This window comes from Lactuca virosa, chromosome 8 (assembly GCF_052849685.1).
Source record: "Lactuca virosa cultivar CGN04683 chromosome 8, Lactuca_virosa_CGN04683_v6, whole genome shotgun sequence".
Lineage (NCBI taxonomy): Eukaryota > Viridiplantae > Streptophyta > Magnoliopsida > Asterales > Asteraceae > Lactuca > Lactuca virosa.
This window is the reverse complement of record NC_136433.1, coordinates 384,710,276-384,782,364: the sequence shown is the minus strand read 5'-3', so window position 1 is coordinate 384,782,364 and position 72,089 is coordinate 384,710,276. Positions and strand designations below refer to the sequence as shown.

The following is a 72,089-nucleotide window of genomic DNA, read 5'->3' as shown; positions in this document are numbered from 1 at the left end:
TGATTAATGGTGTCAATTTGAAATTATTGAGTTCAACAACCTTTCACAAAACCTAGATGCAGAGATTCTCAGGGCCATAAGGGAGGAGGGAGTCATTCCCTCCCAACCCACTGAACCCACTGCCACATCATTTTTTCTCTTTTATTTTTCTTCATCTTTCTGAACCCACAACACACGGAAATCCTATCTTTTTGAACCCACTCAATTAAAAAAAAATACAAAACAATCAAATGTAAAATCTTAATTAGCAATAGAGTTATCGGCGGTACCATTCTCGCTTCAACGAGTGGATTGATTGGTTTCACTAACCCACTTCATCATCTCTCTCTACTTTTTCTTTCTTATTTTCTCTTGTACCATGTGTTTTAAAACTTGTATTTTAGTTGTTTTGTATTTTTTTCAATTGAGTGGGTTGGATTTCCATGTGTTGTGGGTTGGGAAAGATGAAGAAAAAGAAGAGACAAAAATTGATGTGGCAGTGGGTTCGGTGGGTTGGGAGGGAACGACTCCCTCCTCCCTAAGCAGTTGTAAATGTAATGATGATTAGGGGGAAAACAAGCTTGCCTCTGCTGAAAATAAATATGTATTCTTTCTACATATCTGCCTCTTTGTCTAGGTTATGGCTTGATTGTTCAAAATCCGAATTCTTTTCAGGAACATCCGTAGAGGGTGTTTGGCTTAGCTTTTGTGGGGCAAAAGTCCTTTTTGTAAAATGACTTTTTACAAAAGTTGTTTTTTAACCTTCCTAAATGATTTCATTAATTTATCAAAATTCTAATCAAAACAGAAAAAATAGAATATCACAGAATATCAATTTCACAAATCGGTTACCTGTTAACACAAATATCATCCCTGAACAAAAAATTTCATCAGCTTCATATTTCATCAATTTCACTAATTATTAATCCATATTTCATCAAGTTCACAGAATAATCACTATTTCACAGCATATCAATTTCAGAAATCGGGAGGAACAAATCACAACATATCGATTTCAGAAATCGGGAGGAAGAAATCACAGAACAGTTCAAGGAAAATTCAAAAACTACATTTCTTTGCTACTGAAAATCGGAAATAGACAGGAAGATTTTGTAAAATCGGAGATCGGAAATCGCCTGGAAAGAAAACAAACCTGATCGGAGATGGAGAAAGAAGACGCCGGTGTTGCAGTGATGCAGGTCGCCGGTGTTGCAGGTCGCCGGTGCTGCAGGAACGATCGAGATGCGAGAGAGAAGAAAGTGACGCAGAGAACGAGAGAGTAGGGAATATGTTGTGAATGAAGAATTAACTAGGGTATAGACGGGGTATATTGGTAATTTAATATTTTTAGCCGTTGAAAAGTTGAAAATATGTTGTGAATGAAGAATTAATTAGGGTAGACGGGGTATATTGGTAATTTAATATTTTTAGCCGTTGAAAAGTTGAAAATATGTTGTGAATGAAGAATTAATTAGGGTAGACGGGGTATATTGGTAATTTAATATTTTTAGCCGTTGAAAAGTTGAAAATATGTTGTGAATGAAGAATTAATTAGGGTAGACAGGGTATATTGGTAATTTAATATTTTTAGCCGTTGAAAAGTTAAAAAAAGTGATGTGACTTTTTAAAAAGGCTCAATTTATTCTATTGAAAAAATCATTTATAAAAATCCTTTTCATTTAACCAAACATTTTTTTTATTTTTTTATTTTTTTTAAAAGATAAAAGTCTAAAGTCATTTTAAAAGTTAACCATTGGTATTGTTCTCTAAAACTTAAGGTTTCATAACAAAAATTCCTATAGATTTATATTAGACCTAGAATTTATATGCTGACGCAATTACAAATTGATTTACCAATTTCTAAACCACAAATACATATACAAATTTCTTAGACAATCGAGAAAAAAAAAATAGAAAAATTACAAGAGTATTACTAGTGATGCTCTGGATGAAGTGTGCCACCGGAGAGATGGATAGCCGGATAACGGTGCTGCGGTGGCGTTTCCTTGTGAAGCTCTGGATGAAGTATGCGACCGGAGAGCAGGATCGTCGGTAGACGGTGCTGTGGTAGCGTTTCCTTGTGCGCTGTTTTGAGGGGTCTGTTGGACTTTACTGTAAGCTCTGTTTCAAACTTTTCATTTTTACCCCCTTGTAAAGTAGTTTTCAGAGTTATGTCCTAAAGTTTACTTTATTCGGTTTCCAAGACAAAAGTTATACCTCCAAAAAACATAGAGATGGTGCAGTGAGGTTTGCTTCTTGCTTGCTATCTTTTCAATAAAAGAAACACAAACGGTATCTTACATTTTGGTGTAGAAGGTAATGTTTCTTCATGAATTTATTTAAATCAAATATCGTTCTATTTTATAATTTTTTTATGCACTGTGCATGTACTTGACATTTTATGGTGTAGAATATTTATTTGGAGCACATGCCTATCCCACAAATGGTTTCTTTGAGGTTAAAAAACATTAGCAATGCCCAGGCCTCAAATTAGGAGGTCAATATTAATTGGGACCACATGTTTGGATCATGTTCAAGTCCGAGAGTTCATGGGCCATTCATGGAGAAATCATTTCAACAACATGAAGCATGAAAATCCTATTGGGGTGTACTTCATGGTCAGAGGCTGGAAATCAAGTTGGTAGATTAAGATTGCTAAAAAAAGCATTACCATGTATTGGTACTATAAATGAGGAATTTGAGATTCTTGTAGTGACCCGATTAAAGCCAATAATTTTAGCACTCCAAGTTTTACAATTGTTATAACTCTTGGACTGTTTTGTATCTTTCTAAACTTGATACTTGATACAAAATAAAGTTTTTAAGATTGTTTTTGTTCTACAAGCCAATATTTATAACAATTATTTGTGGATTTAAGCAACAATGTCTCATATTTTTCTCAATTCTTTATACAAAACATTTAATGACGTTTTGTTTTAAGACCCAAAGAAGGAACTATTTATCTGATTGAGACATATTTATGTGATTGAGACGCATTTTTATGATTTGTGTTTGTTGCATAATGTGATAAATAATGGATAAAAAATAATTGAGAAAATGAAAAGTTAGAAATGGAAAAATTCATAATTAGAATAAATATATAAATCGTAATTGGATTATTATAAAATATTGTTATTTGAAAAAGACAAATACAGTAAAAAAAATCATTTCTGTTACATTGGTTCTTACACCAAAGAGAATTCATTCTTAAATGCATTTCTATAATGAATTTTCTATTGTACTAGATAGTAGAATCAATTATTTTTTCTTTGCCTTAATTCTTTTTCTCTATCAGGATGTTCCATGAGAGAGCTTTGTTTTGCCAAGAGTATACATCTACTGAGCAGGCACGGAAGATCCGGTACTTGAGTATGCTCAAGAAGGATATCCGAGAATTCGTGACAAACTCCCAATATCGGACTTTGGCTGAGCTGCAGTCCAATTAGGGGTGGCAATTATTGAAACGACACGACAAAAATACACGACACGAAATGAAATTGGGACGAAATTGAAATTCGAATTCGTGTTCGTGTCAAGTGTAAAAAACACGATGTCGTGTCGTGTCATGTCGTGTTCGTGTTCAAAATTCGACACGAAATTCACCCGATTATCATTTATTTGTCGTGTTTTTCGTGTTTGTCGTGTTTTTCGTGTTATGTATATTTAAATATTGTCGTGTCGTGTTTTTCGTTTTTGATTGGTTCGTTTTCGTGTTAGTTAAAAAAACACGACATCGTGTCGTGTCGTGTTCGTTTTACATAAAACCTTGTCGTGTCGTGTCGTATCAGACAAAAACACGACACGATGGCCCGATTTGCCACCCCTAAGTCCAATGCCAGGAGGAGGGAGATTGAGTTGGAGTTGCAGGAGAGGGAGCCAGGGATGGATACTTAGAGGAGGGATAGGAGGCCAGTCCAGTTGCAGTCAGCGACTAAGCGGGTAAAGCCCGCTGATTCGAGAGTAGGAGGTCAGACGAGCCGCACTTGTAGTAAGTGTGGCAAGGGTCATGAGGGTCCCTATCGATCGGGATCGGTATGCTACTTATGTGGCAAGGACGGGCACTTCGCGAAGGAGTTTCCAAAGGGTTTGCGAGTTTGTTTCAGCTGCAACCAGGCAGGTCATGTGAAGGCTGAATGTCCGCTTCTTGTAGCAAAGTCGGTTCAGGTTCCTGCTCCTGCGACCCTGCGCATCACTGATGGGCGTCAGGGGAAGGTTGAGGCCCCAAAGGCCAGGGGTCGGGCTTTTCAGTTGACAGCGGAGGAGGCCAAAAAATCACCCGATGTCGTCGTTGGTATGTATCTGTTTTATATTTCCACTGAATTATTTATTGTATATGCTTATGTTGTATTTATGTTAGGTACTTTCCTTGTGAATTATACACCTGCCTTGGTGTTATTTGACTCGGGCTGCGAGTCGGTCTTTTGTGTCTACATCTTTATGTAGATATTTCAACATTTCTCGAGAGACCTTGGATCGACCTTTGAAGGTCACCATAGTTGCTGATTGTACGGTTACGACTTCTGAGGTTTACTGGGGTTGTGTATTGGAGATTTTTGGTGTCGGATTTTCAACTGGTCTTATCCCAACTACGATGGGAGATGTCTGTGTGATTACAGGTATGGACTGGTCTTATCCCAACTACCATCTATGGTGAGGGTACTAGAGTTGGATCCACCTTTTGTTCTGCTGACAGGGCGAGGCAGTGCTTTCAGCATAGATGTATGGGATATCTTATGTATGTGGTTGACACGAGGGCTGATGTCACACCACCGAACCGGGACGGCGGAAACGTCCGGGGGCGGGTGACTTCATTTTGTAATATCATAATAATTGATCATAATTGAAACATATCCATCCAAACATCATACATTACAGATACCAACATGCATTGTTTACAACTTTGTATTTGTTCATGAAATTACATCCCAAAAATAACACAGTGTATGACATTTCAAAAATACAACAATTATCCAAAAATCCATAGTTGCAAACCTGCTTACTGAGTTCATAAGCATATTTGTAAGAAAACTTTGTATTAGTCGTTTTGAAAAGCGTCAACATAGAATGTTGGTGAGTTCATAAGCATATTTGTAAGAAAACTTTATATTAGTTTGTAAACTCCAGAAAATCCAATATTTTCTGTAAAAATAGTTTGTGAGTCTCATTTCAAATCATGTATAAGGATGTCAAAAAGTCCCATGGGACCCCGTCCCGTTTGGGGGAATTTTTTTTTAAAAAAATCGGGGGAGGGGGCAAGGTTAACCCCCGTTTTAATTTTAGGGGCGGGGGGGGGGTAGAAAATCTCGTCCCTAAACCCCATGGGGACCCCGTTAATAAATTACACATATATTTACATATATTAATTATATAAATATAATAAACAATAACATGATTTTGAGTTTCCAAAATTCATTAAAAAACATGTTTTTAAGTTGTTAGTATAATGTGTTTAAGATGCCAAAACTTTTATATTTTTAACATGTAAAATTCTGCTATAAATAATTATTTGTTACCTAAAAAATAGCTTCTTTTAGCCTACATAACAACTTCCTTTAGCACAAAAAAGGCAGCCCAAAATCAATCGGGGGCGGGGGTAATAAAGGGGATTCGGGGGCGGGGGTCGGAAGGTTGAACATTTCGTGTGCGGGGGCAGGAACGGGAAAATTTCGGGGGCGGGGGCGGGGGATGCACTACCCGTCCCGTTTGCCCCCGTTGACATCCCTAATCATGTATAATTGCATGTGTATACTTTGTTTACCTTGTTTCAAATTATATAGAGACTGTTTCCAGAAAATCCTATATTTTCTGTTATATGAAAAGTTGTGGTCCTAAAACCCTAAGACCCGAGTGGTGAAATCCGTTGCAAAAAGACGACACGTAGTTTTGTACTTTATAAAATGAGTGGAGTGTATGGTTTGCATAAATTATAAAATAATATTGTTATTCTCTATGTGAGTCGTTACAACCATACTAATGTGACTAAAGCGCTTGTCTTGACGTTCTTCAGGCGTCGGTTTCTAAAGATACTTGTCATCCTAGACTGGCATGTCTAGCTGTAGCGAGCAACTCAGGTGTGGGTGTGTCAACCCCGTATAGATCTATACACAATATCCCGCTCTCCCTCCAGGAGACTCTGGTTATAACTACAGGACTTACGATGTACACTAGGTAGGTACGAGTGAATGAGTGTCTCACAAGAGCCTTAACGGAATTTACGCGAATATTGAATTCCATTACTTAACGTTATAAATAATGTTACTAGTGTATATTTTCGACTACAAAATTATAACACGCAATAATTCATGTCGTAATTTATACAGTTTACTAGGAGTGTTTAAAATAGTCCATTTTTACTTTTGTTGTAAAAAATAGCCATTTTACTTTTGTTGTCAAAAGTAGCCCATTTTACCATAATTGTCAAAAATATCTCATTTTTACTATTGTTGTCAAAAATAGCCCATTTTTACCATAATTGTCAAAAATAGCCCATTTTTACCATTGTTGTAAAAAATAGCCCATTTTTTACCATTGTTGTCAAAAATAGCCTATTTTTACCATAATTGTCAAAACTAGCCCATTTTTACCATTATTTTGAAAATAGACCATTTTTACCATAATTGTCAAAACTAGCCCATTTTTACCATTATGTCGAAAATAGCCCATTTTGAGTGAAATTTCCATATTTTTCCATTTTTCAAGTTTTCATGACAAAAATTTGCTTTAACATTTTCTTGGACATATTTTTGTGATCTTTAACACAAATCAAGAAAATCATTTCTTTTCACTTAGTAACTTGTTTCCATTTTTTACAAACACCAAGATAAATGAAACATATCAAGATAACTAAGCTCCAACAACTTGAGACTTAGCAAAATCTCGAGTTCTTGGAGTGTAAGCATGAAATATCAATATTTCATCACACATAAACATACATACACACAAATACATGCAAATATACAAAGATCTTCACAAGACTAGACTTGTATCCTCCCCCAAAAGAAAGAAAACTCGAAAATAAGGGGTATGAAGCTCACCTTGGGGACTTTTTCGAGTTGTAGAGGAAGGTGGAGAAGGTTTTCGACCCTAGCTTGCTTCCTTGAGGAGATTTTCGAGTGAGAGGTGTTCTAGGGAGCATATTCACGAGAATGAGGAGAGTAGGGGAAAGATCATTAATATAAACTTGGAATAAAGCAAAGGAGTTCAACATGAACTTACCTAGGAGCTTAGAATTTGACTTTTGATGATGATGAATCTCTAAAATGCTTGCAGGAACAATGGGGAAACTAGAGAGAGTAATGAAATGAAAGTGGAAGTTTGAAGTGAAAAATGGAGAGGGAATGGTGGGGGTCGGACGATGAAGGGGGGGGGGAGGGGGTAGTAGGGTTTGACTTTAGCTAAAGTGATGTGAGGTTGCCTAGTTACATGGGGGGTAAATGCATGGTTATTTGCCATGCAATATTGAGGTGACATGTATAGATCATTTCTCTTAACTTTTTTTTATAACTAACCCTAACCGGCCAAGGGGGGTTTCGGCCCAAGGTTGGCCCAAGAAAGGTTTGTGGGCTTCGAACTTGACTTGGTCCAAGGAGTTTTCGGCCCAATAATGTTCTAAGAAGGGTATTGGCCCAATTAAGGGGTTTTCGGCCCAATGAGATTTTATGAGAGAGCTTTCGGCCCAACCAGGCCAATTAATACTAAAAATGAGGTTCCCGGCCCAATATAGGGCCCAATAGGAACTTTTAGTTCATTGGGGTCCAAGTATAGGTTTTCGGTCCAAAGTAGGCTAGGAATAAATTTCACGGCCCAATAAGGGTCTTACGGCCCAAAACTACGTTAAATAAAAGTTTTTCGGCCCATTAGGGCCCAAAAGGACCAAGTTGAGAGGTTATCGGCCGATTAGGGCCCAATAGGAGAGTCTTGGCCCAAATAGGGGCTTGACCCGAGAAAGCTTGGGCTAAGGCCCAAGATTGAGTGGACTTAGCTTATTGGGTCGAGTTTTGGGTTTACACAAGGAAGTTTCGACTTGAATCACAAATTTTGGATGTAGAAACGTATATAGCATTGAAGTTTGATTTATACCAAACGTAGGTTTACAAGGTTACACAAAGAAATTATCTCGCATAAGATAGAAATCCCAACCCTAATTTTCTAATTGTGACAGCTGAGAAGGAGAAGTTAGTTTCTAATATCCCTATTGCGAGGGACTTTCTCGACGTTTTCCCGGAGGAATTGCCCGGCGTGCCTCCCAAGAGGCAAGTCGAGTTCAGGATCGACCTGATCCCTGGTGCTGCCCCGATTGTGAAGGCGCCATATCTCCTTGCGCCACCATAGATGCAGGAGATATCCTCATAACTGCAGGAGCTGTTAGAGAAGAAGTTTATTCGGCCTGAGTAGCTCACCCTGGGGAGCACTAATCATTTTTGTCAGGAAGAAGAATGGTTCACACCAGATGTGCATTGATTACCGGAAGTTGAACAAATTGACAGTGAAGAACCGGTATCCATTACCACGAATCAAAGACCTTTTTGATCAGTTGCAGGGGGAATCTTGGTTTTCCAAGATAGACCTAAGGCTCGTTTACTATCATATGAGGGTTCGGGAGGAGGATATTCCGAAGACAGCTTTCCGAACTCGCTATGGGCATTATGAGTTTGTGGTAATGCCTTTCGGGCTCACCAACGCACCGACGACTTTCATGGATCTCATGAACCGGGTATGTAGGCCCATGTTGGATCAATCAATGATTGTTTTCATCAATGATACTTTGATCTATTCCAAGACCAATGAGCAGCATGAAGAGCATTTGTAGGAGCTTCTTAGGGTTCTTAGGAAGGAGAGGTTGTACGCCAAGTTCTCTAAGTGTGAGTTATGGCTACGCGAGGTCCAGGTCTTGGGGTACCTCATCAACCAGGATGGGATATTGGTCGATTCGGCCAAGATTGAGGCGGTTATGCGGTGGGAGGTTCCGAAGTCTCCATATGAGATTCAGAGGTTCCTCGGGTTAGCAATATACTATCGGAGATTCATCAAAGAATTCTCCAAGATTACAGTTCCTTTCAATAAATTGACTAGGAAGGATGCCACGTTCCGTTGGGGGCCTAAGCACCAGGCATCATTTGAGACTCTTCGGCAGAAGCTTTGTAAAGCGTCGGTGCTTACCTTTCTTGAGGGAGTTGAGGATTTTGTTGTATACTGTGACACATCTAATATAGGTTTGGGCACAGTATTAATGCAGAGAGGGCATGTGATCGCTTACTCTTCGAGGCAGCTGGAGCCTCATGAGACGAAGTATCCTACTCATGATCTGGTGTTGGGGGCAGTAGTGTCCTCCCTCATGATTTGGCGTCACTATCTGTATGGAGTCCGATGTACTATTTACACGGACCACATGAGTCTGAGGTATCTGATGGATCAACCCAATTTGAATATGAGGCAACGAAGATGGCTTGACGTAGTGAAGGACTACGATTGCGAGATTTTGTACCACCTGGGTAAAGCCAATGTGGTGGCATACGCGCTGAGCCGCAGGGCGGTTAGTACCCCGATTCGGGATGTATGTCTGAGGATGACAGCAGCGACTCCAGTTTTGGAGATGATCAGGGTTGCTCATATGGAGGTTATCAAGGTGGAAAATCGGAAGAGTGAGTGGGTGATTGATCAGATGTCAGCCTTTGATTATGATTGTCGTGGATTGCTGACACTTCATGGCAGGATTTGGGTGCCTTATCCAGACGGGACCCGTCATATTTTGTTGGATAAGGCAAACAAGTCGAGATTCTCTATCCACCCGGACACGACAAAGATATATCATGATCTGAGATACAATTATTGGTGGCCGTGTTGTAACGCCTTGTTCCGAATTGTTTCTTAATGCGGGGCAGTAACCCGAAGATCGGGTATCATATGGCCTAGGGCCTTTGAGGAAAAGAGTTTAGACCCATTTGGGTATGAGTGATGTAATTTAAATGATCCAGGTGTTCGGTTTGTGTTTTCGAGCCAAGGGGTATTTCGGTAAAGCGTCAGTTCGGGCTTTTATGGAAATTGGAGTTTAAATTGGGAAGTTTTAAGGCAAATATGAGTTGATAGAAGCATAGAGCTTCTCTCAACCTCTTCGTGGATATAAGGATCGTCGGAAACAGACTTGTAACGAAGAAGTTATGGCCTTTGGAAGATTTTAGGGTTTTAGGGTAACCCTAGTACGCCAGGCCTTTGGAAGATTTCTTGCAAACTTTCATCAAAAGTCGAAATTTTCAAAATTTTTGGAAATTTTTTCCTCGACTTTTTGTTATTGTTTTTCATGCAAGATCTTTGTGGTATATTTTTTGACACACATCGAGAGGGTGTTTTATATGGATTACTCCACGGGCATTTCTCATACCCTTTTCGTTTTATAACAATTTTTTGATTATAAAAAGGGGGAGAAATATGAAATGGGTATTCGAGTTACTTCATTTCAAAGCGACGTTTGAAGACCGGTGTCAATTCGAGGGGGAGTTGAGTCTTATCGCTTGGAGCTCGTTTGGAAACTAAAGTCGGGACATCCAATCCTAACTTTGAGGGGGAGAATGTTAGGGTGAAAAGTCATGCTTGGATGCTTCTTGTAGCTTGCCCTTTTGTTTGTGTGTAATGAGTTGTCTTTCCTATAAATAGGAAGTGAGTGACACTCATATATGTAAGAACTTGTGAGAGATTAGTCTACAGAGAGAAATATTATATGACCCACTTTGTAATACTTTCCAGACTAACGAGAGCTTAAAACGAGATTATTTACATACTTGTGTTCTTCATGTTCATGATTCTTGCATGATTCACCAAATCATTTCATATTCCGCATTCGTCGTCATAGATAGGATCCTACATTTTGAGACGATAATGTCTTATATTCTTGAAACAAAGATATATGAGTTGTTTTTTACAAGTCAATTTTGCATTGATAATACGTAAACGCATCAGTAACTTGATGTCATAAAACGTATTGATGTGCGTGATTTGATGAGTAAATAGTGCAAGCATATAAGTCAAAGTTTATTCGTTCCTTTTGCCATAACGGGAGAAGCGATATATGTTAGCCATCGATGATTTGATGTCGACATCTGAAGTGCTTGGCCAAGCCTGGACTAAATTGATGTGTTCAATTAGCAGTCTGAAATTAGTCGTCATAAATTAGAAATCGGGAAACAAAATCTTGGACAATGAGATTGATTATAATCCATGTCTCATTTTCGTACAATATCTTGTAGAATGGAGGAATATTTGATCACTTATCTTAGGACACGTAACTGACTGGGTCAGAGTTCGACAGTGGCTTTTGGAAGCTACAATTTGCTGATCAGTTTGGAAGTTATACTGGCAGTTATAGTTATTAGACTTATCCAAGTGGGAGACTGTTGGATTAGGTGTCTAAGCCTATAAATATAATTGGTATATACTTAAATTGATGGAAACACAGTCCTTTTGGGTTGCTCTCAAATCTAGTAATTGAATAGGATAACTTTTAGAGAGAGAAATTGATTTATTAATTTATTACTTGGTTAATAAATTAATTAGAAATCAAATAAATGATTTGTTGATATATTATGAGAATAATATATTAATTAGAAATAGTAACATTTATTTAAGAATTAATCAGAAATTAATTGGAATTAATTTTGGGATTAATTAGATTAATTAAAAGTACAGGGGTTAAAGTGTAATTGTTCAATAGTTGAACAAGAGTCATTCTAGAACCTTCAAAAAGTCTGTGGACGTTTTTATGTGGTTCTAGATGTTCTAGAATATCTAGAATTGTCCTTAGAGGATAATTAGGAAACCAGATAAATATCAAAAGTAAGATAATGTTATTTTATTGGTTTGGGCTTACCTAGGGTTTCTTGGTACACTATATAAAGCCTCCTATACCTCATAATTTCGGCCATGCTATTCCTTAGAGGGTTAGGCCGAAAATTTCATCTCTCTCTCTCTTCAAGCTCCTTGGTTGCTAGGGTTTGGGTGTGAACCACTAGAGGTGCGACACTTGTGGCGCTTGCTTCCAAGAGTCTTTCAAGAAGGAATTCAAGATTGTTTGCTATAGCAATCTTCAAGGTAAGTTTTCTTATATTATGAATTAGTTTGTTCATAGAAAAATTCTTGTAGATTATCCATTCATAGTATGTTGCTATATGTGAAAGACATAGATCCAATTAGGCTGCATGTGCCCTAATCAATTGAATTGTTTAATTGTTTTCCGCTTAAGGCATTGTAGTTGTAACCCTAATAACCCATTAGGCCAGCGGGTCATGGAGAGTACTGAGGTGGTACTCAAGACGACAGAATTGATTTAGCAAGTTCGCGACAGACTTTAGACAACGCATAGCCGACATAAGAGTTATGCAGATAGACACCGGTCATACTTAGAGTTCCACGTTGGGGACATGGTACTCCTGAAGGTGTCACCTTGGAAAGGTATCATCTGATTTAGGAAGCGGGGCAAGCTGGGCCCCAGGTATATTGGTCCTTTCATGGTGTTAGCCCGGGTGGTCGGGGTTGCGTATCGTTTGGATCTGTCAGCGGAGCTCAGTCAGATCTATAACACTTTTCATGTCTCTTAGCTACGAAAATGTTTGGTTGATGATTCCGTAGTGGTTCGATTGGAGGAAATTCAGGTGGATAACCGCAAGAATTATATAGAGAGACCAGTGGCGATCCTTAACAGGAGGACGAAGACTCTACGAAACAAGGTGGTGGATCTTGTGAAGGTGTAGTGGTAGCACCGAAAGGGTTCTGAATGGACGTGGGAGCCTGAGGACGAGATGAGGGAGCATTACCCAGAGTTGTTTGCAACAGCGGACTTGGAGGACGAAGTCTAGTTCAAGTGGGGGAGAATTGTAACACCCGATTGAAGGTATTTTTCATTTTGACACCCTTGATGTGTAATTAGTTCGCAAATTTGGTCCCTAAGGGGCATTATTGCCATTTTTGGGAAATATGTGAGTATGTTGGGCGTACCTCTAGTACGCATGGCGTACATAATCAAGGGACAAACTCTAACTTTAGGGATTGGACCCTATTTAAGCAACCGTATGTCCCAAGGTTCTCTCATTTACCAGCCTCCATTGCCCTTTTGAGCCTCATTTCGAAACCCTAACTCATCTAGATAGATTTAACCCCTTTGTGTGTGTTTTAGTGGGTGTTTGGTGAACCTTGAAGAGGAAGAAACTTGGAGAAGGTGCATTAATCAAGGAGGATCTTGTAGATCTAGATTTCACTCATCATTTTCAACTCCATAAAGGTATAAAGCTTGGACCTTGCTCATTCTATGATTAGATCTAGTTGTTGTGGAGTTTTGGACACTTTTTGGTCCCATGAATGAGATCTAGTAGGATTATTCCACTCTAAAATTTAGGAGTTGCTCCTCTTGATGTTTCTGAGATCCCTACTCCATAAAGTTAGCATCTTGATGGTTGAGGTCTTGAGGATCAACCATGCATGTGTATATGTTCATTTGCTGAAAGTAAGATGCTAAATCTAAGGTTTGAGTAGGGCTGACAATTCTCGACACGACCCGTGACACGACACGAAATAAATGGGTTTGGGTTGAGTTTTTCAACCCGCCAACCTGTTTATTAAACGAGTCATATATGGGTTTCTCAAAAAATAAATGGGTTGACCCGCCAACCCGTTTATATTTTTAATAAAAAAAATTATTTTATTTCTAAATGTATTTATGATCAAGTATTAATATTTAATAAGTATTATATAATATATACCATTGATTCATAGACCATTTGACTGTTTTGACATTTTGACTCGTGGTGGATGGCCTAAGGTCATAAGTCGTAACCTTTAAGGCTAAGTCTGTAACCATTTGCCCTAAATAATAATCTCAAAATCAAATCGCGTATGAGCGTATCTCCCTCTTCCAGACTTCCAGTCTCCCACACTCTCATTCTCCCCTCTGTTACTCTGTGATCCTACTCTCCCCTCTGTTACTCTGTGATCGAAATCAGGTATCGAAATGGTGTTGGAGAATTGACTTTGTTTTTTGGAGAAAAAAATGGGAATTGTGGCTATTACTTTAGCACTTGAATTATCTATGTTTGTATTAATGTTTAGTTTGAACATGTTTCTATGAATGTTTTTAATTTTCATTTGGATGTTTAAGACTTAAGTGTCTAAAATTCGGATATGTTTGCATCAACCATCAAGAATTTATTCATGTTTAATTGTCAATATTATTTATGGATTCTGACCCACGGACCCAAATCTGACCCACAAACCCGCCAACCTGTGAACCCGTATAAATAAATGGGTTGGCGGGTCATATATGGGTTTATGTTCCAAACCCGCCAACCCGTGACCTGTATATTTAAATGGTTCATGTTTGGGTTGGCATATTTTGACCCGCCAACCCGCGACACGTCAACCCGAACACGGCACGATTGCCAGGCCTAGGTTTGAGTTCATTTGAGCCATGCAAAGGCTCCAATTTAGAGACTTTATGGATTAAGACGTTCCCCAAGGTTTGGATCTAAAATATTGACGTTTGGTAGTAAGAATTAAGTGCTTAATGGGGAAAAGGGCTTAATGAGTACGTACGCCGGGCGTATGTTGAGCGTATGCGTCTGGATCCCTGACTCCATGAAGAAACCTAGTATGTCGGGCATACTAGAGGTATGTTGAGCGTACTCAACCAGTTGGGCTTTTGTTGTTTGGGCCGCCTTTGGACTTTAGGGTTTGAGGCTATTGTTGGGCCACTAGTCTTTTTGACTTTGGGCCACTGTTAGGCTTTAGGCCTTCTTAGATTTGGGACCATATTGGGCTTTGAGTGTCCTTTAGGAATTGGGCCATTATTAGGCTTTTGTGCCATTGAGTTTGGGCTGTGGCTTTTGGACCAATCGAGAGAAGGGTAAAATGGTCTTTTACCCTGGGAGTCGGGATTAGTTAATCAAGTCCCGATTATGGTTTCTGACCAAATTATTAATTGGGGTTTTATTTGATTGGTTGGTGCAGGGATTCTCCGATTCAACAGCCCGAGCATTTATTTGACTGACAACAGACTGAGGTGAGTTTGCTCGCTATACTGTAGGACATTAGGGATTGTATGTGTTTGTAGTCTTTGTGACTCCTAATGTATGTGTTGTATGACTGTGTGCCTGTTTGCTATATGTATGTGGGGTGAAATAGACCCGGGGGTGAAACAGACCCGATTCAGCCTTATGCTGACATATGAGTTGAAATAGACTCGGGGGTGAAATAGACCCGATACAACCTTGTGTTGACATATGAGTTGAAATAGACTCCGGGGTGAAATAGACCAGACACAGCCTTGAGCTGGCATATATGTATGGTATGCGGTATTTTGAGAAACTCACTAAGCTTCGTGCGTACGGTTTTCAGTTTATGTTTCAGGTACTTCCAGATCAAAAGGGAAGAGGTCGGGATGATCGCATTGCACACACCATGATTTTCCCGCTTATTGACTCTGATGTACTTTTGGGATGTTAATTGATTTACTCTGAATACTTTATGGTTTTGACAAACATGTTTAGTTGATTGTTTATTTAATATAAGAACGGAATTTTTGGTTTTGAATTTTGGGACGTTACAGGACTACAAAAGGTTTGGATGCTATCTAGGTGATTACTGATCGTTTGACCAAGAGTGCTCACTTTTTGGCCATTTGAGAGAGCTCGTCGGCTGAAAAGTTAGTCGGCATTTATGTTCACGGGGTGATTGGTCGCCATGGGGTGCCTACTTCGATTATCTCAGATTAGGGTGTCTGTTTCACTTCCAGATTTTGGAAGAGGTTCCATGAGGAGTTGGGTACCCAGTTACACCTTAGCACCGCCTACCATCCGCAGACGGCAGACAAAGTTAGCAGACCATTCAAACACTCGAGGATATGCTAAGAGCATGTGTTCTGGACTTTGGTGGGAGTTAGGACTCCTACCTCCTTTTGGCTGAGTTTTCATATAACAACAGCTATCATGCTAGCATCGGTATGCCATCCTTTGAGCTCCTCTATGGGAGGAAGTGTAGGACCCCAATTTGTTGGGGAGAGATTGGTCAGAGGGTCATGGGGAGCACATAGATAGTGCATAAGATCACGAAGCTTATTCAAAAGGTTAGGCAGAGACTTCAGACAATCCAGAGTCGCCAAAAGAGCTGCGCCGATCTAATTTGGAGTTTTAGATCAGGAATATGGTACTTCTGAAGGTCTCACCTTGGAAAGGCGTCATCCAATTTAGAAAGCGGGGCAAGTTGGGTCCTAGGTTTATTGGTTCTTTCCGAGTGGCGGATAGGGTGGGCAAGGTAGCCTACCGTTTGGACTTTACGGAAGAACTCAGTCAGATTCATAACACCTTCCATGTATTCCAGTTGCGGAAGTGTGTGGCGGACGAGGCAACAGTGGTACCCTTGGATGATATTCAGGTGGATGACCACCTGAATTATGTTCAGCGACCAGTAGCGATTATCGATAGGAAGACACAAAACCTTGCGTAACAAGGTGGTGGGTTTAGTGAAGGTGCAGTGGCAGCACCGGAAGGGTTCGGAGTGAACTTGGGAGCCCGAGGAGGAGATGAGTACCCACTACCCCGCTTTGTTCTAGACCAAGGACTTCGAGGGCAAAGTTTGATTCTAGTGGGGGAGAACATTTGGGGTTTCAAGGTATTATTGTGCTTTATTTTAATGAGAATTGGAGGGGCCACGACGTGGTGGAGGCACCACCATGACGTGGCATGACCTGGACTATCCGCATCTTCATTTAAGTTGCCACAATGTGGCGTATGTTGGTCACGACGTGGGGAGTGTTTTGGGCCAAAACCCTAATATGCGGGATTGGTGCTCTATTTAAGGGCACTAACTCCCACGGCTGCCTCATTTGGCAGCCTCCGCACTCTGAGAAACCTTCCCCTCCTAACCCTAGCCTCCATATTTAACTTTGAGTGCTCTTTTGGTGATTTTAGATCTTTAAAGAAGAAGAAGTCTCTTTTGGTGCATTCTTCCAGCAAGCCAACCTCCTCATCATCATTTTGTGTTGTTTCTGGACCCTTGTAAGTTATCAAGCTCCTATCTTTCTCATTCAAGCATGTTAGATCTAAGCTTTTACCCACTTTTCTCCATGTTTGGGCTTGTTTGGATGCATGAAATCCATAAAGTTATCAACTTTATGGATCATGAGGGCTCTTGAGTAAACATAAGTTTCAGATCTGAAGTTTGATAGTGTATTAAGATCCATGCATGAGATTTGGGTGCTTTTCCCCATTTTGACCTAAGTTGAGCTATAATCTTGCATAAGGCATGCATGACTAAAAAGAATTGATCTTTGTGATGTATTAGACCTTAGGAAGGTTCCTGGAAATTTTGGATGCAAGGATTAATAGATTAAGAGCCGAATCTGTTAAGCTATGAGAGCCCAGTCCCCATGACGTGGCGAGGGTTGCCACAGCGTGGCGGTTGGAAGGTCGGCCGTCTATTTTGTCTTGTAGTTTCCACGATGTGGCCTTGGATGGCCACCACGTAGTGACCCGCTGAGATGGACTTTGACCGTTGACTTTCGACAGTGGTTGACTTTTGGTGAACTTTGGGGGTTTAGGGTGTAGACTAAGTGGAAACTTCCTCATTGATGTTTAGGTGTTGTGTAGTACCTATCTTCAATGTGTGAGGTCGTTGTGTTTTAGTTGCTACTTGCGAGGTGAGTCTTATCACTATATTACATGTGTAGTAGTGTATGTTGACCAACTAGGTCTTACTTGTTGATATATTTTATGTAACTATGTTGCTGATATTTCTTGGACAACTGTGAGTCCATGGGACTGCTGATAGTCCCCAGTGTTGCTGATAACCCCTTAAATGTGTTGTCAATCCACAGGGTTGATGATAACCCATAGTTGTTTATTTTGCTGAGTTGTATGAGATATTTTGGGAACTCACTAAGCTTTGTGCTTACAGATGTGGATTTAATGTGTTTTAGGCACTTCAGATGATTGTGGAAAGGCGAAGGCTTAACTGTACACTCCGACTTGCAGATTTCACGACTTTCCACATTTTGATACTCTGATTTGGGATTACTGTATTTGATTCACCTAGGATTTTTATGACTCGGTTTTTATAATATTTGATGTTTCCACTATTTAAAAATGAAAATTTTTGTGATAAAAATCAGTGTGTTACAAGTTGGTATAAGAGGCATGTTTGAGGGATTTGGATGAACATTCGTGGAATTCAAGACTCAAACTAAGGATCTAAGAGTTTTATAAAAACCTATTTACTAAGTTGGTATCAGAGCCTTGGTTTAAGCTTTTGCATGGCTTAATAGAGCCCAACACCAAACCCTAAGTCCATAACACCCTTAAATAATCTTAAACTCTTGCATGAGTGAGAAATACCAACAATGACTTCCTTTTTATGACTCGAGATCCTTAAAAACATCATAAAGTAGCAAACTTGAGTTCTAGAGTAGCTTTTACTCATAAGAACCAACCCATGAGACCAAAAATTATGCAAAACTAAACCCTAGCATAAATCTAAACCAAATAACCATAAAGGTGTGAGATTTATACCTCCAAAAGCTTGCAAATGGAAAGAAGACTCTAGATCTACAAGCTTCAAGCCCACCAAACACTAATAATGAACTCCTTCCTCTTCTACAATGCACCAAAATCACTCTAGAGGTCCAAAACAAACTTTCAAGGGATAGGGTTTCGAAATGAGGGAATAAGGGAGTAGAGGATGAAGGTAAGGAGGGTCTAAAGGCTTAAGGTTCTTTAAATAGGGTCCAAACCCTAAAAAATTAGGGTTTAGGACCTGCATACTCAAAGGAGCCCCGTCACCCATTTAATGAGTTACGCATGGCGTACCTATGGGGTACGTCCTGCGTAAGGACCAAAATGCAGCTTTTTAAACTTTAAACCGAAATTGAAAATTACCTGGAACACGGATGTTACACACAAATGTGTAAATTGTTGCAGTGACACGTGTTTTAGAGGCGCTAAGCTTTTATGTATAAGAGTATAAAACTATCAAGCATATGAGAGAGAGAGAGAGAGACCACCGTATTTGTCTTTGTTATGCACCAAGCCACACCCAACCATACCCAGATGCAGACACATTGTGCCCAAACTACCCCTAGCACAGCATAACACATGTGACTACTGTTGTATTAGGTGTCTAAGCCCATAACTATTTTGGTATGTACTTGATTTGATTATGAGCATGGTCCTTTTGGGTTGCCTTCACTCATGCAACTTGATAGGATGACAAGAGGAGAGAGAGAGAGTAATTTATTATGTGAATAATAAATTAGTACTCAAAATGGTTTTATTAATATATTACAAGATTAATATATTATTTGGAAATCACATTATTTAATTAGTATTGATCATAAATTGATTTGGAATTAATTTGATGATCAAAAGAGACTGATTAAATAAAGGGGACTGATATTGTAATTATTTGATAGTTGCAATTGGGGTGATGGATTGCCTTAGAATAAGGTTGGACGAATTCTATGGGAAGCCCATAAGGAATTCGTCCAAGGGCTATTCTAGAAGGGGTCCATGGGCTGCTTAAGGCATAAGCAGTCACATTAGGGTTTCCACCTAAAACCCTAGGAGCCACAAGTATAAATAGACCCCATTACAAGGGATTTTCGTCCAAGGCTTTATGAAACCCTAAGAGTGGCGAAAATCCTTCTCTACTACTTCATCCTTTGCATAGAGTGTTTGTGACTCCATTAGAGGTGAAACACTTGGGGGTACTAGGCTTTCAGAAGTCAAGATCAAGAAGGATTAAACTTGTTATTACTACATAACAAGAGAGGTAAAGATTCTAACCCTAATCATATGTCAATTTCGAAATATGTATGCTAGTTGTAGGGTTATTGCTTTGGTATTCAATGATGTATGTTCAAATTAGAAAAACCTAGATCAAAGCAATTAGGGTTGCATATACACCATAGGAATGATGTTATGCTCAAAACCCAATAGTGGTATCAGAGCCTAGATCGTTTTTCTATTGAATATATGCAAAAGCGAACTGCCAAAGATCGGAAAATCGAAGTGTTTGCTGTCTGACGGGTCCAACTCGACGAGTCCATGTATGGACTCGACGAGTTCCATAGTGGACTCGACGAGTTGGAGGGTCTGGTGCCGAGATTTTTTATTTTCTGGCCAAATTTTGATGAGGATTGCTACCAAAACTCGTTTTTCTTGCCAAAATTCAATTTTTTATGATTGGTATGGATATCCTTATCAGATTTGGTAGATTTGGTTAAATATGGATGATATAGGATTATTATGATTCAAATATTTGACCTAGTAAGTTTGAAAAGTTTCAATTTACACCCTTTAGGTTTTATAGTTTAAATTTGAACTTAAAAGTTTTAGTTTTTGAAATTTAAATAGTTAAACCCTAATATTTTGAAAGTTTCAAAATTTGTCCTTAAGTTTTGGAATTTAAAATTTAATTAAAAGGTATTAGTTTTGAAATATTAAATTCTAAAACCCTAGTGTTTTGAAAAGTTCAAATTACACCGTATGATTTTATTAAATTAATTTAGTGTTTAATTGAAAGAGAATTAATAAATCCATAATAATATGGTTTAAATATAATTAAATTAAAATTCTAACTTAGTAATAGATAAACCATCTAGTATTTTAAAATGTGTAAAATACACCCTTATACTATATAAAATTAAAGGTCTAATATTGTAACATCCCATTTATTAAATAAATAAATTAATTAATTAATGAACAAATAGTAGCTCTAAAATCAATAATTATATAGCAAGGTGTTGGTCTCGAGAAGCTAATTGTCGTATTTTTAGAGATTGGGGGTTAAAAGTGTAAAATCTGGATTCAGATTGTAAATATTTATGAAGACAGGGGCTCCGTGGTAATTATTGGAACTTAAGTTGAAAAGAATGAGAGGAGGAGGGACTAAAAATGTTAACATGGATGAAGTTTGATCATTGGACTTAAATTGAAAAGAATTTAGAATGCTGAGGGCTAAAGAGTAAATTTTGGACTTAATTTGTAAAGGATTTCAGGAGGCAGGATTTTAATGGTAAATTATGGGCTCCATTTGAAAGAAAATGGGAAGGGAGGCACTAAAGGCGTCATTATGGGAAAATGATTTATGGGGCGGGGTATATAACCCTCAACCCTCTGTAACCCTAACCCTAAATGAGTTAGCAGCCGTCATCCGCCCTTATGCCTCCCTCTTCGTCACTGGTGTCGCCGCCACCATTCATTTCGTCCGTTCTCCGACCACCTAGCACCATCGATCAGCCTCCAAGCGCTGCTACTTCATCAATCGTCATCAGCAACCAACACTTCCGAACCCCTGGCCGCCTCGTTGCTTTCTTTGCGGTCATTTCCGACGAGAAGACGAAGTCGCCGCCGTCCGCCGCTGCTGTTGTTGTGGCTCGTTGCCGTTGTCGCCGTCGCCGCCTTGCGGCTGGTTCACTGTGTCAAGGTTTTTCCGACGTCCATCTGCCGCCGTTGGGGCTCCGGTTACGCGTGGCAGCCTTAGTTTGGCTGTGGGTCTCGCACCACCTTCTCTTTTCTCCATTTCTTTCTGATGGTTACATCACTGTTGCCAACCCGAAGGTCGCTATATCTCGCTGACGCCCTCCGTCAGCCGCCTGCCACCGTGAAATGGTGGTTGAGTTCGTGGACTCGTGAAGTTGTGTTCGTGTCATGGTGTTGTGTGCGTGTGTTGTGATGGTTAGGGTTACATGAGCTTTTCTTGGCCGGAGATCTGAAGAAGGACCCCACCGCCACCACCGTGAGGTGGTGGCTGCCACCATGTACCACTGTGGGTGTATGTATCTTAGTGATTGTGTGTGTTTATTTGAAATTTAGCATTGTAAAATGTAATTAGAAATTTGAATAATAAAAAGAAACTCTAACCACCACCGTGAGGTGGTGGCTGCTGCCTCCTACCGCCACCAGCCGTCGTGTTGGGTGGCGGTGTGCTTGTTTGTGTTTGGATGTCATTTGGGATGCTTGTACTCGATTGAACTAGAACCCTAACCACCACCGTGAGGTGGTGGCCGCCGCCGTGAGCCGCCGTTGACCACCACTACCCGAGGTGGTAGTGGGTGGTACCCGACAAACGAAACCCTAATGGGCCTAATGAAACCCTAAAGGATCTAAAGATTTAGTTTTGGGCCTATTGGGCTATGATTGGGTTGAAAACCCTAATTTCACTTGGGCTTTGAGTTGGGCCTTTCTATTGGGCTTTGGTGATTAGGATATTGATGGGCCATCCAAGAACAATCATATGTACTATAATAACTTAATGGGCTTTAGGGTAAGGCCCATGTGAGGGTTTGGGCCCAATTTGGAAAATTGGGCCATAGATAGGCCATAATTGGGCCTTTATGATTATGAGATATTGGGCCATTAGAAATGCCAAATGTTTGGACTGGACTAAATAGTTGGGCCTTAGAATAAGACCATGTAAAGTTTTGGGCCCAATTTGGAAAATTGGGCCATATGTTGGGCTTTGACTCATAGTTGACTTTTGGGCCTATGGATTGAGCCTTGGGCTTGAATAAAGCTAAGTTAGGGGTAAAGTTGTATTTACTCCAAGTATGTACTTATGGTTATGTGTTGGAACCCAATTATTAATTGGGTGTTATTTTGATGTTGACAGATCAAGAATCTGTCATCCAACAGCTAGAGTTTTCATCTGCCGGACTTCAGCAGTGTGAGGTGAGTTACCTTCCAGTAGAAGTGGGTCTAAGGCCACAATGTCGGCCCACTAGTAGGAGTTGTTTGTTAGATGATTGTCTTTGTGATAATTATCTGGTATGTCATTATCTGTTATGTTTGTGTGCTAGGATGCTATGTGATACATGTTAGTAGTAGTAGGGGTGAAATAGTCCCCGTATACCGGATTGAAAGATACCGAAGGGGTCGTCAGAACCCATGCATGCCTAGCACTTTGGATGCTATGATAATATGTTTTGATTACTAACACTTTGGTTTTGACATGGAACGTTATTATGGATGTTTTCTTACACCGTTAGTTTTATAATAACTTAATTAAAGTGAAATTTTTGGTCTTGAATTTTGGGATGTTACAAATATATTATATATGTATAAGTAAAGATTCAGTCTTACCGTTAGTAGGCCTCATTCATGAAGCTGGTCTATAAGGGGTGTTTAAGGAAATTGCCTATAAAATGACGATTGAATGGGTGTCCACTCTCACCCACCGCACTCTTGACTAGTGGAGGTTCGTTAGCCGAACGGGTAGGATAGGACACAACCTTCCATTATAAGTATAATGAAATATGAAGTAACTAAACCATTTTATTAAATTCCCAAATCTTAGTTACTTTATGAAAAATGTGAATTTGGTGCTAATCCATGAAATTGCACATTGCACCTTGTTGGTCGTTAGTGGAGCGTGTGTGGTTAACCGACATACTAATATGGGACCAATGAAGGATGGCAATGGGTTTCTCGTAAGATTATCATTGATCAATGGAGCGTGTGTGGTTAACCGACACATTGGTTGAGTGGTAATTGGCATCGAGAGTACTGAGCTAATTTGCATGGTTATTCACACCTTGTTTGTGATCCTCGGCATCCCAGTCACGAACTTGAAGGGGATAATCGAGATTAAACATGTTATTGAAAAGTTCAATGAATCTCAAAAGGATCTAGGAGTTTCAATTCATTTAAAACCTAATTTTCTTTTTCGTTTTTCATGGTGGAAATTGGTAAATCGTTATTTACCTACCTTCAAATATTCTGCAATTAGATTACGGCATCCCTCTTCCGAATTGTAGAATATTGTGTTGGGTCCTAGCCTTGATATTTCATTTGGGTGATATATTAAGGATTTGATCAACTAACTTGAATCTCTCCCGTTTTGTAGATGTCAAACTCTAACAACTATGGTCGTCCTGAATCCTTTGGAAAAAGATTTCCACAAGAAGATGATGTTCCAGGATTGGATCATGGAAATGGTAATCATTCTGTAAGTCCCAAATCTGCTTGAGTATCAATCAGATCCGTTTGATGGTGCGGAATCCCAATCAAACGGATGATGCCAGATCAAAATAGAAGAGAAGGAGAAGAAGACTAATATGAATCTTGTATGATTTGATTAGAATGAAGTTCCTTACACAAGATTCACACACTTACACACACTTATGCTCCTTTCTCTCTCTCTTGGCCGTACACTCTCATCTGTTCATCAACCACTCCTCACCCCTAACACACACACACACACACATATATATATATATATATATATATATATATATATATATATCTATATATATATATATACTTGGGGAACATGGGCCGTAAATGTTTTTACGGCTGTAAACCTGTTTACGGCCGTAAACACCCACCTGGCCGTAAACACAACCGTAAACACACATACAACCGTAAACACCAAGCTGTTTACGGTCATAGACTGAAAAATACATTTTCCTAGAAAAGTAAAGTATAAACCATAATTTTGACCCAACAATCTCCCCCTTGGTTTATAGCTTTCTTTTCTATTTGACCTAACAAACTCCCCCTAAAAATGTGGTTGGCTTTTCTTGTCAATCTTCATTTGGAGCTTGGCTTCAGCGTTTATCTTTGATTTCTTCACAACTTCAAGATGAACTTGATGAATCTTCAATGAATGACTTCATCTTGAGCAGTTGGGCTTTTCTTCAGAATTTGACATTGAACGCACATTAGGTGAGGAGGCTTGAAGTACCGATTCTTGAAAGATATCGCTTTCAGCTTGAGAAACTTCAGAGAGAACATCAGAGAGAACAAATCTGTTGGATCACTTCAGTAGGTTCATAGATAGTAGCATATTGATTGAGGAGGCTTCAATGCAATCTGTCACATAATCTTTAAGTCAGCTTCACCTTGCTTATGGGGTTGAAATATTGAATGTTGAAAGAATAATCTTCATTTCTTGCTCCTTCGAACGAGAATTCTTCGATGATCATGGATGAAGCCTTGGCTCAGAAATTTTCGACACAGTCTCCATGAGTCTCATCTACATCTGAATTCACTTTTCAGGACAAAACAAAATTTGATGTAAACACAAAACTAAAAACAAAGTTAGCACACAATATTTTTTGGATTTTTAATTTTTTTTTAATTCTCCCCCTAAATTTGTGCATAGAGGAAAACTATGAACAAATTTGACAAAAACAAAAATACTTGGGATCAAAGTTGTGAGACAGTCTTAACTTGGTTTATCAGTACCTTCACCTTCATGAATAGATCTGGTTAATTGCCGGTATTGTGGTCCACTTAAACACGAAGAATATTGACAAACTTTTCTAAATAAACCATTTAGCTGACGACGACCACGGGTATTGTTGTCCACTTAAATTAAGCAGCGAGATCTACAGACAACCTCTTAAATTAGTTGCACTAGAACATGTTCCCCACTTCCCGATATACCCTGGTTATCAAGAACTTCCTAAGGACTCCTTACTTTAGGTGAGTAAACAATTATTAAGGAGTAAGTCAGATTTAGAGATAGATGCATATGTTGTGTCCCAGATCGAATCTCTTTCAATCACGCAGAGGGGACAACATATGACTAACAGAGATAGAGGGATTGAGAGGTAGAATGTTGCATATTCTGTGTCCCAGGTCGGATCTTCCGATCACGCAGAGGGGACATCATATGGCTAACAGATAGAAAGAATTTCATAGATAAAGAGGTGCGTAGAAATAGAGTTGCGTATGTTGCATTCCAGGTCGGATCTCTTCCAATCACGTAGAGGAAGCAACATATGACTGACAGATAGAAAGCAAAAAAATAATTTCCTATAGACCTACTTTATCAGAACCCCCCAGTCGCCCTATCAGAACCAGAATTAAGGACATAAGTCCGTACATCAAGGAAAAGTTAAGCCACAGTTCTATATGCGTATTAATTTAGTGTATCCTGTGGGTTCCCGTGTTTATCTCACTGCTCAATCTACCCGAGCGTCGTATGGTCAGTCCAAACAATCCTATCTAAATCCACACTGTCAAATCCTTCGTGCCTACCAGCACATTGAACACAGAGTCTAGACAATTCAGATTCAGTACCTTACACTGGTTTAGACTGCCCATTATCACTCTCTTGATATCACTTCCCAAATAATACCTACTAACAAAAAACTGTAAGAAAATAAAAGATTATCTATAAAAACGAAACAGTTTAAGATAAACTCAGGAGTATAGAGAAGAAAACTCAAACCGTAAGTCATCGATTGAATTTGCATCCAGAAGGTCTGAGAACAACACGCATAATCTCATAACAAATCTGAAAATTCTTCACATCGTTAAGCACAAACCCCATGTGTGATCCCTTCCTTTCTTCCTTTCCCGCGAAGGACACATAATCTCAAACAAAGTTCTAAGTGTTGTACAGTTGAGAGATATCCCCTATCATGTGCCTGGAGCAACCACTACCAACAAACTGAAGTCTGATGATATGCCTCCATAGCTGCTCCAACACAGAGCGGGATCAGTTGGTCTTTGGAACCCAGTCCATTTTGAAACTGGGTTGACCTTTGTCATCAACGCAAGGTACTCTCTCCCATGACATGTCCTGTTTATCACAAACAGAAGATGAAGAAATATTAGAGTCATGAGGTGATTTGGGAGATTGAACCTTTGGTACCCATTTGTAGTTGGGTTTAACCCATTTCTTGTTCGAGCAGATGGGTGCCTCGGCACTTATTTTGAACTTGAATCTGATTGCCTAGATGATTTTGACCTAGCCGGTCTTGGTTTCGCTCGAGCATCTCTTGGATTGGACTTCTTGGCCGGCATTCCCTTCTTGTTCTTGGGAGTTGGATTCTTGGCCTTGTGGGTCTGATTCTTAGCCTTCTGCGTGTTCCAGTCACCATTGTGCGATTGTGACCTCGAATGATTTCTTTTGAAGAATCTCTCTCTTGGCGCATTCTGCCAGCCTTGTGCGTAGTAAGGAACGTATGCGCGGTTAGGACAATTTCTGGTAATGTGTCCAGGTGTTCCACAGTGAAAACATGTCTTTTTCTTCACTGGGAAGTTGTTTCTTCCTGCCCCTGGTGGCATGCCCTTGCCTTGTTTCTTATTGTTCCCACAATCACACTTGCAGCAAGTATTATGTTTGGCTTGTTTTGGTGGCATGTATTTCTCAATAGCAGGTTTAGAAGTAACTAAGTTAGAAGCAGCAGACTCAGAGTTCAAGGAGTCATTTGTTTGATCAATAGTGTTCTCCTTGTTCTCATCCTCTACTACTTTACCTGCACAGGAAGTAGAATCATCAGAATTTTTTATCTCAACACCCTCAGTTGGCCCTGATTGTTCAGTCTTAACTGAAGCTGGAGCTGGTTCGGGCAGTGGGCCAAACTGAGCAGGAGTCTTTACCTCATTTGTCTCAAGGGGTGGGTTATAGTTGTCATTGAAGGGAGGTGGTACACTGTGATACCCTCACCTCTTAGTTTGATTATCTTTGAATTTCAAACAATTGTCAATCATGGACATAACTACCTCACTTGACACATCAAACTTTTTAAAGTTGAATTCAGCATCTTTGTATTTGGTTTTTAATGCATCAAGTTCGGTAGTCATGTCAGCAAGTTCTTTCTTAAGATATTTATAGTTGACACATTTGTTGTTGTACTCCTCTTGTAATTTACCAAAATCACTAGTCTTGGCCTCTAGTTGTTCTTTTAAAGGTTTCTGACCCTTCCTAAGTTGGTACCCCTCCCATTTAAGGTCCTCGTTCTCCCTTTTTAGTAAATCTATTTGATCACGAAGAAATTTAATCGTAGTTTCACAAGATGGAGTACATGAAACTTCATTGACCGGAAGGGATGTTGAACTCATTGTTTTAAAAATGCCCTTTGACTATAAACCTCAAAAGTCAACCTTAAAAGTCAAATTTAAAAGGTCAAACTTAAAAGTCAAACTTGAAAAGTCAAACCGAAAAGCTAAATTTGAAATTTTGAAAGTTAAACGAGAAAGTCAAAGTTTAAAGTCAAAGGTCAAACTTGAAAGTCAAAGTCAAAATTTTAAGGTCAAAAGTCAAAAATTAAAAACAAAATTTTTGGATGAAAATGAAATTTAAAGATTTGAAAATTTGAATTTTGGGCAAAAGTGTCAATATAGCGAAATTAGGAACCGAAATCGAGTCGTTTTGAATTAAGTTTCGAAGGTTTATTCCATCTAGCAATCGAGATCAGCTGGTAAGGCGCCTGGTTGAGTGTATGGGAGATCCGGGTTCGATCCTTGCAACCCCCAAAATCGCTCCTCTTTTTTTTTTTAAGTATAGGTCGTGAATGCGAGGACTGCTGAGCCGACCGAGAACTCTTGCTGACCACAAACAAGCGAGGACCACAAACCGAGTCCGTACACTGGAGACCGCAAACCGAGGCCGTAAACTCCGAGGCCGAAAACCCTTCAAAGGCCGTAAACTCAGCTTCAGATGCGAAGAAAAACGACGTTTTTCACCCCTTTTGCTCCAAAACTCGTTTTTATCAAAAACGCGAAGAACAAACCCCCCTTATTTTTCAAAGATCTATCCAAAAACGCAAAAATTCTTCCAAAATAAGATCAAATACGCTCCAGATTTGAAAAAAATGATTGATACAACCTTGCTTTGATGTAGTAGGATCCCGGTTGATTCTTGTTTGACCTGAAGCCCCAAAAACATGGTCATTTCCCCCAAGGAACTCATCTCGAACCTCTTCTTCATAACGTTTTCGAACTCTTTGCACAGTTTTGAACTCGTCGACCCGAAAATGATATCATCGACATAGATTTGAACAAGAATTTGATCGGAACCAACATGCTTGATGAATAAGGTTTGATCAATTGTCCCCCGCGAATAGCCATACTCGAGCAAATGCTTCGTAAGAGTAGCATACCAGGCCCTTAGAGCTTGGTGTAACCCATATAAAGCTTTGTCCAACCTGTAGACATGATTCGGAAATTTTGAATTGACAAACCCAGGAGGTTGATCAACATAAATCTCTTTCTTCACAGCGCCGTACAAGAAGGCTGTCTTGACGTCCATCTGGTAAACCGTGAAGTTCATGTATCAACGGAAGCATCTCTGGACATAACCTCTCTTTCATCAGGAGTAAGTGGAGTAGCATCAGCATATGGACTGTTTTCTTTATTTTGAGAACTGGACAAATTACTTGGAACAAATGATTCCACTGAAGGAGTCTTAGAAGACACCACTGGTGGTCTGTAAATAACTTCTTCGTCCTCATCTTCAATCACAGTCTTCGAGCCAGAGCAGGTACCAGATAGATCATATGAAGACACATTGAACGATTTGAACAGAGATGTATAGTCAAACAGCCAATCTGGACCTAATCTAGCGTCCGTCTCATTCTCCTCCAACCAGCGCATATCGAAGGATTCCACAATTTGCTTTGTCTTCTTGTTGTAGACCCTATACGCCTTGCGAGCAGCATATCCCACAAAATAACAGTCATCAGCTTTGGCATTGAATTTTGGGTTGGAATCCAGATGAAGGAGGGTGCAAGGACAACCAATTATCCGAAAATGACTAACAGATGGTTTGTGACCATATAGAATTTCGAACGGGGTCTTCATCTGAGCTTTGTTGATCAGTACACGATTTTGGACATAACACACCGTATTAATCGCCTCGGCCCAAAAGAAAACCGGAAGTTTGGAGTCACATAACATTGTAACATCTGAGCTCTGATACCACTTGTAAGTCCCAAATCTGCTTGAGTATCAATCAGATCCGTTTGATGGTGCGGAATCCCAATCAAACGGATGATGCCAGATCAAAATAGAAGAGAAGGAGAAGAAGAATAATATGAATCTTGTATGATTTGATTAGAATGATGTTCCTTACACAAGATTCACACACTTACACACACTTATGCTCCTTTCTCTCTCTCTCTTGGCCGTACACTCTCATCTGTTCATCAACCACTCCTCACCCCTAACACCTATACATATATACTTGGGGAACATGGGCCGTAAATGTTTTTACGGCTGTAAACCTGTTTATGGTCGTAAACACCCACCTGGCCGTAAACACAACCGTAAACACACATACAGCTGTAAACACCAAGCTGTTTACGGTCCTAGACTGAAAAATACATTTTCCTAGAAAAGTAAAGTATAAACCATAATTTTGACCCAACACATTCTTCATTTCCTCCACCTCCTCCTCCAATAATTCTCCCTGACCCACGTATTCGAAGACTTGAAATTTTCAAGGTCACTCAAGCCCTATTGGCAAGCAAACACGCAGATGGAACGTCTATATGTGCTTACGTCTTGGAGATGAAGTTGCATATTGACAAGTTGGGAATGTTGGGTGTCGATGTCTCAAGGAAGCTGGTTGTTGACTTGGTTCTTCAATCACTTTCTGACTCATATAGTGAGTTCATTAGAGAGTAGTATATGATGGACCACGACGTGACCATCATTGATATTACCTATTTGCTTATTGTTGCTGAATCAGCAATGATTTGGCACACTGGTCAACCAAATTTGTCTGGTAGATCAACCTCCCAAACTTCCATGGACATTGACAATAGACTCATTGGAAGTCCAGAAAAGTCTTCTCTTCCCAATGGAAAGGGATCGACCAAGGTCAAACCGTTTGACCGGATGGTAAAGAGAAAGGCCGAATCTAAAATTGTCCCATGTGTTGATCCAAAAGAGTCCATTTGTTTCTACTGCCAAGATAAGGGGTATTGGTTACAAAGCTTCCAAATCTACCTGAAGGATCAAAAGGATGGGAGAGTCAAGATGTATGACTCTGCTTTTGGTAAGTCCACTATCTAACTCTATTAAGTTCCTATTTGTAGATTCATGATACATGATGTGATAAGATTACATTTTGATGTTTTGTAGGATCGAAGAAAAGAAAGCAAGCTTAAAGGAAGAAGCATGATGAGTCTGATCATGAAGAAATGGATTTCGATCTCATGGTTCGATGATCGGATTTTTGAGTTGCTACTTAGGAGTTATGAAAGATTTCTTAGGAACATTTAGTAACATAGTTTTCATTTGTAATTGCGTTGTAAGGAAAAGTTTTTCCGCGTTTTCATGAATAAAATAAATTTTGATTTTTATATTATTTATATTTCCTTGCAATGACACTTGTGAAAAATTGATGTTTGTATGTTTCTATTATTAGCAATATTGAAATGGATGTGATTCTTTATTATGTTATTTGTGATAGTGTCAGAAATTTACTAAATAAGGAAAGATTCTCATCACCCAAGGTTCAATTGGACAGAAACTTGGAATCATACAACTTGTTTTGTGTGATGAATGAGAACCTTCGTATTTGGAAAATTAAGACTAATTCCTTGACAAAGAGTCAAGTGAAGGACTATGAGATCTAGTACACGTTGTTGTGTATTGGTCAGGTCCACCACAAATAACAATGAAGGCTATTCGTCATGTTTTACTAAGGGGTTAGTAAATATGTTTATGCTTACAAGATTAAGTGTAATTCTTAATCATTGAAAAGTTTTAATGAATGGCAGAACGAATAAGAAGAATCAATCAGGCAGAGAGATAAAAAGTTTCTCCAATCTGAAAAGAAGGAAGAGTGCTTTTGTATCGTGTTTTATAATCATCTTAGTGATTATAGAACCATATCACAATTGATACTCTAAGGACACCTTAGTACACTATCATGGCTAAGAAGAGGAATAAGGAATTGTTGAAATGGTTAAATAAAAAAGGTGAATCATACTTCATTCCAAAATCGAGTCTTAGAGTCATACTCCAAGATTGTGACTTGAGTGACATAATCTTTAGTAGAAAAGTCTCTTACTCCTGCACGTTTGAAATTGGTAACTTGTGATGTCTTGGATAAGACAAAGACCAACTAAGACCGATTGTGTGGAGTGTTTGTCTTGATAAGAACCCGCACTAACTCTTGAATATTTGTTTGTCAAGGAATGTTTCTTGACAAGAGAATCTTATATGTCAAGAGGTTAGTGGGAGTCTTAATGATCTTGAAAGGTTTCAAGAGTTAATCAAGAGTAAACCCATTGTTAATCACTAGCACACGACTTGAGGTTTATAACCTATCGTGTTGACAAATTCTTGTTTCTAATCCATTCCAGTTAAGTTAGCTATGCATGTGAGTTCTATGAGTTCTCATTTGACTGCATGTAGGGAAAAGCACCTTGATCAATGAAAGTACATTAATCGGTAAAGGTGAGCTGCTGAACAACTTGAAAGACATGGTAGGCCCTTGTGCTGCTAAGTGGCAAGAAATTAAGAATGAACAAGTTCAGTCCATATAAGTTGGGATTTGTCACAAACATTGTCTTATGATTATGATTATGACAAATTCACATGGATGGGAACACATACACCATAAAATCTAAGAAGATTTTAAGGAGATAGCGATTGTGTAAATTGCATTCTCAAATTTGATTATGATTACGGCATCCCTCTTCATAGTTCGAATTGTGAGTTTTGGCAATTAGTCTGAACATTTGGGACTTATTGATATAAGTTCTAGAAAAGTTTAGACACACATATGAGCTATCTAAGGAAAGGTGTATGAGTTTGAGAAGCTTATATAAAGTCTTATCGAAGCATCTCATGTCAGAAATATGAACTTTGGTTAAGGAAGTCAATAAGTATTGATTTCTAGAAGTCCATCTGATTTCTGAATACATGTCAAAGCTAGTGGGAGCATAAGTGTTATGCTGGTAAGGAAATAATTATCATGTCAGTTGGAGCATGATTATTATGGTAAGTATTGCGAGTTAGCAATATTAATTATAGAAAACAAAAGTTTCAATTCGCAAAGTTGCAGAGGTTGAAAGGTTGTTTTGCTATAATTAAAGGAGAGAATATTATACTTCATTTCAAATCTAAAAGCTTAGATCGAGAAATTTTAATCAAATTTAGTCAAAGGACATATATGAACGTTATGTTGAAAAGGTTCAACATAAGGAAATTCTATATATGGCAATATTCTAGCAGGAGACTGATAAAGTATCATGTCTTTATGTAAGACATTATGAATCGTATCCCATACACTTCGGGTATAAGATCGATTGCATATGCTGTAATGTTCGACCGTTCTGATTTTCCAAGTGCTTAGGGAATTAAGAGGGAAAAAGGACCAGAACCGGATATGACTAAAATAATTAAACAACTGTCAAGGACGATCTGAGGTTCGCTAAGGATTGGTTGCTTGTGGGCAGTTGGAAGTATAGTAATGGATGTACCATATTGGCATTATTATGAATAGATAGGACTCTATTAAAAATGAGTTGTCATATGGGAAATATGGAAATGTTTCCATATGGGAATTGGATATTGAGAATCTATGTAGATTAGAAACTTTTATGCTGGAAGGATGTTCAAAGGAATGTACTTTGAATGTGAGACTTCATATCTATGGAGTTGTCTTGTAACAATCTTCAATAGAGCACTTTGTAATTTCATTGGTAAAGTCTTGGTGACTTTGGTGCTATGACATTACAAAAGGATCATTGCATAAAATGTTAGAATCTAACATATACTAATAGTGGCAAGAATTTAGTATTCTTACACTTGTGATAAGGATTAGGAATTGTGAAATGAGCATCAATGGAAATGTTTTCAATTGATCTATTTCACAAAGTAAGGACCATAAGTAAACATAGTGTGCATGCTTGGAGCATGGGATAACTATTGTTTCAATTCAAGTATTAAGTTGATTATTCGAAACAATATACAATGAATAATGTGTAATCGATATGGTGATTAAATAATAAGTGTTTTATTTATACTCACAAGTTTGAGACCATATTGGATTCGATTATTCTTGTGTTTCACTTTGCATGTTTTGACTTCCAGAATAACTAGGTTATTCAAACATCCACAGTCGATCATACATTGAAAGTAGGTATTGAGGCAATACTGTCATGAATCCGACTGTAGATTGTCTAAAGTGTTTAGACATAGAAAAAGTCTGCTGCAGTCTTCATGAGTGCTCCTGAAATAAGATTTGAGTATTAGATTAAACCCACGTTCACTTGAATCGCTTCATGGATTTTATCACGAGTGATTAGCGAGACGATAATATCTTATATTCTTGAAACGGAGAGATATGAGTTGCAGTTTACAAGTCGGTTGCACATTGATAATACGTAAACACACCAGTAACTTGGTGTTATAAAACGTATTGTTGTGTGTGATTTGATAAGTAAATAGAGCAAGCATATGAGTCGAAGTTTATCTGTTCCTTTTATCCAAAGTGGATAAAAGCGATATCTGTGGGCCCCTCGATGATTTAGTGATGACACCATAAGCGTTTGGCCAAGTCTGGACTAATTTGATGTGTTCAATTGTAGTCTGTTGTCAGTCGTCATAAATCAGAAATCAGGAAACAACACATGAACAGAGAGTATGATTAAAATCCATGTCAGTTCATACGATATCTTGAGAATGGAGGAATATATGATCCCTTATCTAAAGGACGCGTTGCTGATAAGATCAGAGTTCGATAGCGGCTTTTGAAAGCTACGATTGCTAATCAGATTCTGAAGTCATACACAATAATAGTTATTAGACTTATCCAAGTGAGAGACTATTGGATTAGGTGTCTAAGCCCATAACTATTTTGGTATGTACTTGATTTGATTATGAGCATGGTCCTTTTGGGTTGCCTTCACTCATGCAACTTGATAGGATGACAAGAGGAGAGAGAGAGAGTAATTTATTATGTGAATAATAAATTAGTACTCAAAATGGTTTTATTAATATATTACAAGATTAATATATTATTTGGAAATCACATTATTTAATTAGTATTGATCATAAATTGATTTGGAATTAATTTGATGATCAAAAGAGACTGATTAAATAAAGGGGACTGATATTGTAATTATTTGATAGTTGCAATTGGGGTGATGGATTACCTTAGAATAAGGTTGGACGAATTCTATGGGAAGCCCATAAGGAATTCGTCCAAGGGCTATTCTAGAAGGGGTCCATGGGCTGCTTAAGGCTGCTTAAGGCATAAGCAGTCACATTAGGGTTTCCACCTAAAACCCTAGGAGCCACAAGTATAAATAGACCCCATTACAAGGGATTTTCGTCCAAGGCTTTATGAAACCCTAAGAGTGGCGAAAATCCTTCTCTCCTACTTCATCCTTTGCATAGAGTGTTTGTGACTCCATTAGAGGTGCAACACTTGGGGCACTAGGCTTTCAGAAGTCAAGATCAAGAAGGATTAAACTTGTTATTACTACATAATAAGAGAGGTAAAGATTCTAACCCTAATCATATGTCAATTTCGAAATATGTATGCTAGTTGTAGGGTTATTGCTTTGGTATTCAATGTTGTATGTTCAAATTAGAAAAACCTAGATCAAAGCAATTAAGGTTGCATGTACACCATAAGAATGATGTTATGCTCAAAACCCAACAACTACATCACTTCCCCGTGTATGCTCAACCCTTATATGCCCTACAACCTAATTAGGGATGAGAGTGGGTCCAAACTCGGACCGGTAGACCCAAACCCAGAAAACTCGGAAACCGGTTAACGAGATTTTGTAGGACCGAAAACCGGACCGGTATATAGGAAACGGTTCCGGTTCGGTTTCAGGTAAGGTACCGGATAAAGTGGGTCTAGAACCGGAAAACCCGGAAACATCAAAGTGGGTCGAATGGAACTGGATAAAGTGGGTCTAGAACCGGAAAACCCGAAAAAACCGGAAATTTTTGGTAATTACTTAGTGGTTGAACTTTGAAAAATTTCAACTTTGATATCCCAACTTTGGGGGCTGTAAGTCATTAAATACTAAACCAAAAATGATATACTTATAGTCTAAAATCATGTAGAAACTCTAAACTACACGTTGCAAAAAACCTCATATGATAATTCGACTTCAAACGGATTAGATATGCATGTTTCAAAATTTTACAAAATACAAAAATAAAGCTGAAAAACAGAAAATTCGCAGCTTTGATATCCCGACTTTGGGAGACTATAAATCAATGAATATGAAACCAGAAATGACAAAATTAAAGTCTAAAATCATGTACAAACTCTATACTACACTTTGGAAAAAACCGCATGCTATTCCAACTTCAAACGAATTAGATATGCATGTTTTAAAGCTATCACAGCATACCAAAAAAAAAAAATGAAAAACATAAAATTTCCACCATTGATATCCCGACTTTGAGAGACTGTAAGTCAATGAATATAAACCAAAAAATGACAAAGTTATAGTCTAAAATCATGTACAAACTATAAACTACACTCTGGAAAAACTTCATGCCAATTTGACTTCAAATGAATGAGATATGCATGTTTTAAATTTTTCACAGAAATCAGTTGCGACCCTAAAACCGGTTCCTGTTTCTAACACGGTTCTGGTTCTTAAACCCGGTTACCCGGACCCGAAACCCGGATAGAGCCATTCTTTAGACCCGAGACCCGGACCGGTTTTACATGTTCCTCGGTTGTGGTTCTAAATATCATCCCTAAACATATTTTAACAAAAATACAATCGAAGCAAAAAATGATCAATTTTATAATAAGTTAACGGTCTAAAATTAATGGTGTTAAAGCGAAAGAACTTGCCATAAGAACGTTTTTTGTTTGCAAGTTTGATATTTGAAGGACGAGAACCGCAAAGACCATCTTTCTGTGATCCCACCCAAATTCTTGTGCGTCTTTGAAGTTGGTGATTGCGATGCTACACGAACTCCTACTGTCACTGTTAGGCTACACAGGAGACCTAATCGTCGACGAGAGAGATCGGCAGTTATCCGTTGGTTTGTCTCCCGACGACCCCATCTCCAATCAATGCACCTTCAAGCTTGCTTCCGACATATCTTTTGTCGAGCCCAGCGAAAGGTATTTCTCATCATCTGCTGTTTTTTTTTTTTTCAATCTTTAAATTTCCCCAAATCACTAGGGTTTTAGAATTTCAATCTTTTTTTAAGAGTACGAGTTAAGTGATCGCTTGGTTGGTCGAATATGTTAGAGTCCGGGTCTGTGATAATCAAATAACTTGGATAATGAGAGGATTTGATAGACACTTCCCTTGGGTTGCACGAAATTGTTTTAGGATAATCCATACGAATGATAATCAACTTCGAGTTTAGGCACAAAACTTGAAGTCGTTGCTAGATTTGTGTAAATGTATGTATTATTTACACAAATCTAAACATGTGGTTATGGTTATGAATCACAGGGATATTATTGAGAAGACGATTGCTTTAGGGTTTTACTATCGTGAACTTGATCGATTTGCCACCAAGTCACGAAATTTAAGCTGGATAAGGCCCCGGAATGAGTCTCCTATGCCATACACTTCTGTCTTTCCAAAAGAGAAGATGGAGAATCAGAGTGTCTATAGGAGGGCCATTGCAAATGGCATTACAGAAATTCTTTCTGTTTACAGATCTGCCATTTTGCATATGGAGCAGAAGTTACTATCAGATCATCTACCCATCTTAGCTACAGTTACTCAAGGCCTGAACAAGGTGCAGTATTTTGCTCTCTTTGTATTACTGTTTTGTTTTTTCATGTTCTTTGAGCTCTTACTGATTGAAGTTTTTTTTTTTTTTTTTAGTTTTTTGTTCTTCTGCCACCTCTATATGAGCTGATTCTAGAGATTGAGCGTGATGGCATTTGTGGAGGGAAGCTTCTTAATCTTCTACATAAACGATGTCACTGTGGGGTCCCAGAGTTGCAGACATGCATTCAGAGGTATTATATATATATTTTTTTATCAAAAAGAATATAAAAAAAACAAGCTATTAAACTTTTTCTATTGTGAACAGACTTCTTTGGCATGGACATCAGGTCATGTACAATCAACTTGCTTCCTGGATGGTGTATGGGATTCTTCATGATCAATATGGAGAATTTTTCATCTCAGAGTAATACTTTTTCTAAATGTTCTGTTTATGATACAATACTGTTTGTTGACAGCTGTCTAAATGATGATTTTGATTTTAATGTTTTTAGGAAAGAAGGAAACTCAGATATGAACATGACTGAGAAGTTAACACGTATGTCAGTTAATGATGGAACTTTAAGTGATTGGCATTTGGGATTTCATATTTCCTCGGTACTTAATAACTAATTTCCTTCTTTTTTTTTTTATGCTTTATTCAAAACTGCTAATTTTCATAAAAGTTTCTTCCAGGATATGTTGCCAGAGTATATTCCATTACACGTGGCAGAATCCATTCTATTTGCTGGAAAAGCAATTAGGGTTCTTCGTAATCCAAGTTCTGCATTCCGTTCTGTAGATGCAAAACATACAAAATTAATGGGAGATGAACTTCTGCCACAATCTGAAGCTGATAAGATTGAATCCATGCTTCAAAATCTTAAGGAATCATCCGAGTTTCACAAAAGATCATTTGAGGGTTCTGTTGATTCAATCAGAGCTATTGCAGCAAGTCATCTTTGGCAGGTGGAAATCTTTGCTAATTTTTTTTTTTTTACTTTTTATCTTGTCTCTATAGTCTGATTAATATCTTGGAACTTTAATTAATGTGTAATATGTGCAGCTTGTGGTTGTACGTGCTGATCTAAATGGACATTTGAAAGCCATCAAAGATTACTTCCTTCTTGCAAAAGGCGATTTCTTTCAGGTAATTGAATGAATGACCATTTTCGTCTTTTTATCTGTATTTTGCTATATTTTTTTTAATGTGAATTTAATAAGATTTTCACTGTGTATAAAATAGAGTTTTCTTGAGGAGAGCCGTCAGTTGATGCGTTTACCACCTCGACAGTCAACTGCTGAAGCTGATCTTCTGGTTCCATTCAGACTGGTAATTTTTTTTTTAAAATTTAATTTAAAAAAATGGATGCAGTAGAACCGATTTATTTCATTTTAAAATTTTAATATCTAGACATGGTGAATGGATTGAAATAAAATTTTGCATATTTGTAATGCAGGCAGTAACAAAGACTATCAGTGATGATGATAAGTATTTTTCAAGAGTAACTCTAAGGTAAAATAATGCTTTTTCTATTTCAGAATTACAACTGCAATCAAATAAATACTTACATAAATATTTATAAACTACTTCCAGGATGCCTGGTATTGGGGTCAAAGCAGATGTATCCAAGTCAAAATATGTTGATGGTGATTCAAGTTTGTTATCTGATACTTCAATGGAGATGTCACTTGATGGGTGGGATGGTATAGCCCTAGAATATTCCATTGATTGGCCCTTACAATTGTTCTTCACACAACAAGTTCTCTCCAGGTTTTCTTTCTGACATTTCATCAAACACCTTATGCTCAAACTCAAATCACAATCCTTATCCTTGTTTTATATAAAATATGAACAGGTATCGGAGGATTTTTCAGTATTTACTGAGGTTAAAGAGGACACAGATGGAATTAGAGAAGTCATGGGAATCAGTAATGCAGCAAGACCACTCTAATTTTTCCAAACGTGTAAATGGATCAAAATCAACATCAACATCACAACAGAGAAGACAATGCTTTAGGCCTATGTGGCGTGTTAGAGAGCATATGGCATTCTTGATTAGAAATCTTCAGTTTTATATCCAAGTTGATGTCATAGAATCTCAATGGAACGTATTACAAAACCATATACACGAGTCACGTGATTTCGCTCAGCTGGTTGACTTTCATCAAGAGTGAGCTACCTATATATATAATTCTTTTATAAAAATATATGTTTTTGCTTTTATCTTATTGTTAAATTAAATTGGTATTTTGTAGATACCTGTCAGCTTTGATTTCACAATCCTTCTTGGATATTGGCTCTGTATCAAGGATATTGGATGGAATCATGAAGCTTTGCTTGCAGTTTTGCTGGAAGATTGAAAACCAGGACACCAATGCAAGCACTGTTGAACTCGAACGTATAACCGAGGTAATTTTTTTGATGAGGGTATTCATGTCTTTTGACATCAATATTAGTTTTAAGATTTTTTTTTTGGGGTACAGGAATTTAACAAGAAGTCAAATTCGTTGTACACAATATTGCGAAGCAGCAGGCTTGCGGGAAGTCAGCGGGCCCCTTTTCTTAGGCGTTTCCTTTTGCGACTAAACTTTAATTCCTTCTTTGAGGTAATAGTAATTCTCTTTAGAATTATGTGTTGAGTTAAATCTCTTTATTTATTTATTTATTTATCTGACTTTGTAATAATTAATGTTGATAGCAAACCGCACAAGGAGTTATGAATGTCATAAGGCCACGTCAAACTATCCCAGTCCTACAACGGTAGCCAGCATTTTTGTCATAGGGTTAATTAAATGTAAGAAATATCATACTATGTTCTTGTGGTTATCAGATTCTAAGATTAAAGTGTATGATGTGACGTAATGTAATGTAAATCGTAATTCCTTGATACGAGGATTAGAAATGTGTGTATTCATACAGAGAAAGTTGGGAATCTGTTGTTTATATCATGAGTGATTGCATTAAAAATTATTTGAAACCAAAGAGATCATTGCATGTTGTAACAATCCAAATAACCTCACTACTACATCAGAGCCATTTTGACCTTGCACAAAAGCCATTACATAAAATGTAATGATAATTTCTTTTAATGATACAAAATCATATCACATTGGGTTTAGACTTTAGAGCTCCTCAAATCCTTCTTCATCGCCTTCTTCCTCAACCCTCTGAAATTGCATCCTCCAAGTCTCCATCTGTAAGGTTTACATAACATGTCACAACTTACTTACTTACCCACATTCAAATGGGAGCATGGCATTAATTATCTCTCACCTCATCATCAGAATATCGTAGGTGCTCTGCAACAAAAAGCAGATTATCAGGGATTCCTTCTACCTGTTCTCGACCAAGGCTTCTTGCCACATCATCATAACCTATGATTTGCACTCGAAAACCATAGCTCATGAAAACTTCATACATCCATGTCTCCACATTTAGCTGTCAAAGAAGCCATTAAAATGGTGAACATTACAGGTATAGTAAAAACAGTAAAAAATTATTAGAGTATGAGCCAACCTTTGCCCCCTCATCATTTTCAGTCAACCACAATGGAAATTCACCCACCAACAGACATCCTTTCATGGCTAAATTACTAACCATAAACAGAATCTCCTTAAAACTAGCCAAATTTGTGACTGGAAAACCCTATAGTAAAAAGTAAAAAGGGGCAAGATCAGATGATGATGATGATGATGATGGGATTAGAAGTTAGAAGATGATCGGTTTGTTCACCTGGAAAACCCATATACTTGGTCTGGAACCATTAAATCCTTTATCACGTAAAAGTTGTTGCATATCAGATGACTCCAAAGGAACATGAAGAAGCAAACAGCTTCTTGGAATTTTAGCACCAACATCTATGAATTTCTAAGAAAATCCATCATAAGGATTGTTGCGCATTCAATCAAATATTATCTGATTATCTTAATTGAAGTTACGAACCTTGGAGCTTTTGAGATGCTTTACTGAATACTGATTGTGGTGATACATCATAGATTACAGTTGAAGAAGGCCAATTGAGGCGATAAGCCCTAGTATCCATTCCATCTGTGAACATTACAACCTGCAGAGGCAGAGATGGATGATTCAGGAAGTTTAGGAAATTTTGACGAACTTGGTACCTACTTGTTTAGCTCCATCAGCACCCTTGGTTTCGTTAAGCAACTTATCATCGATAAATCTAGTGCCAATGCAGTAATGGTGATCCGAATTTTTGTCGAGCTCAAGGTCAAGGTCAGGAGGCACAAAGCAGCCAGCGTAAGGATCGACAAAAAGAGGCTCTGCATTATACAATCAAAATTTGAAAAACAAGAATGTTCTTTCCTTTGAGCATAAGGTGTTCGATGATATGCCTGAAAGAGGTGAGTGTTTTACCTGGTCGAATAGCTTCTTGGAAACGATAGGAGGCTCGAGAAATGGCGGATTTGAAGAATAGGTGGTCATGGGCGTCATTTTCGTGGAAGCAGATTTTGGCTGTAACATTGAGGCTGCCATTTTTGTTGTTTCTTTGAACTGAATTGGAAAACAGTGATTGGCGCAGAATAGGAGGAGCTGCTGGTGAGTGTACAAAGCGGTGTCCTATGAAACACTCAACTTCCATGATTGATGATTGAGAGCGAGCTTGTTAATCTGTTCGATCTTCTACTATCTCCTTGCTTCAAGGACAAGTGTCAATTCGCTTTTATATAAACCGTATACATTTTAATGATTTCAAGAAAATAATGAATGATACTCTAACAATTTCATATATTCCCTGAGATAAGCAAAATATCATATTTGTTATGACTATCTAAATACTACTTTATAAAGAGATCTCCTTTATAAACCTTGTAATATTCCGTCGATAAACTAAAATAACATAAATAATAACCGTAACAAAATAAGTGAAATAAAAAATTATTTATAACCGATTATATCACATAATTGATTACTAAACATTTTGAATTTCGAAATCTCTATTAATAATGATAATTTTAAGTGGTTTAGAAGTTGAATTTAAATCCACTAATCTAATAAATAAGTACTAATTCGCCACGTGTCAATCTCCAAGCCCCACATAATCATATTTTCCCGCTTCTTTTACTCAACTGATTTTACCAAAATGGCCTTCAATTCCTAAAAACAATAAATATTCAAATAATATTCAAAATCGGTAATCGGTAATTCAAAATCGGTAATATCCGAAAAATATGGAAGTTTGTTTTTTTAATTGGAAATTGATTAATTTCCAGTGATTTCTAGTGATGCTTTTATAAATGGAATGCGAATGCCAATAAATTATATTTATTACCTTACAAAATTACCTGTAAACGATTTTCAATCTTCAATTTATATCATTTCCCTGAAAATCCCTGAAAATTCCCTAAAGCAAAGGAAAGTAAATCTCTTCACAAAACAGAAATGCACTAAATTCGAAATTTAAATTTAAATCCCAAATAATCAGGTCGAAATATATGCATACACATATATTAATCATCTATCTATACGACTATACGAACTATACGATACAGAATCCACGATTCTGGTTCTGAGTTTTATTTGCAAACGCTATTCTTCTTTAATCTTCACCGACGTCTTCATAACAAAAAGGTGTGTTCTTCAATCATTCTCAGTTTTATCTGTTTACTATATTTGTTAATCTTCTTCAATCTTTCCCAGTTTTATCTGTTTACTATGTTTTAACATAAGGGATTCAATAAATCAAGCTACTATTTTGTTTAGTTGTATAGGATAGAGCATTTGAAAAACTGTTCATCAACTACTACAATACGAAATACTTCAGATTAATGATTTCTTCTCTTTAATCATGGTTCGTATGTGCCGATTGAAATTTCTTTAGTTTGGAAAGTATTTTGACAGGATTTGTTTGCTACATATAATTAAGGGAAAGCTCCAGAAAAGTCCTAAAATTTTACTCTAATTTACAAAAAAATCCCAAACTAAATTTTGTTTACGAAAAAGCATAAATTACCGGTAAAAATGGCGATTTGAGCCATTTTTTTTTCTGGTTTATCGGTTTTATTATTTACCTGTTTCACTAAAGTCCCATTATTTTACCCTAATTTGCGAATAAGTCCCAAAATAAAATTTACTGATGATTTGACCCTTTTCTCTATGTAACATACATATTACCGGCTTCATTGCTGACCCGGACGCCTAGTCATTAAATGAGATGATGAGATGGATATGTTGAGTTATATAATGCTATGTTTAGCATAAAACTTGATATCCTGATGTATTATATATCTTTTTGGAACATAAAATGCATCCAACGAAGACTACAATAATTACACAAACTAACAACAACTGCGTTATTTTTTACGTTTATAAGAAATATCAAATTGTCTATCTAATCTTATGTAACCCATCAGACATCAACTCATTTTTTGCATTTTTTTATTGGAAACACACATTTTATTGGTTTCATTGCTGACGTAGATACATAGTCATAAATAAGCCGATGAGATATGTATCAAATTTTACAGTAAATATGACATTATATAACCCATCGTATTCATCTTATCAGCTAATTTAATGACTAGGTGTCTAAGTCAGCAATAAAACCGATAAAATGTATGTTACATGAAGAAAATGGCCAAATCATCAGTAAATTTTATTTTGGGACTTATTCGTAAATTAGGGTAAAATAATGGGACTTTAGTGAAACATGTAAGTATTAAAACCGGTAAACCGGAAAAAGGGGTCAAATCGCCATTTTTACCGGTAATTCATGTTTTTTCATAAAAAAATTTTAGTTTGAGACTTTTTCGTAAATTAGGGTAAAATTTTAGGACTTTTCTGGAGATTTCCCTATAATTAATGCTGCGATTTTCATTTTTATAAGGTTATTTTGGTTTTTTAATTTTAACCTCTTTGTATCTTTATTTCGAGAAAATTTATACTATTTCATTATATATTAAGGACTAGCATCTGTAACTTTCTCTTATATTATAAACATGTATTTTAATAGGAAATAACATTTTTATCTTTTTGTAAACTTTTTTTATCAACAAAATATTAAATAAGACCATTAATTGTATGCAATTATTTTTTGTATACAAATTTATAATTGGTCTAACCGTTGAATTACTTATTGTTATGTGTTAAGATGCCTAACAGATAACAATATATAATATTTATATGTAACTGTTGAATTACTTATTGTTATCTTAAATCCCCTAATCTAATAAATAAGTACTAATTCGCCACGTGTCAATCTCCAAGCCCCACATAATCATATTTTCCCGCTTCTTTTACTCAACTGATTTTACCAAAATGGCCTTCAATTCCTATAAACAATAAATATCCAAATAATATTCAAAATCGGTAATCGGTAATATCCGAAAAATATGGAAGTTTGTTTTTTTAATTGGAAATTGATTAATTTCCAGTAATTTCTAGTGATGCTTTTATAAATGGAATGCGAATGCCAATAAATTATATTTATTACCTTACAAAATTACCTGTAAACGATTTTCAATCTTCAATTTATATCATTTCCCTGAAAATCCCTGAAAATTCCCTAAAAATAAGAACAAATCTTCAATTAATTTCACGTAATTTTTTAAGGCAAAGGAAAGTAAATCTCTTCACAAAACAGAAATGCACTAAATTCGAAATTTAGATTTAAATCCCAAATAATCAGGTCGAAATATATGCATACATATATATTAATCATCTATCTATACGACTATACGAACTATACGATACAAAATCCACGATTCTGGTTCTGAGTTTTATTTGCAAACGCTATTCTTCTTTAATCTTCACCGACGTCTTAATAAAAAAAAGGTGTGTTCTTCAATCATTCTCAGTTTTATCTGTTTACTATATTTGTTAATCTTCTTCAATCTTTCCCAGTTTTATCTGTTTACTATGTTTTAACATAAAGGATTCAATAAATCAAGCTACTATTTTGTTTAGTTGTATAGGATAGAGCATTTGAAAAACTGTTCATCAACTACTACAATACGAAATACTTCAGATTAATGATTTCTTTTCTTTAATCATGGTTCGTATGTGCCGATTGAAATTTCTTTAGTCTGGAAAGTTTTTTGACAGGATTTGTTTGCTACATATAATTAAGGGAAATCTCCAGAAAAGTCATAAAATTTTACTCTAATTTACGAAAAAATCCCAAACTAAATTTTGTTTACGAAAAAGCATGAATTACCGGTAAAAATGGCGATTTGACCCATTTTTTCTGGTTTATCGGTTTTATTATTTACCTGTTTCACTAAAGTCCCATTATTTTACCCTAATTTGTGAATAAGTCCCAAAATAAAATTTACTAATGATTTGACCCTTTTCTCTATGTAACATACATTTTACCGGCTTCATTGCTGACCCGGACGCCTAGTCATTAAATGAGATGATGAGATGAATATGTTGAGTTATATAATGCTATGTTTAGCATAAAACTTGATATCCTAATGTATTATATATCTTTTTGGAACATAAAATGCATCCAACGAAGACTACAATAATTACATAAACTAACAACAACTGCGTTATTTTTTACGTTTATAAGAAATATCAAATTGTCTATCTAATCTTATGTAACCCATCAGACATCAACTCATTTTCTGCATTTTTTTTATTGGAAACACACATTTTATTGGTTTCATTGCTGACGTAGATACATAGTCATAAATAAGCCGATGAGATGGGTATCAAATTTTACAGTAAATATGACATTATATAACCCATCGTATTCATCTTATGAGCTAATTTAATGACTAGGTGTCTAAGTCAGCAATGAAACCGATAAAATGTATGTTACATGAAGAAAAGGGCAAAATCATCAGTAAATTTTATTTTGGGACTTATTCGTCAATTAGGGTAAAATAATGAGACTTTAATGAAACATGTAAGTAATAAAACCGGTAAACCGGAAAAAAAAGGCTCAAATCGCCATTTTTACCGGTAATTCATGTTTTTTCATAAACAAATTTTAGTTTGGGACTTTTTGGTAAATTAGGGTAAAATTTTAGGACTTTTCTGGAGATTTCCCTATAATTAATGCTGCGATTTTCATTTTTATAAGGTTATTTTGGTTTTTTAATTTTAACCTCTTTGTATCTTTATTTTGGGAAAATTTATACTATTTCATTATATATTAAGGACTAGCATCTGTAACTTTCTCTTATATTATAAACATGTATTTTAATAGGAAATAACATTTCTATCTTTTTGTAGACTTTTTTTATCAACAAAATATTAAATGAGACCATTAATTGTATACAGTTATTTTTTGTATACAAATTTCTAATTGGTCTAACCGTTGAATTACTTATTGTTATCTGTTAAGATGCCTAACAGATAACAATATATAATATTTATATGTAACTGTTGAATTACTTATTGTTATCTTATTGGACAATTTGTTTAAAAAAATGACAATTTGTTTAAAAAAATGTTCTAGAGGGACCATTTCTGTAACATTTCCACGAATTTGAGTTTTTTGCAGTACTAATTTATGATATAATATATTTATGGCATATCATATTTCAGAAAAAAATTTACGAGATTAAATTTCAGATTTTTATTTTTCATTTTGTGCTTCCACATTTTGTTTTGGAAATTAATTTATTTTACTATGATTGCTTTTTTAATGGTTTGTTTCATTCATTTTCTTTCTATAATTAAATCACATGAGTTTTTACTATATACTAATGTTAAATACATTTCTTCTTATGTATATCAATTTTATAAGCAAATTTGACTGTTTTGCCACTACTAATTAATGATATGACATATTTATGCCATATCATACTTTGAGAAAAAAATATTTGACTGTTTTGTCATTACTGAGTGTCATGTTATCTAACTGTTGAGGCTTGACACCTCTTAATAAACTTATCAAAAGGAGGGCAAATTCGTAAATTTTCATGTCCCCCCTCTTTGATGTCGGTTATAGCAATGTACTTTAAAAGTGAATCATATTTAATATCCTATTAGGAAACCTTTGTTGAATAATTTCAATGATGATAAAATATATATGATACTTTTAATTCATTTCCTTCACATATAAACTAAACAACAATTTCAAATTTACAACAATCATTATATAGTTCTCACTGTGAAACACAATCAAATCAATTTTAGAAAAAGTGGACAAATTATCATTTTTGTCATGTTCTCAGGACACATGCACCATTGTTAAATAATTTATCACAAAAATGACAATTTGTCTAAGAAGATGTGCTATATGGACCATTTCTGTAATACTTCCACAAATTTGACTGTTTTGCCACTACTAATTTAAAATATGACATATTTATGCCATATCATACTTTCAGAACAAAATTTAATCGCATATTACATATAAATATTATGTATTGTCATATGTTATGCATCTTATTGGACCTTTTTGTATGTATTATCTGTTAGGCATCTTAACATATAACAATAAGTAATTCAACATTGTTATCCACAAATTGGACATTTTTGTTAATCATGGTTCGTATGTGCCGATTGAAATTTCTTTAGTCTGGAAAGTATTTTGACTGGATTTTTTTTGCTACATATAACTAATGCTGCGATTTTCATTTTTATAAGGTTATTTTGGTTTTTTAATTTTAACCTCTTTGTATCTTTATTTTGGGAAAATTTATACTATTTCATTATATTTTAAGGACCAGTTTCTATAACTTTCTCTTATATTATAAACATATATTTTAACAGGAAATAACATTTTTATCTTTTTGTAAACTTTTTTTATCAACAAAATATTAAATGAAACCATTAATTGTATACAATTATTTTTTGTAGTTCTTTTTAGTTATGACAATGTTGCATTACTCTTACATTAGGGGATTGTATTTTTTTTTTAAAATTTTATTTGCGATAAAAATGTTGGACATTGTCCATTTTACTATGTATTATTTTTACTATTTATGTTTTTTAGATTTGATAACCGTGTAGTACACCAAAATGACCAATTATCTAATTTTTTTTGCTATAGGGACCATTTCTGTAACATTTCCATAAATCTGCTATAGGTAAAGAAATGTAACACATATTTATGCCATATCATTCTTTTCTGCAATGTTAAATGTTTAAACATGATTACATTTCAAACACTGTTAATTGTTTTTTACGATTCATAGCAATGTACTTTCATTTAACAAAATTTTACATTTTTAAATTAAAAAAGTACCATATTACCTCTACTATTTGCTTACATTTCAATATGTTTTCAATTGTTTGCAGGAAATGAATATAGGTAATAAAGTATACCTCAAAAACATTGAACATATTGATGATGATTCACATATCAAAGTGCGGGTGGTAAAAATGTTGAACTTTATAAAGAATAATATGGTTTTATCAATTGAAATGATCCTAATGGATGAGGAGGTTTGTTGTATTTCGTATCTTTTTAATATCCCGTTCAATATTACATATGTTTCGAGCAATAAAATAATTGTTATTTTGATTTAACATGGTACAAAATACCATTCTCGTGTTTTCAATCAGAATTTTTCCAGATTTGGTGATCTTTTAAAGGAATATCAAACTTATATCATTTTAAAACCCAACATGGCCGCTGTGAATAATGGTTTTAGTGCTACGGGTCATAAACAAACCATAACTTTGATTTGGAAAAGTATTCTAAAAAATGTGAGGATTTTTCAGGTCTGGTGAATGGATTTGTGTTTGTTGATTTTAATTATATTATCGAGCAAACATGCCCAAGAGACGCATTCTTTGGTTAGTTATTAAATTTTATTCCAATCACTTTTATAACTTGTGTAATTTATTAAACATTTTAGGATTTAACTTAATCTTACTTATTATATTTTATTATACTTGTGTAGATATTATTGGACAAATTGTCTCATTTCGGGCACTTGAAACATCAAATCCTAATCCATCCAAGCATTACATAAAGATGACTAGTAGCAACCTACAGTGAGATTATATTTCTTTTATTTCTTTATTATTTTTAATCACAATTTATTCGTAATAACTAATTTCATTTTTTATTTAGGTCTGTACATCTGAAGGTCAATATATTTGAAACTCAAGCATACCAGATGTCACAATACCTCAAAACTAACCCCACGGTTACTTGTGTTGTTATAGTGATTCAGTTTGTAAAATTTAACATTTGGGATGGTTTGTATTCACGCTTTATATATATATATATATATATATATATATATATATATATATATATATATATATATATATATATATAGGAGGGTTCAATTGAGAAAAAAAAAAGATTGAGAATGGAGGAATCATTCTCAGCCAATCATTTAATTAGCATCTTAACATAAAATACAGGGTGACAAAATTGTAAATATGATATGATATCCTTCAATCACAGATACGTAATTGTGGATAATTTGATAACAATTCAAATTCATTACTACTCGATCGTTCATCATCCAAATTTCTTCTCCAACCTTCAACGATCATCCAGATTTCTTCAATTAAATCCTCGATCAACATCATCCAGTGTTAATCAATCACCCATCTTCGTCAAAAACACGTTCATCAACATCATTCAACAGTAGACAAAAAAAAATCGTTTTTGGTTCTTTCAATCCAACCTTCAATTATGCTTGAATTCGAGCATATCTTCAACATCTACGATTAATTATACTCCCAGTGTCATTAGATCAACATCATCGATAATCAACAACAATTTCACTTCATATCATTCATTCAACATCGATCATCAAACAAAACTTCTAAATTAAGGTTAGAAAAACGTCAAATCATTTTTTTTGAAAAGTTTCATATAATTCTCTATCAATCTACTATTTTGTAAGTTTTAAATAGTCAAAGTATCATGTTTTTAGCATTTTTAAAAAAACTTACTTGTATGCACTCCAACTGTTTGATGAAATGCATAAACTAAATTACCACGTTATATTCACATATGAATATGTTTTCGCACCTTAATCAGTATATGATTATTAAAACACAAAACAAATATACAATTTTATATGTTATTCATATGTGAATAACATATAAAAATTATATATATTTGTGAATATACCTTGTAATATTCATATGTTAATATCCTGTGTAATATTCATATGTGAATAAACCGTGTAATATTCACATATGAATACACCATCTAATATTCATAAGTGAATATATCATCTAATACTTACAAGTGAAAATACTATGTAATATTCACAAGTGAATGCATCATTTAATATTTAAATATGAATATATTGTATCATATTCACAAGTGTATATACTATATATTATTCATATGTGAATATACTGTGTAATATTCATGAATGAATATATCATGCAATATTTAGATGTGACTAGAATATGTAATATTCATAAGTAAATATACCATATACTATTCACATGTGAATCTACCATATAATATTCATATGTGAATATACTATGTAATATTCATTTGTGAATATACCATGTAATATCACATGTAAATATACAATATAAACAACATATATCATATAATATTCACATATGATTATACATTCATGTGTGAATATACCATATGATAATTAGAATGTGATAAATCGCTATTATTATGAACTAAAAGTATATTTTTAACATTTTTTATGTGTATTCACATGTTTTTCAGGCATCGTTATAACTCAATAAAAGAATAACATTTCAATCAATGGTTGGTTCATATCCCGGTGGTTGACGATTGGTTGACGTAATTGAGAAGATATCATTGACGAAGACAATATGTTTTTATATTCACGTGTAAATGTTATACAATTTAATATATTCTTCATTTTGATCGTGTTAAATTCAAATGCAAATGATATTCATTAACCAATACAATGTTGTTTGTCTTAGTATAATGTTGATTTTACATGTAAAATAATATTGTTACAATATACAAAATAACTATTCACAAACCAATTCTTATAGTGTATTATTTATTTTTATATATAAAGGTTGTATTCACAAAATAAATAAATCAACATGTATAGTTTATTCACATAAATAAAAATAACAGATTACAATGATGTTTTTACTAGTGTGATTGAAGTTAGTAACATCATCAGTATATATGTCGTAATGATTTCTAAACTTTATTCATATATGAATAAATAGCATGTCATGATGATGTCATCACTAGTAGGAATGAAAATTTAGTGGCATCATCAAAACAATTTGTCGCAATGAAGTTTAGTCTCGGAATTGGACGAAATTCGCATATTTGATGTAAAATGGTGCGATTTACAAAACTCACAGCTTCGCCGTGACGTACGGTGTTTTTCGGCCATTCGGGACTATTTAGGGCCTCAAAATGACGTTTTTCTATTTTTATAATTTTCCGAAAAAAAAGTTATCATTTATTCACAAATGAATATAACATTAATAAAAATATATATGCTTATATAATTATTTTATTAACCTAAAAAGATTAGTTGTATGTGAATAAATATATATTCTTATCAAATACTTTTTTTATCTTTAATTTTATATATTTTGTAGTCCTCGGTTTTATTGACAGTTTTATTAATTTGTGAATAATACATATATATATTCACATTTGATTATTATATATATATATATATATATATATATATATATATATATATATATATATATATATTCATTTGTGAATATTACATATGTTCACATGCGGATATAACTCTTATATGTTATTCACATATGAATTACAAACTTGCTTAGGACCTCAAAACAATGTTTTTTTTTCCGAAAAAAATACATTATCACTTATGAATAAAAAGTATGATTAATTTTTTTTATAATTTAAATATCATTCATATATGAATATAGCATATAATAAACATAGTATATTCATATTTAAATATTAGAAGATGCATTCAATTGTGAATATTACATAGTATATTCACTTGTGAATATTAGATGATATATTCACTTATGAATATTATATGATATTTTCATATGTGAATATTACATAGTATTACATGGTATATCACATGTGAATTTTACATAGTATATTCACTTGTGAATATAATATGATATATTCACTTATGAATATTACACAATATATTCACATATGAATATTACAATGTGTTTTCACAAATATATATAATTTTTATACGTTATTCACATATGAATAACATACAGACTTGCATATTTGTTTTTTTTAATAATCATATACTGATTCAGGTCGGAAAACATATTCATATGTGAATATAACGTGGTAATTTAGTTTAGGCATTTCATCAAACAGTTGGAGTGCATACAAGTTAGCTTTTTTAAAAATGTTAAAAACATGATACTTCTAATTCAAGTTATCAATTCCAAATCATCATATACTTCCGATTTCGACTTTGAAGCGTGCAATTCCGATTTTCATTTCATTCCAAAAAAAAATCCGATTTCAATTTTGAAACCTTGAAATCCCGATTCCAGATTTCTTTGTAATACTAATAATCAAGACGCGAACTGTTCCGATTAGAATATATGTTCCAATTTCAAAAGCTTCCGACTTCAGATGCGACATCCTATGTCTGATCGATTTCACATTTTGATTTTGATTTTCGAAAATCCGATTAGGAACCTGTGAGTACCGATTCCGAGTCCTTCAATATCGACTGTGACTGCGAGTCCAGAACTCCAATTCCAATTTCATGAACAACAAAGAAATTCCGATTCCAACTGAGCTCGTTTGCGAATCTGGGAAATTCAAATTCGGAGTATTCAACAAAGAGATCGATGTTACGTATTTGAGATTGAAGGTTATTATCATATTTACAAGTTTGCCACCGTGTCTTTTATGCTTAGATTAAATGAGTGGCTGAGAATGATTCCCCCATTCTCAACCTTTTTTATTTTCTCAATTGAACTTACCTCTATATATATATATATATATATATATATATATATATATATATATATATATATATATATATATATATATTGAATTTACTTTTATTGACTAATTTATTTTTACAGGAATTGATCAAGCCAAAAGTTATTTTGATGTAACCAAATTGTTGACATTGTCGAAATTAATGAGTTCAAGAAAGAGTTAGTTTCTTTTTGTTTTTTTATTTTTTTATATTGTTTTTTAATTTAAACCAACACAGTTCCTTATATGTAATAAACTAATTTTAAACATTACAGACTGAAAGCTGATAACAATGGAGGTATGTCTGAAAAAAGCATAACTACACTCCCAAGCTACTATTCTTCTTACATAGATGATTTTAAAGGGAATTTCCCTTTAAAAACAGTTTGTGAGATCACGAAACCACTAAAGGTATATTGCATTATTTGATATCTTTTAATTTTATTTACACATTGTATGTTTTTTAACTTTTACATTTTATTTGATACAGGAAATGAAATTTCTATTAGTTGCTTCCATCGTCAATATAAGACAGAATCTACCATGGTATTACGATGCGTGCTACAAATGTGGAAAAAAGATAAACACAGTTCCCAAACCCAATCATTCCTATACCGCCCCTGACAAAATTTCCAAAAGTGTTGTTCTTCAGTGTAAAGATCCGCGTTGCAACGATTCGGATTTCCATACAGTTATAAAGTATACACATTTGTATTTATATTAATCGTTTGAATCTTTCAACAAAATTAATATTAATGTATTTTTTTTTTTAGGTATATAATTCCAATCAACGTACAAGATGATACTGACACCATCGGATTGACTCTTTTGATAGGGAAGCGAAAAGGTTGTTAGATATAAGTGCATACGACTTGAAAAAGATACATGAAGAGGTATGAACTTATAAACAATATATATATATATATATATATATATATATATATATATATATATATATTATAAAATATAATATACAAAGTGTTATTATAATATCGTTTAACTACTTGCGGTACGAGGAATCTGGTTTGAAGGGCCGCATAGGGCTGTTGGATTTTAGAAGTGCTATAATGCCAAAATGGTCCTACCCTCCTGTGTTTTATGTCTGGCCCCTTTCTGTACATAGTGGTTGAAAAGTATTGTTTATAAAATATATATATATATATATATATATATATATATATATATATATTATAAAATATAATATACAAAGTGTTATTATAATATCGTTTAACTACTTGCGGTACGAGGAATCTGGTTTGAAGGGCCGCATAGGGCTGTTGGATTTTAGAAGTGCTATAATGCCAAAATGGTCCTACCCTCCTGTGTTTTATGTCTGGCCCCTTTCTGTACATAGTGGTTGAAAAGTATTGTTTAACACTTATAAAACAATATCCCTCATAAATAATCGCTATAAATATTAGACTAAAATCTAGCGGTAATGATACTAGGTTTCGTCGAAGAAAAATAGAATTGTTAAAAGCGAAGCGCTGCCCGAGTTTGGAATCATCATTTTAACAAGTGAGTGCATAGTTACTTTCATCTTACACATAGATATGAAGTATTTTATATAAATTACATACACATATGTGCATATTATCTGTGTTTTTGATATCTATGTTGGATGAACTGAATATACATGTTTTATTTGATGTAAACTATATATATATATATATATATATATATATATATATATATATATATATATATTTTATACCTATAAAAATATTGGGTAAAGATGGATAGATGAATGATGAAGGATGAAAGCTGATATAGATGAACATAGGAAGCTATAGACTTAGTGTCTATAGATGAACATTGGCAGTTGCTCTAAAACCTGTAGATGTTTTTGAACTACGATGTACTCTAAACATCCTAGCAGCTGCGCCTAAAGGATAATATCGACAACTGCGCCTAATAGAGAACATCATAATCCTGGCAGCTGCGCCTAAAGGATAATATCGGCAGCTGCGCCTAATAGAGAACATCATAATCCTGACAGCTGCGCCTAAATGATAATATTGGCAGCTGTGCCTAATAGATAACATTGGCAGCTGTGCCATAGGCAACGATGGACTTCGTGGCTATTCCTTAGGACAATCCTTAGGAATGAAGGATAGCTGATTCTTTGGGTAAATCCTTAAGAATAAAGAAGATAATGGGGATGGGTAATTGGGTTGATTGTTTGATGATTAAACATAATAATTATATTATTGCGGGTTGAAAACCCTATGTATTCACCAGGTTTCCCAACCTGACCCACTCAGTTTATTTGTATCACAGGTGTCGATACGAAGCTACATTACACTGCGAGATTAAAGGAGATGTAGATCACTAGTGTAAATGAATGTTAGGTCTGTTTATACTTATGTTTTTGTATTGACGATGACATCCCAAAGTTTTAATATAAACAAAATACATTTCTTTGGAAATGCTTTGATAGTATGTTTATCATGTTTTTCTGGGAACAAGATCGGCAATATTATTCTTTAAAAATGCATACTCTGATTTTCAAATAAGCATAAATAAAATTTTTAAAATGACCGCAAATTTGGCGATGATCGTGAGGAGTGTGTCTAATATATTTTAGGTAGTACACCTGAATAGACACAGACACTAGCTTATTTAGGGAAGATGCCTAAAATACTTTTATGTGCTAAATGATTTGTGATGCTTTATGATGCTATCGTTTGATCGGATCTATGGTCTGTTGCCGACCGGAACTGGAAACTTTATGTGTTCAGTTTTCTAAACGTTTAATTACGATATTAGAACTGACATATAACTTTTCGAACTAATAAGGAGGAATACGCGTCTAAACCTTCCTCTATCTATATTCTCGTCTAGATAAACCGAACGACTGCTTTGGTGTACAGAATGTCATGATAAGGACTAGTAGCGGACTGATCAAATGGAGGAAATGAGAAGGCTTACGATAGTGAATGATACCTATCGGAAGATATCGTAAGAAAGGTATATTGCCTTTAGAATACGTCTAAATAGATAATACGTCTGGTACGGGAGAAGTACACTTTCGATTGACAGAATGAAATTTTTTTTGGTATAATCCATAAAGTTATCCAATGGTCTGGAATTTCCACCACTAACCGAGTTGAAGAAGAATTGATGATTGAAGATACGCATGGAAGGAGTCCTAATAGAGTCTAGGAAAAATTTTATGATTGTTTGGAGACATTTGTATGCGTTAAAATTGTTTTTGTGATAATAACTTGGAAAAACTGCGAGACAATACTTGGGACGAGTATGAGTAGGTGTGAATGGTAGTAGAGGCCTATACTACCGGAAGCACAAGACTCGCACTTGGATCAGGGAACGTCACAAGGTTACCAAGGCGCTAGTAATTGATTCCGTTTTATTCATATATGTCGTTACCATCGTTTCGGTAATGACTAAGAAGATGATTGTTATTCCGACCCTAGTGGTCATATCAAATCGAGTCCGATTAAGACAAGTATGTTACGTGGTTTAGAGAACCAAGATCGATGTAACATCCGACTTAAGCCAGAAGATTGAAGTGAAAGATGATCGAAACGATCAATAGAAGTATCGCAAACACCGTGAAAGTAAGAAGCTTGTAGATAGAAGTGCTACATGCTAGAATGTGATTGTATCACATTAGAACATGAAGGAAGGTATATTCCAAATCTGGAATTTGACTCTAAAAGAACTGAGTCTGAGCATTGCATCATACGATGAGAGGTCATTAGAACATGACACATCGGTCTGTTATGATAATCGAAGGAAAGAAATTATCTTAAGTCTGTTAAGAAGAAGGAGTCTCCAATAAGGATTGATTTTGTAACTCGAAGGTTACGATTGAAAGTCCAATGCGAGATAGAGAGCGGGTGCAATATTGAGCACCACCTGCAGTCAAGAAGTCTAAGAATTAGATACTCATTCGGAGGAACATAGAAGTTACGGTTATTACCTAGGATGAAGAGATAACGTATGGAGTCCTTATACAAGCCCTATTTCGTTGATGATTCCAGGACGTAATCATCCTAAGGGGGAGATAATTGTAACGCCCGCAGATTCGGGCTAGTCAATTTAGAGACAGTAAACGTCAAAAATGACTTTTGGATGGAAGATTATTTAGAGTAAATAATCTTAACCAAGTTATAGTATATGTCACAAGGGTTCCGTACATATAAAGAACGCCGAAATCCGAGTTATAACTCTCGTCGAAGTTTTACGGCAAAACCGACACGACACCGCGTAATGTAAAAAGTGAATTTTTGATAAATTACTTTTTAGCCTTATCGATCTAAACAAAAGTCGTAGTATACGTTAAACCAAGAACGTGCATAAAAAGAACGTCCAAATCCGAATTCGTATGAGGAAGTTATGATTTTTCTAAGATTTAACATAGCAGTGCACAACCCGAAATTCGAATTTCAGATCAATCGATTTTTAGCCAACACAACCTAAATGAGAACTGAAGATCTCATAATAGGAGCTCGATGATAAAAAGACAGTCGAAAACGGAGTCCGTATGTAGAAGTTATGAACTTTACACGGTCGTTAACAGTGTAATCTTCTCATACTATTAAATTTAAAATCAGTCGATAATTATCCAATGGAGTCAAAAGTAGAGTTTTAGATCTTCTCAATACCTACGTGTGGATATAAAGAACGTCGAAAACAGAGCTCGTATGCGAAAGTTACGGAATTTAGAAGTCGGAAGGGTGCTGCTGCGAAAGGGATGACGTGGCTTAATCTGGAGCATTGCTTTCTCCCCACGCCTTGCCACCAGATGGTGACATGTGGCACCAACTCGACGATTTGTAGGCTCAAACTTGATGAGTTGGGCCATTTTCCAGCCTATAAATAGGATGCGAGAGCACCCCATTTCCCTCACACCTTAACCCTTCTTTCTCTCTCTCTCTAACTTCTCTCTAAACCTCTCCCAAAGCCCTAGTAACTCCTAATTGATGGAGGAAAGCCCCAGAGCGCTAGAAGGCTCTGAGAAGAAGAGATTTTCGCTCGAAAGTTCTACCCCGTAGAGCCCGGTTCCTATCCAAACCTCCTGGTAAGTGAGTTATGCTTACCCTACTTTAAGTATAGCTTATGTTTAAGTTCAATATCGTTATTATGAACTTATAAACAATATATATATATATATATATATATATATATATATATATATATATATAGATATATATATATATTATAAAATACAATATACAAAGTGTTATTATAATATATTTTAACTACTCGTGGTACGGGGAATCTGGTTTGAAGGGCCGCATAGGGTTGTTGGATTTCAGAAGTGCTATAATGCCAAAATGGTTCTGCCCTCCGGTTTTTCATGTCTGGCCCCTTTCTGTACTTAGTGGTTGAAAAGTATTGTTTAACACTTATAAAACAATACCCCTTGTAAATAATCGCTATAAATATTAGACTAAAATCTAGCGGTAATGATACTAGGTTTCGTCGAAGGAAAATAGAATTATTAAAAGCGAAGCGCTGCCCGAGTTTGGAATCATCACTTTAACAAGTGAGTGCATAGTTACTTTCATCTTACACATAGATATGAAGTATTTTATATAAATTACGTGTTATGTGTGCATATTATCTGCGTTTTTGATATCTATGCTGGATGAATCGAATATACATGTTTTATTTGATGTAAACTATATATGTATTTTATACCTCTAAAAATATTGGGTAAAGATGGATAGATGAATGATGAGGCATGAAAGCTGATATAGATGAACATAGGCAGCTATAGAGTTAGTGCCCTATAGATGAACATTGGCAGCTGCGCCACAACCTGTATATGTTTTTGAACTACGATGTACTCTAAACATCCTAGTAGCTGCGCCTAAAGGATAATATCGAAAGCTGCGCCTAATAGAGAACATCATAATCCTGGCAGCTGTGCCTAAAGGATAATATCGGCGGTTGCGCCTAATAGAGAACATCATAATCCTGGCAGCTGCGCTTAAATGATAATATTGGCAGATGTGCCTAATAGATAACATTGACAGCTATGCCATAGGCAACATGGTCTTCTTGCCTATTCCTTAGGACAATCCTTAGGAATGAAGGATAACTGATTCTTAGGGTACATCTTTAAGAATAAAGAAGATAATGGGATGGGTAATTGGGTTGATTGTTTGATGATTAAACGTAATAATTATATTATTGTGGGTTGAAAACCTTATGTACTCACCAGGTTTCCCAACCTGACCCACTCAGTTTATTTGTATCACAGGTGTCGATACAAATCTACATTACACTGAGAGATTAAATGAGATGTAGATCACTAGTGTAAATGAATGTAAGGTATGTTTATGTTTATGTTTCTGTATTGACGATGACATCGCAATGTTTTATTATAAACAAAATACATTTTTTCGGAAATGCATGAATAATATGTTTATCATGTTTTTCTGGGAACAAATTCCGCAATATTATTCTTTAAAAATGAATACTCTGATTTTAAAATAAGCATAAATAAATTTTTTTAGGGGATGTCACAGTTTCCTTGCAACGGATGCGGTGGAGCTTCTTAGTAGAGTACAACGGATCATGCATAACAATGTTATATCCCCTAGATCTATGGATGTAGTCTTCAGAAGAGATAGTTTTACCATACAAAAAGCTTAGCGGCCCAGCTTGTTGTCCGTTCTCCATCTCACTCGTTGTAAGATGATAATTAAATTAACGAAAATTTTATTATAATAAAAAAAGGAACCTAAAAAGAACCTTCAACTGCTCCTAAAATCTCCACCATTTTGACTCTTGCCCAAAAAGTCAAGCATGAAGGACTAGTGGAAGTCAAAGTTGGAGAGCAACTGGAATTCAAACAGCTCAACAATAGTGACAATATTAGATGATTCGATACTATAATGTCCCAAATTTCAAACCATGATTTTCATTCAAAAATAAAAGTATTTATTCCTATTGCAACTTTAAAGATCTGGATAAACCATGTGATTCAAAAACATTTATCAGAGTAACGTTAAAAGTTATTATGTGCGAAAATATCCAATGGATGCGATGCAATCGAGTCGTGCCCATCCTTAAATATAATAAAAACCTGAAAACATTTAAACCACAAACCGTATGCACAAATCTTAGTGAGTTCCTGTCACAACTAGCATTTTTGGCTAGGAAATTCTATCTATGTATGATCAACTCTTGATGTATTTTGTAACTTTAAGATTGATGCCATACATGTTATTCAGTTCAGAAACAACTATTCAAATCAAAACTCACTCGTGAAGCCCTAAATCTAATTCAATATACTACATTCACTCGACTTTGGGTTTGTAACCCTAACTTCCCGGTTCAAACTCTTATTGGACCAGGACCGTCTTATTGGGCCTAATGGGCCAATAAAATCTCAATTGGATTATTTTGGGTTAAGGAACATCGTTTGGGCCCTAGTTGGACCCACATCCATTAAATTATAACATTTTGGGACATAAGACTTTTCATGGGCCTTATTGGGCCTAAAATGTCTCACTTTGTTTTCATGGACCTTATTGGGCCGAAAATCACATAATTAATTGTGATGGGCCGAAAACCCATTCTTTTTGTCATATTGGGCCGTAAACACATAGGTGGGCCCACAATGATCAAAACTCCCTAATGAGCTAATGCAAGAACAAGCCCAAGGTCCATATTTTTCTTTCTTTCCCTCTCATTCTCGGTTCTTAAAAGAAAAAAGAAGGAGGGATATGTGTGAATTAATATCATGGAGACACCTCACCATTTCATGGTGAATATCCATGCACAATACACACCATACAACAATGAAATCTCATGTTTCTAGGCAAGGTCTTCTCACTCCCTCATTTCCCTTCTTATTCTCGGCCAAGGAACAAAGCACCACCACCACTCTTATTTTCCCATTTCAAACTCATTAAGAATCCTCTCACATTCCACTCAAGAGCACAAGACAATCCTTCCCTTTTCTCATCAAAAATTGCGGTTTGTGTGTGTGTGTGTGTGTTTCAAGAGCTCTTCATCCAATATCACCACTAGGTAAGTATCATCACTCTCAAATGATTTGCTTCCATGATTCAATAAATAACTCTTCTCTCACATAACCACATTTTGTGTTCTAACTCCCTAGGACCATCAAGCTTCGAAAACCTCTTGAAAAGGCTAGCTAAAGCCGAAAACTCCTTCAATCTCCTTCAAAAACCGAATCTATCAACCAAAGTGAGTTCATACCCCCTTTTTTTTTTCTGTTTTTACTATGTTTTGGGGGAGGATACAAGTTGCTTTGTGTTAGATTTATGTATTTGTGCATGTTTATGTGTGTTTTTCATATTATATGTTGTGATTTTGTGTTGAAACTTCATGAAGCTCGAAATTACTACCAAAACTTGGTGATATTTGCAAACTAAATCACTTTTGCACATACCATGAGATTGTAAGGATAAAACATGTTAAAAATGCTGAAAGCTAAACAAAACCGTAAGAGGGGCCTTATTTGACAAAAATACAAAAAGTAAAACCTTTATGTTAATTCACGGTTTTAAGGGACTAAAAGAGTCATTTTTAAATAAAAATGGATCTTTATGATATTCATGATTTTAAAAGGGCCAAAAATGTTAATTTTCACAAAATGGGCTTAAATTTGGGCATTCACGGTTTCATGGGCTTAATTTGTAAACTTTTGACTTTTATGAATTAAATTGTCATTTTAAACAAATTTGAGCCAAAAATGTAAATTTTCGGTTAAATGGGCTGAAAATGTCAATTTTATTAAACTTGGGCCGAAAAGGTAAATTTCTATATATTTGGGCCGCAAATGTCAATTTTCATCAAAGATTGGGCCGAAAATGTTATTTCTAACAAAAGTGGGCTAAAAATGTTATTTTATTTAAAATAAGCCCTTAGATGTAAACTTTTGGTCTTAAGGGACCTACAGTGTCATTTTTACCAAAAATATGCCTAAATTGTAAATTTTCGGCTTAATGGGCCAAAAAAATGTCATCATTACAAAAAGTGGGCATTTTATGTCATTTTGATAAACAATTGAGGTAAAACAAACAACATAATAACAAACGGACTAAATACGTCATTTTCACTTTTATTGGGCCTGAAATATACCTTACATGTTTATTGGGCCTTAATGACCCATTTACATGCTTATTGGGTCTGGAATATACCTTACATGTTTATTGGACCTTACAACCTAAATACATACAGAGAAACATTATTTTGAAACGGTAAACAATGTGATACATTGTTCGCGTAAATTTAGTTAAGGTTCTTGTGAGACGTTCTTTCATTCGTACCTACCTAGTGTACACCCTTAAGTCTTGTAGTTATAACCAAAGTCTCCTGGAGGGAGAGCGAGAATTTGTGTATAGATCTATGCGGGGTTGACAGCCCCGCACCTGAGCTGTTCGCTACAGCTAGACTAGGCCAATCTAGGGTGAGAAATGTCTTACCTTAAACAAGCGACGTATGAAAAACGTCACGACATGCAGATCAGTCATATCAAGTATGGTTATAACGACTCACATAGAAATTAACTCCACTGTAAAATTTACGAAATACATATACGTTTCTACAGTTATAATTCTATACAAACACCATTTTACGGTCTTTGGGTTTAAGACCACAACACTTTACAAGCAGAAAATACCGAGTTTTCTGGGAAAACTTACATTATACATTACCTTCTACTTACAACAGAAAACATAGGAATTCTGGAATACACTCTTTATACATTTTCAAAACAGAAACACGAATGCTTTAATACAAGATTTGATACAAAGCGTTCAAACTATTTATCTCTTTTACAGAAAATATCGGATTTTCTGGTGTTTACAAAGTGATACAAACTTTTCATAAAAATATGCTTATGAACTCACCAACATTATATATGTTGACCATTTTCAAAATAACTTGTATTCTCAGGAAATCGTTAAGCAGGTTGGCCTTCAAGAACTCATGGATTTTGATGTATTTTTGCTATCATCGTACACTTATATTTTGGGAATGTAATTTGTAATCCAACACACTGGTGTAAACAATGACGGTTGTATTATTGTATGTGTGATGATGATGTTGTCGTGATTCAATTATATACACAGTGATGGTATTACAAGATGAAGTCACCCAACCCCCGGACGTTTCCGCCGTTCCGGTGCGGGGGTGTGACAGTTCCCCAAAATACCACATACCAAATAAATGGGCCCAACCCAACACATAACTAAATGGGTCCAACGCAACATACATAATGGGCCCAACCCAACGTAATAATGGGCCCGACCCAACATACATGATAATGGGCCAAACCCAACATGTATAATAATGGGCCCAACCCAACATAAAGAATAATGGGCCCAACCCAGCATACAAATGAGTCCAACCCAACATAAATAATAATGGGCCCAACCCAACATAAACATGCAAGAGTCACAAAGACAACTAGCACAATCCAACTAAAACGTCCCACAAATTAAGACTAAAAATTTCGATTTTTAAGTTATTAAAACCATTATCCAAAACTACATCATAGAGATCATGGTGAATCAAAGTGTATCAATAAACATCCAAGTACATCAGAGTAATATAAAATGCGGAACAATGTGGTGTGAGCACTGCAATCATCCCGGGCTCTTCCCCTTCGAACCAGAAGTACCTGAAACATAAACTGAAAACTGTAAGCACAAAGCTTAGTGAGTTCCCCAAAATACCATATACCATACATATCAAACATATAATGGGCCCCGCCCGACATCGAGCCCCGCTCGGAACATATCTGTCAGTCATCAGGCCCCGCTCGGTATACATACAAACATATAAACACATGCAAAAATCACAAAGATAAATAGCATACAATATAATCATCAGTACCCGCCCGGCATCGGGCCCCGCCCGGTACACAGTGGCGGACCTTAGTGGAGCCCGGGGGGTCCCGGGCCACTGCTCCGATTCCGGCACGTAGTGTAAATTTTTTTTTTATGTTTTTTTACGTTTTTTCAATTAAGTGCACCGACTTAGTATACGAGTGCCACTACTAATTTACATTTTTTCGGAATTTTTTTTAGTGCCACCCCTACTAAAACGTTTTGCGTCCGCCACTGCCGGTACACACATAACACATGCAAGAGTCACGCAGACAACTAGCATCCTAAACATAATAAATCATGGGCCGACATTGGTGCCTTCGACCCGCTAAACACAATGAGGAAACTCACCTCTAGCTGCTGAATCTCTCAAATAAAATCTTCGTCTGCTGATTCGGAAAATCCCCGCGCTATCATCATTAAATAATATCCAATCAATAATTGGATCCCGACCCATAATCAATAATCTAGATTACTTGTCTAATATCCAGGGTAAAAGACCATTTTACCATTTTCTTACTTGGCCCAAAACCAAGGCCCATCCCAAATGCTCAAAAATTCCAATTCCTAAATGGCATCCCAAGGCCCAATATGGCCCAACTTCCTAATTTGGCCCAAAACCTATCATGGGTCTAATCCCAAGAAAGCCCATAGTCTATCCATGGTGTCACACCCCCGATCGAGGCGACGGAAAACGCCAGGCTGTGCGACTAAGTTCATGGATCATAGATAAACTGAATATATAGCACAAGTACAACAATAAACAATATAGCATTCGTGTTTCATCTTGATATTTAAATACAAGGTTTTTACAAATAATAATAATACATGAATTGCCTTAACAGATAGGCATACAGTACAACAACAAGTGAACTAGGTCACCTGTAATCCAATCCGTCTTGAATGTCTGTTTAGTAATTTCCTGAGAATACATGTAGTTTTGAGGGTCAACACAAGGTTGGTGAGAGTTATAGGTTTTCTGCTAACAGCAGTAATACATTTAATAAGTCTAAAAATTATTTTCTTTGTATGTATAACAATAGTAATACAATGTTTGTAATGAGTCTTTAAAAGCCAAAATGTATTTTTGTATAAGTAAATATGTACTTACAACTGTGTTTGTAATGAGTCTTTAAAAGCCAAAATGTATTTTTGTATAAGTAAATCTGTACTTAAAATTATGTTTGTAATGAGTCTTTGAAAGCCAAAATGTATCTTTTGTATAAGTAAATCCATACTTAAAATAGTTTTGAAAGCAACCAAGCCCATGGTTGGAAGTGAGAGAGAGATATATTCTAGTTAATGTTTATAGTGATTCCTATAACCGAGATATGTGACTGAGTGTACCCCCTACAACGCTTCATTGGGCGTTGTAGTAACAATTATAGACACCTATCACCCACTTCGATTGATCGGTCGAGGTTGTAGCTTAGAGATGGCAACGGGGGAGGGGAATACAGGGGATCCCAATCCCCCTCCCCATCCCCGAATTATTATAGCAATCCCCATCCCTATCCCCGTCCCCATCGGGGAATATAAATAAACCCCTATCCCCACCCCCAACGGGGACTAGGGATCCCCAGCGGGGAATCGGGGATTTATTTTACTCTTTTAATATGAAAACTTTTACATAAAGAAAAACTCTAAATTTCAATTTTACCAGCATAAGTTTAAAGAATTTACAAAAATATAAAAATATTCATAGATTGCATAAAAAATATAAACTAATTTTCTACCAAATTTAAATAAATACATGAAAAATAAAGTAAAAAAATTATCATAGTGATATTTGAGGTAAAATAGATAAACGATATAGAAAAAAGTATACATGAGTTTAAATTATATAAAAGAAAAAGAAAAATTATAATTTCAACCAACTAATTGCTAATGAGTTATGTTACTTGGATTAAATTTTATGTATTGTAAATTGTAATGTAAATATATGTAAATTGTAATGTAAATATATGTTTTGTATTATTTTTATATATTAGTATGTATCGGGGGCGGGTCCAGGGTCGGGTATTAGGGGTATCCCCATCCCAACTTTTTTATTCGGGGATTCCCCATCCCCGTCCCCATCCCAGGTTAACTCGGGGATTCCCCAGTCAAAACGGGTGCGGGTTTCGGGTTCCCCATCGGGTATGGGGTTTTTTTGCCATCCCTATTGTAGCTAGCAACCGCAGGTGGTGATGTCAACCCCGTATAGACCTATACAGATGTATCTCGCTCCGTAGATTAACAGTTATAGTAGTGTGGGTATGCTAAGTGTTTAGACTCAGCTAATGAATAACGTCTCACTAAAAAGCCCTAAACTAAAAAGTTTGTGAATAGCTCTCAGCCCTAACTTAATTGTGATTAAGTTACGAGGCATAATGAATTTCATTGTATAAAGTTTTTAAAAGCCGAGTATGTTTGACATGTATGTAAAAGTGTAATGTACTTGCTTTTATAAAAATGAATGTTTCAGAGTAATGAACATATGTACATGTATAAACGTTGTGTACTTAAACATATAAATATACATGCACAGTAATAACTTGAATCCTTGAAATACTATAGAGTTTCATAACATGCTTGCAATGTCACATAAAAATCATATATTTTTGTATCATGTAGTATTTATTGTGTGAACTAGTTCTTTCACGATAAAATAACCATAATACGTATACGAAAAGTTTATACTAGTTTATTTGTAACAATATGGTAAATTGTTAACTAATAATATTTTTATAAACTAGATTTATTGTACTTTCGCATAAAAAGGAAATTGATTTGTATAAACAAAATATATAGGCACATGTATTCCCCCCCCCCCCCCCCGAAATAATTTGAAATATTAAAAAGGGGCCGTAAGCACTCACCCTTGAAGTTGTTCGAATTCGGATTCTTTTGAGAAACTTGTCATGAAAAATTGCTATGTGACGTTCATTGCCTTAACGTGAACCACCGGGACTAGTTTGTTACCTAAAACCCAAAAGGGTAGTTTTGGTATTAATTATTAAGTATAGGGCGGTTTTCGTTAAAAAAAATATTTTCTAGGAATTGATATTTTCTAAAATCATCCTCAAGGGATATAAAGAACGTCGACATCGGATTTGGGATGCGAAAGTTATGACCATTGGAAGTTAGGAAGAAAATGGGTCTAGGACAGTACATTGGGCATACATGGCATGTACGTTGGGCGTACTGCATGAAAATGGTCACGGTCATCCTTTGAGTACAATGAGCGTACATATGGTACGCAGGGCGTACTCATGTGAATCTCAAACCCTAATATTCGGGTCTTGGACCCTATTTAAAGACCTTAACTTATTGGAAACCCTTCTTATCTTTAGCCTCCATCCTCTCTAACCCTAATTTTAAAACCCTAGCCCCATTTGTGAGATTATTGAGCCTTTGAGTGATTTGGAGTGTTCTTGGTGCATCTTGGAGAAGAAGAAGCTCATTAGAGAAGTGTTGGTTGTCTTGGAGCTTGTAGATCTAGCCCTTGTTCACCTTGATCTTTCTTCTAGAGGTATACAACTTCAATCTTGATGGTTCCTTTATGTAGATCTAGCTTTAGGTTGTGTTATGAGCATGTTTTTTTCCCACAAATTGGATATTGTGAGTAGAAGTTATTCCAGAACCTTTGAGCCTCATTTCTAGCCATTTATGAGGTCATTAAGTCATAAAAATCGAATCTTGATGGGTATGTCTCTTCCATGCATGAGTTAGTAGTATTTTGGTGAAGATATGAATCTAGGGCTTTGGTTTAGACACCATTAAGATGTGCTAAGTCATAAAGTCAAGAAATTTATGACTTAATACGTCCCTTATAATCAAATCTGGAGGTTAGACATTTTGTCTTAAGGTAGTAAGAGCTTAGAATGAAGTTTTGGGATTCAGCATGCAGTACGTGGGGTGTATTGGGATGGTACGCGGGGGGTACTCGTGAGATGCACTTTTGGGCCATATTTGGGCCTTAGGTCATTTGGGTTTTGGGTCAGGAATTGTTGGGTTAAGTATGGGAAGGTGATAGGAAATTATCCTTGACGATCGAATAGATTAAAACAGGTAAAGAACATGATATGATCAAACTGGTGCTGAATGATTAACTCTCACACCTCAGAAGAACTCGATGAAGAATTACTTCTGTAGAGGCGTTAATTAGGGTTACAAAGATAATTATGAGACTTAACTTAAATACGTAGCATGCATGCACCTTATATACTATAACCCTAGCATTGAATACGAGTGGACAGGCCCAACTCGTTTATACAAAATGGACTAGTCAAAACAGGCCCAATGACGCAACACAATATCTTCAACAATCTCCCCATTTGCGTCAATTGAAACCATAGCCATTTTAATTCGTTATTCGCTTCTGCACTTCGTAGACTTTTGGAATGAAACTCAACAGCAGCTTGCGAACATGAATGTACCAAGTGATCACATCAGTGAAACACTTCACATCATCTTTGTTGTTGCCCTTAAACTTCACAACAAGATCCAAAATAAACTCCAAACAAGCAGTAGTAAACAAGTGCTTGTCATCAAGATGAAAGAATAACTTGCGCCGATCTGCTCTTGGACGATCTCTAGCAGTGTAAACCACAAACCATCCTTCCTTGTAAATCTTTCCTGGCTTGAGCTTCTGGAAGTCTTTCGGAGCTTCTTTAGGAACAACATTTGGTTTTTGCTTCAGAACAGTGGCAATATCCACATCCATCAACCCTACTTCCTGAATGTACGACTTGATCATGATTTGAAGATGGGTAAACACAGGTTCGTACTTCTCCTTCTCTCGCAGCAAAATGTTGAAAATCACCATCCAGTCATGGGGGTTCAAGCATGGCAGATCTGCGAGAATGAATTCGCTGGCTTGATGTGCGGATCCTCTCACAACTTTAAACTTCGCATTAGGGAAGCTTTCAGTTTCGATTGGACCAGTGACCTTCACAGCCACAATTTTATTCGCACTCCTGGTCTCGTACTGGGACTTCATATGCTTTAGGTAGAAGGCAAACAACAGTTGATCCCCAGTGCTGTCTGAGAAAGGAACATTCGCGACCTTTATAAAGGCACATAACCTGAAGGCCTTTGGTGTAATAGGAAGATCCAGCTGCGAATCCTGTGAATTTTGGACATCAAAAGAAGCAATAGGATCGAGCCAAAACTGACTTGGCATATCAACAGCTTGGTTTTGCATTCGCTTCAGGGTCCACTTTGGAAATAATAGCATTTTGCTTTTAAGAGTGGCCTGAGCTTCCTTTTCAGCTCTTTCTTTTTCTTCTGCCTCTCTGACGATGCGAGCATGTTCATCAATTTCTGCCTCGCGAACCTTCCGCCTTTTAAGCTCAGCTTCATCAGGTTCTTCGTCTTCACTATCATCAACAATGGGTTCATTACTGAATAACGTTTCTTAATCCATTGGATCTTGCTTGATGATAGGAGGTTTAAATGAAACATTGGGGTTGACATCTCCCGTTTGAGCTTTTGAACTACCTTCTCCCCCTTGTTTCGCAAAAGACACCGGTGGCGAAACACCCTCCAAACGGTGTAACATTGCGAACACCGGTCTGAGCTTTTCACCCAGATGCTTTCGTATTGTGATAGAAATCATAGGATCATGGGTCTCAATGATATCAGAGAGCAGTACATTAACATCAGAAATACAACTTCGGGTAACTGCTTTCTCTGCTAGCAAATCATCGACCTTCTGTTGAGTGAAGTGGAGCTTGGTCTCCAACACTTTGCATTTTTCCTCCTTGACTGCGAGATCATCCATGATTTTATTTTCCATTTCCAACTCTTATTGAAGCTTTGTGAGTTTCGCATCGATAGAGGACTGGAATGCTTCATGATCGGTCTTAAAGACGGTGCAAAGTTCAGCGAAGTCCGCCTTTTCGGCTTGAAACAAGGCACCAACATTCTGAATAGCCTTGTTCGTTGTGGTGGTGTTGGCATTGTATGTAACCTGGTAAGCTTCCATGAATTCCCTTGTATCAACAATTAGTTTATCGACTTTTTCGGTCGTTTCCTTGCATACGACAACAGAATCAGAAACTGCCTTGGATAAAGTGGAAGTATTGACAGTATGTTCCTTTGTGACTTTTGCAAGGATTGACTCAACTGCAGCTTTAGAATAGGCGTCAGAAGTGTTAACACTGGATGCGAGAAGCAGTTGATCAAGCTTCTCAAGAAGAGATTTGAATTCCGCTTTCGTAGTTGAGACATCATCTTCATCGTCAATCCTGATTTGAAAAGGACTATAAGTGAATCCTTCCAAATCATCATCTTCATCATCTCCGAAAATCATGTCCGGATCATCGATGCGAATGGGAGAGATGGGTGGTGTAACATGGGTGGAAAAACCTGAAGTGTTAGCCCCCGTATCAGATACGTTGACGGAACTCACAGGTGCAGTGGAGGTTTGAGGTGGAACAGTGGAATCAGTGAAAATAGGTATGGAAACTGGAATAGTTTGTTGGGTTTTGAGCATTCTAACACTCCTAAGGTGTACATGCAACCCTATAAACCTTGGAGATATGTTTGTCTAAAATACATGCAAAATATGATTTCCAAGGTTCTTAATCCTATCTAGCATACATGGGGAACTTTTAAACATAAAAGATAGCTAGAGTTACATACCTTGTAGTTGATTTAATTCCTTGAAAACCTTGTGAGCCTAGCACCCCAAGTGTGATGCCTCAAATGTCTCACACAACACCAAATGCTATTGGAATGACTTGAGAGAAATGCAGAACACTTAGAAATCGGCTGTGCCCTCTCACTCTTGCTTAAGTGGCCGATTTTGGTAGCTTCATATTCTTTATATAGTGTGTTATAATTAGGGTTACACCATGTAAACCCTAATGTAACATGGCTCTTCATTTCCATGACCCATGGGTTTGTAACTCCCATGGAGCATCCATGGAGCATCCTATGGACCTTAGCCCAACTTGATAATCCATGGAGCATTTAGCCCACTATACAAGTATGGATGATTTACACAATCAACCCATATATTTAATTAGTCATCTTTTGATCACTTAATTAATACTAGATTAATTCTTGATCAATACTAATTAAATAATATTATTAATATATTAGAACTTATAATATATTAATAAACCATAAGTGTTATTTCTCTCATTTTGGTCAATCCAAATGCATGATGCCATGCAACCCAAATGGACCATGCTAATCGGGTCAAGTACAACCCAAAAATAGTTATGAACTTAGACACCTAATCCAACAGTCTCCCACTTGGATAAGTCTAATAACTATATCTGCAAGAATAACTTCAGGAACCGATCAGCAATCGTAGCTCTTTCAAGGTCTCTCGGAACTGAGAAGATGATGATATGCCATTTAAGATAAGTGATCATATAATCCTCTGTTCTAGATATCAGCCGGACAAATACATGGAACAATGTCTTACTTATTGTCCAGCAGTTTGTTTCCCGATTTCCGATTTGTTTGACATAGAACTTAATTGAACACATCAACTTAGTTCTGACCGGGCCCGGTACATAGGTCAAAACAAAATCATCGAGGGGCCCAGATATCGCTTCTAATCCAAGAAGGAACAGATAAACTTCGACTCGTATGCTTGCTCTACTACTTGTTAAATCACACACAAAGGTACGTTTTATAACATCGAGTTACTAATGCGTTTTCGTACGATCAATGCATAACCAACTCATAGGCAACAAGTCATATCTCTAGGTTTGAAGACTTATATGATATTACCGTCTCACGATCACTCGAGATAAGATTCCATGAAGTGATACCAGTGAGCGTGGGTTGAATCCAATACTCAGAACTTATGAGCACTCATGAGTGTTGTAGCACCACTTTGTCCAACATCTTAGACCTCTACAATCCAACCCATGACAGTCTTAATTCATATCTACTTCCAACATATGACTGACTGTGGATGGTTTGAATAAATTAGTCATTCAGGAAGAATGACTTAGTTATTCTGGAAGTCAAAACATGCAAAGTGAAACACAAGAATAATCGAATCAACTATGGTCTCAAAAC

At 36.1% G+C, this 72,089-nt stretch overlaps 4 protein-coding genes across 5 annotated transcripts in view; 2 read left to right on the top strand and 2 right to left on the bottom strand.

The window, feature by feature from the left end:
- LOC145134752 (mediator of RNA polymerase II transcription subunit-like protein) overlaps positions 1-1,285 on the bottom strand; it is a 2,161-nt gene extending 876 nt beyond the window's left edge. Inside the window, exons 1-2 of one of the 2 annotated variants that reach the window (XM_079069588.1) lie at positions 1,133-1,271; positions 565-745 (exon numbers count right to left, since the gene is read on the bottom strand). The gene's annotated coding sequence lies outside the window, so the exon portion shown is untranslated. Of the gene's footprint in view, positions 1-564; positions 746-1,132 lie in introns of both variants that reach the window. The other variant, XM_079069587.1, reaches the window with a different exon arrangement.
- Positions 1,286-36,556: 35,271 nt separating this feature from the next.
- On the top strand, positions 36,557-40,366 carry LOC145129949 (gamma-tubulin complex component 4-like). Its single transcript, XM_079064790.1, has 14 exons — positions 36,557-36,810; positions 37,151-37,442; positions 37,532-37,668; positions 37,743-37,841; positions 37,930-38,032; positions 38,111-38,383; positions 38,481-38,564; positions 38,661-38,747; positions 38,875-38,930; positions 39,012-39,188; positions 39,274-39,588; positions 39,674-39,827; positions 39,902-40,024; positions 40,117-40,366. Exons 1-14 carry the CDS (start codon positions 36,647-36,649, stop codon positions 40,180-40,182), a joined length of 2,130 nt encoding a protein of 709 aa, XP_078920916.1. The 5' UTR covers positions 36,557-36,646; the 3' UTR covers positions 40,183-40,366.
- Positions 40,342-42,172, bottom strand: LOC145129950 (S-adenosyl-L-methionine-dependent methyltransferases superfamily protein). Its single transcript, XM_079064791.1, has 7 exons — positions 41,793-42,172; positions 41,544-41,698; positions 41,361-41,481; positions 41,151-41,275; positions 40,935-41,063; positions 40,692-40,856; positions 40,342-40,612 (listed from the first exon to the last, which is right to left on the bottom strand). The coding sequence occupies exons 1-7, from the start codon at positions 42,016-42,018 to the stop codon at positions 40,541-40,543; spliced, it is 993 nt and encodes a 330-aa protein (XP_078920917.1). The 5' UTR covers positions 42,019-42,172; the 3' UTR covers positions 40,342-40,540.
- Positions 42,173-52,999: 10,827 nt separating this feature from the next.
- Positions 53,000-54,075, top strand: LOC145131969 (uncharacterized). The gene is made up of 5 exons (XM_079066612.1): positions 53,000-53,107; positions 53,325-53,353; positions 53,496-53,631; positions 53,711-53,919; positions 53,994-54,075. Exons 1-5 carry the CDS (start codon positions 53,000-53,002, stop codon positions 54,073-54,075), a joined length of 564 nt encoding a protein of 187 aa, XP_078922738.1.
- The last annotated feature ends 18,014 nt before the right edge of the window (positions 54,076-72,089 follow it).

What these genes read in the sequence shown, in the direction of transcription:
- LOC145129949 (XM_079064790.1), top strand. Translation starts at nt 36,647, where the DNA reads ATGCTACACGAACTCCTACTGTCACTGTTAGGCTACACAGGAGACCTA. An exon ending in GGAGAATTTTTCATCTCAGA is followed by an intron (nt 37,842 to 37,929) that starts GTAATACTTTTT and finishes TAATGTTTTTAG; the next exon opens with GAAAGAAGGAAACTCAGATA. An exon ending in TGGGATTTCATATTTCCTCG is followed by an intron (nt 38,033 to 38,110) that starts GTACTTAATAAC and finishes AGTTTCTTCCAG; the next exon opens with GATATGTTGCCAGAGTATAT.
- LOC145131969 (XM_079066612.1), top strand. Translation starts at nt 53,000, where the DNA reads ATGAACAACAAAGAAATTCCGATTCCAACTGAGCTCGTTTGCGAATCT. An exon ending in TTACGTATTTGAGATTGAAG is followed by an intron (nt 53,108 to 53,324) that starts GTTATTATCATA and finishes TTATTTTTACAG; the next exon opens with GAATTGATCAAGCCAAAAGT. An exon ending in AGATCACGAAACCACTAAAG is followed by an intron (nt 53,632 to 53,710) that starts GTATATTGCATT and finishes TATTTGATACAG; the next exon opens with GAAATGAAATTTCTATTAGT.
- LOC145129950 (XM_079064791.1), bottom strand. Translation starts at nt 42,018, where the DNA reads ATGGAAGTTGAGTGTTTCATAGGACACCGCTTTGTACACTCACCAGCA. An exon ending in CAAGTATATGGGTTTTCCAG is followed by an intron (nt 41,064 to 41,150) that starts GTGAACAAACCG and finishes TTTTTACTATAG; the next exon opens with GGTTTTCCAGTCACAAATTT. An exon ending in AAAATGATGAGGGGGCAAAG is followed by an intron (nt 40,857 to 40,934) that starts GTTGGCTCATAC and finishes CTTCTTTGACAG; the next exon opens with CTAAATGTGGAGACATGGAT.